General features: G+C 41.7%; 6 protein-coding genes across 10 annotated transcripts; all 6 read left to right on the top strand.

The window, feature by feature from the left end:
* Nucleotides 1-256: 256 nt before the first annotated feature.
* Nucleotides 257-6617, top strand: LOC130199763 (vesicle-associated membrane protein-associated protein B-like). 2 transcript variants are annotated; one of them, XM_056423505.1, is made up of 6 exons: nucleotides 257-714; nucleotides 2058-2210; nucleotides 2936-3039; nucleotides 3401-3481; nucleotides 3931-4062; nucleotides 4769-6617. In XM_056423505.1, exons 1-6 carry the CDS (start codon nucleotides 657-659, stop codon nucleotides 4934-4936), a joined length of 696 nt encoding a protein of 231 aa, XP_056279480.1. In that variant the 5' UTR covers nucleotides 257-656; the 3' UTR covers nucleotides 4937-6617. The 2 variants fall into 2 exon arrangements, with proteins under 2 accessions (XP_056279480.1, XP_056279479.1); XM_056423504.1 differs by having other exon boundaries at nucleotides 278-714; nucleotides 3880-4062.
* Nucleotides 6618-7165: 548 nt separating this feature from the next.
* LOC130199441 (charged multivesicular body protein 4b-like) lies at nucleotides 7166-13096 on the top strand. The gene is made up of 5 exons (XM_056422920.1): nucleotides 7166-7775; nucleotides 9283-9460; nucleotides 9815-9929; nucleotides 10534-10660; nucleotides 11829-13096. The coding sequence occupies exons 1-5, from the start codon at nucleotides 7589-7591 to the stop codon at nucleotides 11891-11893; spliced, it is 672 nt and encodes a 223-aa protein (XP_056278895.1). The 5' UTR covers nucleotides 7166-7588; the 3' UTR covers nucleotides 11894-13096.
* A 473-nt stretch (nucleotides 13097-13569) lies between these two features.
* On the top strand, nucleotides 13570-20029 carry eif2s2 (eukaryotic translation initiation factor 2, subunit 2 beta). Its single transcript, XM_056424050.1, has 9 exons — nucleotides 13570-13678; nucleotides 16652-16835; nucleotides 16925-17025; nucleotides 17237-17366; nucleotides 17443-17543; nucleotides 17715-17863; nucleotides 17997-18053; nucleotides 18192-18277; nucleotides 18694-20029. Exons 1-9 carry the CDS (start codon nucleotides 13664-13666, stop codon nucleotides 18867-18869), a joined length of 999 nt encoding a protein of 332 aa, XP_056280025.1. The 5' UTR covers nucleotides 13570-13663; the 3' UTR covers nucleotides 18870-20029.
* Nucleotides 20030-21304: 1275 nt separating this feature from the next.
* On the top strand, nucleotides 21305-26170 carry LOC130199940 (serine/arginine-rich splicing factor 6-like). The gene is made up of 6 exons (XM_056423806.1): nucleotides 21305-21485; nucleotides 21884-22039; nucleotides 23641-23764; nucleotides 23886-24088; nucleotides 24236-24307; nucleotides 24485-26170. Exons 1-6 carry the CDS (start codon nucleotides 21379-21381, stop codon nucleotides 24933-24935), a joined length of 1113 nt encoding a protein of 370 aa, XP_056279781.1. The 5' UTR covers nucleotides 21305-21378; the 3' UTR covers nucleotides 24936-26170.
* Nucleotides 26171-27659: 1489 nt separating this feature from the next.
* l3mbtl1 (L3MBTL histone methyl-lysine binding protein 1) lies at nucleotides 27660-42863 on the top strand. Its single transcript, XM_056423501.1, has 21 exons — nucleotides 27660-27851; nucleotides 29118-29305; nucleotides 29928-30057; nucleotides 31437-31599; nucleotides 32060-32198; nucleotides 32402-32450; nucleotides 32608-32702; nucleotides 33183-33287; nucleotides 33415-33550; nucleotides 33968-34059; nucleotides 34523-34674; nucleotides 35584-35660; nucleotides 36029-36114; nucleotides 37676-37786; nucleotides 38079-38247; nucleotides 38846-38948; nucleotides 39087-39275; nucleotides 39362-39411; nucleotides 40622-40779; nucleotides 40871-40933; nucleotides 41351-42863. The coding sequence occupies exons 1-21, from the start codon at nucleotides 27686-27688 to the stop codon at nucleotides 41483-41485; spliced, it is 2556 nt and encodes an 851-aa protein (XP_056279476.1). The 5' UTR covers nucleotides 27660-27685; the 3' UTR covers nucleotides 41486-42863.
* Nucleotides 42864-46325: 3462 nt separating this feature from the next.
* Nucleotides 46326-56619, top strand: sgk2a (serum/glucocorticoid regulated kinase 2a). Of its 4 annotated transcripts, XM_056423495.1 has the most exons (14): nucleotides 46343-46426; nucleotides 48297-48357; nucleotides 48496-48560; nucleotides 49062-49123; nucleotides 49392-49449; nucleotides 50154-50237; nucleotides 51461-51592; nucleotides 53145-53257; nucleotides 53385-53421; nucleotides 53529-53615; nucleotides 53850-53945; nucleotides 54353-54508; nucleotides 54842-54931; nucleotides 55042-56619. In XM_056423495.1, the coding sequence occupies exons 3-14, from the start codon at nucleotides 48540-48542 to the stop codon at nucleotides 55201-55203; spliced, it is 1098 nt and encodes a 365-aa protein (XP_056279470.1). In that variant the 5' UTR covers nucleotides 46343-46426; nucleotides 48297-48357; nucleotides 48496-48539; the 3' UTR covers nucleotides 55204-56619. The 4 variants fall into 4 exon arrangements, with proteins under 4 accessions (XP_056279469.1, XP_056279470.1, XP_056279471.1 ...); XM_056423494.1 differs by lacking the exon at nucleotides 48297-48357 and having other exon boundaries at nucleotides 46326-46426; XM_056423496.1 differs by lacking the exons at nucleotides 46343-46426; nucleotides 48297-48357; nucleotides 48496-48560; nucleotides 49062-49123 and having other exon boundaries at nucleotides 49521-50237.
* Nucleotides 56620-58335: the final 1716 nt, after the last annotated feature.

The following is a 58335-nucleotide window of genomic DNA, read 5'->3' on the forward strand; positions in this document are numbered from 1 at the left end:
ATCAGCAATATTAAAAGAATAAAAGGCTTGCAATATTTCAGTTGATTTGTAATGAATCCAGAATGCATGACATTTTTGTTTTTTTAATTGCATTACAGAAAATAAAGAACTTCATCACAATATTCTAATTTTCTGAGACAGTCCTGTAGATAAAGGAACTAAGAGGATGTAATGGTATTGTAGATGTCCATAACAAGGCGTTAGCTGCGATATATTAAGGACATGTCCTTTATATATTTTTTTCAATTTTGTTTAAATAATAAAATAACATTTTGAAATAAACAAAATAAAAAATATGTACACGACGTTTATTTACGACAATTCAAGGTGTGATAGTTTGTTTTTGCAACGGTCAAGCAACCACGTGACATGTCGCCCCAGCACCGCCCCTCGCGTGACGACGTCTTCCTCCTTCCTTTCCGTCTCGCCCTCCGCTGCTAGCAGAGTTAGCACGAGCAGTTAGCGCCCAGCAGCTGTCGGTGGCACTCAGTCGGTCCGAGCGGTGCTGCGTTTGTGATTCGTAACCGTGTCCTCCTTCCCTCCCGTAGATACACCGTGAACGGCCGGGAGCCCGCTGCTTCATCTCCTCGGGCCACCGTTAACCTGCGGTCACTTTTCGCTGTCCTCGCCGTCACGACAGGAAGACGCTCTGGGACATGGCCAGACCCGAACAGGTCCTGGGGCTTGAGCCGCAACATGAACTCAAATTCAGAGGTAACGTTCACGCCGAACCGGAGGGCCGGGCCGGGTGTTCACCAAGGAGCCGTTACTGACAGCCGACGTGTCGATTCCGGCGTCGGCCAGTTAACGTTTCACAATCGTTTCGTTATTTGTCATCGCTGTTATTGAATCAGACGGACAGCCGGAGCTGACCGTCGTCTCCGCGGCGTGTGCGCTGACGGCGAGGCGGCGCACTTTCTGTGTGCGACGACGCTACCTAGCTAGGTAGCATTCAGCTAACCTAGCTAGGTAGCTTTCGGCTAACCTCGCTAGCGAGTCAAACCGCTCGCTGTCACTGCGGCGTCAGGCCCCCCGCCGCGCTCACTCACACACTGCTTTGCTCCAAATGCTCGTTTCCTTTTTTTTTTTTTTTTCATTGTCCCGATGGTTCGTAAAACCCCGTGACGAGATCTAACGTAATGCTTTTGACAGACAAGCGCCTCCCTCTCCACGATGTGACGAACACCGAGCGGGGACCATTCTAGCAATTTCTGCGAGCATCATGTCGTTTCTTAGCCTCATTACCATTATGCTTAGTTCACGCGATACTAATCTAGCGAGCTGTGCTCGGGAGATTTGCCAGTTTACTTTCACTGTGCAACCTACATTCCTTTCCATCTTTTCTGTATACAGGCAGAACGATTGTGAACATACAGATTGTCCAGGGATTATGGCGACATTCTCAGATCATTGCCTTTGGGTGGGTGTGATATTGCTGTAGAAATGGGTCAGAGCATGGCCTAAAGTGGTGGGTTCAAGTCAGAAGCTGCTTGTTCCCTGGTTGAGTATTGCAGCACTTTGAAAGCAAAGATAACCCAAGAATAAGATGCACAAACCCACTCATTTACTGATGCTCACTGTATCTGATTAGAGCAGAAACAGAGGTGAGGTGAGGTTACTCGTCCAAAACACATGGTGTAAAAAAAGCAATGTTCAGTTTTCAAAAAAGGTTGAATTGTATATTTGTTCTTCAATAAACATACACCGGTGAACTACATGCTATACAAGCAACATCACAATACTACAGTGTCCAGGTTGTGACTGAGGGTGGGGCATGAAATAAATGCCCGCAGAGTTTGTTGCTCTTTCCATCGTTTAAATGTTTAATGTGCAATGTTTACGACAGGCTCTGTGGAGCCCCTCACAAACACTACTTATAAATTCATCCCTGCAGACACACAATATGTGTCTGCACTTTATCTTACGTGCCTACTCAGTTTTGTTTCTTAACTAGGAAACTAAGAGATGCACACAAATGACAACACAAACACGAGTAAATATAAATGTAAATGTAATCACCCTTTAATCACTGTGCTGTTTGTGTGTGTCCCTCTCAGGCCCCTTTACAGATGTGGTCACTGCCACTCTGAAGCTCACCAACCCCACGGATAGAAATGTGTGTTTCAAAGTCAAGACGACAGCGCCTCGCAGATACTGTGTGCGCCCAAACAGTGGCATCATTGACCCTGGAAACTCCATCAATGTTTCTGGTTTGTTAAATTGTTTTTATTGTCTGACAACATAAGTGAAAATCCCTGTCAAAACCACACATCTCCCTCAGATAATTTGACCATACTGATGCAATCAGATATCTGTATTTTTGACTTGGTGCTTTAATATTGTGAAGATCCGTATTTGCTTTTAGAATATATGTCTAAATTAGGGCTAGGTCATTTGTATCTGAGGAACATTATTAGTAATGGCCAAGCAGTAGGAGGCATTTATTGACAAGTCCACTCAACACTTGCATATGTAGAATGATTTAACTTAAATGCGGGCTATAACAAAACAGCGTTAAAGTTTTATTAAGATACCAGTCAGTACCAACAGGAATCATCTGACCTCGGTTCTATCGGTGATCGTACTGATACAGCAATCGGCTTCTTGAGATTAGAAATGTTGAGAATGCATTAGGAGGCATATCTGTGAAATCGTTGCAGCCACTGGGTAACAAACTGATAAAGAGTCCCGTACCTCTATCGTTTCTCTGACTATTATGAAAATCAACTGAATTTTTTCATTATTTTTCAACAGAATCATTGTATTCATGATCAAATAAATAATCATCTAGGCAGGTCATAGTGTAACCCAAATCATAAACCTGACTGACGTCTTTTCATTTACAGGTTGTGTAATAGTTGTTATGGGCCAATAAAGGACGTAACTCTTTCCCTAATGTTCTGGCTCTCCATTCTGTTATTGTTTTTATCCACAGTTATGCTACAGCCGTTTGACTACGATCCCAATGAAAAGAGTAAACACAAGTTCATGGTGCAGTCCATGCTGGCTCCGTACGGCATGACTGACATGGAAGGCGTTGTGAGTACCTGAGCATAAAATATGATTTGGGATTATATTCTTGTTAATATATGTATTCATTCCTTCAACTCTGCAACCTTGAGTTAGACATTTTCATCATTCAGAAATGTACCTTACCTCCAACTGAATATTACAGCTCTCATCTGTCTCATTGTGCAGAAACTGTTCTGAAACATGTTGAACATCTGGACATTTACATTTTTCGAGATTTCTCTAGAGCATTTCCTGTGTCGTAATGCCTTTTTATAATTAGATGAAAGATTAACCGAACTGATCTGATGATAAAGCTAAAGAATCCCAGTATGAAGCATCTCTTCCTTTTCTTCCTGTTTATCTCTCTTCTCGATGTTCTTGCCCACAGTGGAAGGAGGCGAAGCCTGAAGAGCTGATGGATTCAAAGTTGAGATGTGCATTCGAGATGCCTCTAGAAAATGACAAAAATGTAAGTGCCTGTTTGGGTTAATGGTCATTTTCAGACTATAAGCATTCAGCCATTAATTGTCATGTGTAGATGCAAAATAGTCAAATGTTCTCAAGTTGCTTGATGTATTTCACAGATGTAAATGTATGCACATGTAAAATAGCCACATTAGATCAAAATGAATCGCACCAGATTGAAACATTCACAATACATTTTTTTCTTAGTGTAATTGTTCCCCTTTGCAGTGTTTTCGTACCATCTTACCCATCAGCAACAACTTCACTGCATCGCCCATTACATGGTTATTTATTCATTCATGATTTATTTGTCTTTTCATTTCACTCTCCTCCACTTCTCTCTGCACATCTCTTCATCCCTCTCCTCCCTCTCGCCCTCCCCCACCCTCACTCTCTCCACAGCATGAGAGTGAAAGCGACCAAACTGTGTATTCCTCTCCCTCCTCTGTTAAGACTGAGCTCTCCACACTGCCCAAGTCAGCCAGCGCCTCGCTGGACGACGGGGAGGTGAAGAAGATCACGGAGGAGTGCAAGCGGCTGCAGATGGAGGTGCACAGGCTACGGGAAGAAAACAAACAGATGAGGGTGAGTCGCACAGAAACCAAGAGGCAATATGTTTGCGTTTCCTTTCAGTCTTGTACACAGAGTATTCATTCATGAATCATCTGACATATGATGGCGATCTTACAACTAGACTTGAAAAGGTATTTTTAAGACAAGTGCTGCACGATCCCAAATTTCTCTAAAATCATTCCAGTCATTGTACAATGGTAATCCCCCCCCCCCCCCCCTCAATCAATGAGTCTTTAGAAGGTGCTGCACATATCAGGGGACATTATGTCCTGGTGCCAGGGATAATGTTCTCTCTTCCACGGGTAAGTCCAGCAGCCTCTAAATGATTAAATACAAAATGAATAACCCTTTCTTGCATTTGGCAGAGCTTCAGTCCGAAGGATCCTCTGCTCTACCTTTGCAGGGAGAGTCGCTATATGCTGTTAAAAATGCGTACACCTGCATATCCGGATATTGCTGTAACAATCATGTGTTTACATTAAATCAGCTTTTCTGTATTTTAATCTAGAGGCTTCTGTTCTCATTCAACTTGGGCAACAACGTTGTTCTTGTGTTGGGGATTTATGTACTTGGCTCGTGATTGGACATTTCTAACGGCACTTTAAGACGGCAGTGTTCTTTCTGGTGGCAACATATCTCTCTCTATCTCTCTCTCTATCTGAGCTCGTTGTGTGCTGAACTGCTTTGACTGTCTCTGACTCTTCTCTCTTGAACGCAGGAGGACGACGGCCTGCGGAAGAGAAAGGTGACCTCGATGGGCTCTCCTCACTCTCCTTCCTCCTCCGCCATGGCTACCATGAGGGACGAAGGCCTAAGCACCCGCATCCTGGCGCTCTGTGTTCTCTTCTTTGTCATTGGAGTCATCATTGGCAAGCTGGCCCTGTAAAGACTCAGACGGACAGAGCACAGTGACAGACGGGCGGACGGCGTACTCGGCAGGACACGTGTCAATGACGGCAACGGGGATGTCTTCTGGGTTTAATGTTGGTTTCTCTTTCTTTCCTTTTTTTTTTTTTACATTTAAGGCAACATGATTGTTTGTCTGGATGGAAAATAGTTTAATGTGTAAAAAGAGAATGAAGCAAGGCGATCCCAAGTTAAACCACGAGTGCGAGGGTTTTTGTCACAGGTCTTGCCTTTGTCCTTTTTTTGGTGAAATAATCACCACCTCTGATCTGTTCTTTCCGTCCATCCCTCCCTCCTTCCTAAATGATCTTCCGCAACTTGCACAGGTAACAGTGGTGTGTGGAAGTGGCTTCACGCTGACTGAATGTCTAAAGTCTTTTGTTGATTCTTCAAGTTCCTCACTCTGTCTATAAGAAAGATCTAACACTACTCTTCTTGTCTCTTCCACTTATTACTGATATCTACAAAAAGAATGAACTCAATGTATTGTTTTCTAAACGGTATCTGGTAAAAGTGTGTCTGTCTGTATGTCTGTCTGTTGCAGGAGAGTTGATGCGGATGTTTTTATTTGAGGAGATCCTAAATGATGAAATCGCAGGCTGTTTCAGAACGAAGGAAGAGGGGTGGTTTGAAAACTTAACTTTCATCTGGACAGATTTCCTGCACATAACTGAACAAAAATGGGGGTCTTTGTTGAAAATCAAATTAAAACTTCATTCATTTTTTGCCATTTAAAAATGCTAACCTTCAAAATTACGATAAAGAATTCATGCTGCATGGTGAATTAGTTTTAAAAAATGGAATTTAGTTCAAGACATCAGATCTTCCCAGATGTTATAAATGATTGCTTCCTCGGGTTGAGAGAGAGGCACCAAAATGAATACCCCCCCCACCTTAAAAACACTGCACAAAACAGTACAGTTTTCCAATGGTCACTTTTAATATATAGCATACAGTATGTAACGATAGATTTGGCCACTTTGCTCAAAGTATTGTATTTGCTCAAAGTATTGTATTTGCGTCCTTGAGTGTATCACAGCAGTTTTCTTTATTTTGTTTCCCTCATATAATCATTTAGTCGGATGCTTCTGTTTATAATATTCAAATGCACTATTTTCAAGTGTCCAGTCTGCATGAAATGACCTGGATTTATTATGATTATTATTTGAGTGAAGCTCTATTGGCAAAACAAAAACAGTTTTCTCAAATGGTTTTTCTGTGTTTTGTTTCCTTTCAATTATCCTTTTGTTTTATGTTGGGATCTGTGTGTTCTGAGATAACAGACAACACAGCTGTATTATCTCTGGCTGTCACATGACCATCTCAGCAGGTTGTTCAAGGAAAAAAACGAATATATCTGTATTTTTCGTTGCCTGAGGGAACTCGGGGAGCAGAGAAGTGGGAATGTGGGCGGTTGGGAGGAGAACTGACCTGTGACTACACACTACATTAAAGCTTCAGCGCTTCAGACCACACATGCAAAGATAGTCACACAACAATGTAATCACACATTAATTGGATACTCTTTTGTATGTACATAAAAGCTACGTAAAAAGATAACTGGCAATGTTATTAATATACTGCAGTAAAGGAAGGAAATAATTAATCAACCACCATGGATGATGTAGCATCATGATTAATTAAAATGCATAAACCCCCAACTGTCTGCTTCTGTGAAAAGTTTACTCCCCACCCACCCCTCATTTTCTTCCGATTATAACGAGATTGTAAGGTGTGTGTGTGTGTGTGAAGCTATAAAAATAGTCTGACGGTAAAAGCAAAAATATCCTGTGTGCAGAACCACTCAGGTTCTTATTAAGGGGTCATTCGAAACTGAAATAAAAATGGAAGAACGTTTGAATACAGTTTTAAACTGCTCTAAATGGCTTAAACTCCTCTGATTGTACATATGAAGATAACTCATAAAATGTCTTCTCATAATCAGGGGTATTGAGACTACACACTCTTCAAAGTTTAGAAAAACTAAACCTAAAATGTAAGTTTGCAAAAATTTGATTCATTCATATAAAAGTGGCTGAAGTTCTTTCATTGTTTTTACTCAAGTGAAATGACCAATTTATTGAAATCAGCAGAGAAATGAACCCAATAGTCCTTTAAGGTACAGAAGCATCTATGTAGAAACCAAGCGTATTGAAAGGGCTGGAGATGACACCTGATATAAACACCTGTCGTGACGTCATCGGGTTGGGTGTGGCCACAGGCTCGCCGGTGTCCAGCAGCAGGTCAGAGCACCTGCAGACATGAATTGAAGCTCAACCCTGAGAAAGAAAATACCAGCGAAATAACCGGCCCAGTCCAGAGAAAGTACAGCGCATGTTCAAATAAGTGAGTGTAAAAACAACACAATAATGGTCTTGTGTCGTCTGCGGTAACATGCGAGTGCTCCAGTTGTTCAGTCCAACACACATCGCCCACTCCTCATCGGGCAACATGACGTCATCGGGCCTTATCCAGGAAGTAGAAAAACGTCAACAATCCTTCCAGCGTTCAGGCTCGGGCGAAGTGTCAGTGTAGCCGAGCAGCGAGGTACCTACGCTTAATTATCTCAGTTTTTTTTGCAGATTTGTTTTATTTTTTTATAAATATTTATTGTAAGTGTAGCACCAGGGACATGTCGCTGTTTGCAAAGATATTCGGAGGAGGAGGAGGAAAAGGAGGAAAGGGACCGAGCCCACAGGAGGCTATCCAGAAACTCCGAGAGACGGAGGAGATGCTAACGAAGAAACAAGAATTTCTAGAGAAAAAGATCGAGCAGGAGCTGCAAATTGCCAAAAAAAACGGCACGAAAAACAAAAGAGGTGAGATATCGGGGCGTGTTTTGTGACTGCTTCTTCATTTTATCACCCACAGCCCTGAGCCGAATGCAGCACGTTAGCTAAGTTAGCTAAGTTTCCCCATCAGTCACAACTGTTGGGACCCTCACCCCGTCGCTGTCCTGCGGACGTCAGGTCGCTCGTGCGAGAGATTTAATGTTCTCACGACTGATGATCGCTGACCTCTTTGTAACTGCGCTAACATCCGCTTCGTCTTTTTTTACCCCCACATCTCTGCTAATCGGGTCTTTTCGTCTGATTGATCGGTGGCCATTTAATAAAAACACATCTGAAAGGTGTGGCGCGCGCCGCAGCTGCAGCTGTCGGGCTGCAGACAGACTGACAGGGAGGATGTTGACCTCAGTGTCGGGACAAGGGTTGCTCGCGTTATCAGGGACGCGATATCGCTGTCAGAGAGGTGGGCGTGTTTGAACCTCGCTCAGAAGTCTCTCGCTATCAGATCTTATCACAGAAGCTAATAAACCTGGAAAAAACAAAGACCCATGAACTTTGTTGATCACCAGTAATGATGGGCAGTATGTGAACACGCGTATGTGATCGGAAGCCCCGTAACACGAAGACCAGATATAAACATGCAGGGGAGGTGGCACAGCACGTGTATTGCTCTAACTGAAATCCTGTTGGCAGGAGGAAAGCTTGTGAACGTGGTGGGTTGGTTGTTGAGTTTATTAGGATTATTACTTGTTTGCAAATAGCCATTTACGGGCTGGCGATACTAGGCTAGAATACAGATCAAGAGGTCACCGACAAGTTAGAATATATGCACTGGGATCATGAATATCCACGAGGATGCAATATATACAAAACAAATATCATGCCAACCGGACGAGTCGTATTTGATATGTGCATCTCTCGATTAAAGTCTTGAAGAAAGAGGAAATAACTAATGGGTTGATCTCTGTATAATTGTGTTATTGTAACGATGGGATACAAAACGATCTTGCCCTGCCTCTCGTTATACTTCAGGGTATCCGTTAAGTAAATAATCACTCAAGGTTGATAAAGAAGTTGCTGACCCCTTGGTGTTTCACTGCCCTCAGTACACAAAAAGCTCTTTGCCTTGCTTGAATGCTTTATGCATTGAGCTTACCTTTATTATTTCCTCCTCTAGCTCTTGTGCTGACACTGCCTTATAGCTTCACTACAGCCCATCTGTGGTTGTGGTCATGTGACTACTGTGGCTGAAGCATTTCTACTTTCCATCTTGCCAGTCACAAGCTACATCTAATGTCTCACTGTTGACCTCAGAGTCAATAACACTGTAGATTAATGAGTCAGCATTGTCTTCATGATTCCACTAAGTGGCGGATCACTGTCATTTCAAAGGATTGAACCACTATCTCTGGCCCTCATTCCTATTACAGGACCAAACAATCCTGTGATTCACAGTTATTTTCCTCATGTCATTGAATGCAATCAATCTATTTTTGGGACAATCCAATCACCTGGACTCCTGGCTCTCTCTCCTCAGCGGCCCTGCAGGCTTTGAAAAGAAAGAAGCGGTATGAGAAGCAGCTCACCCAGATCGACGGCACGCTGTCGACCATCGAGTTCCAGAGAGAGGCTCTGGAAAACGCCAACACCAACACGGAAGTGCTCAAGAACATGGGCTTCGCTGCCAAGGCCATGAAGTCGGCCCATGAAAACATGTGAGCGCGAGCACCCAGGCGCCTCTGGAAGTTCATGACACTTGTATTGATGGACCGGACTGATGTGAAGCCATTTACCTTCATGGGACCACAGGGCGAGAAAAAAGAGGCAGTCTTATATAATGAGGAATACATTTGGCTTATGACAAAATACAGAGGATAAATGCATTAATACCCATTAGCACTGGCCTATTTGAATATATAATATTACTTTCATACACATTTACCTGCCAAAATGATAAGATACCTCTAACTCTGCCAACTTGTCAGTATGTGTCGATCTACACGGTTAAAAGGTGTGACGGTGCATTCTGTTTAACTCCCATGAGACTCATCCCCTGCTTGTGGTTTCAGGGACATTGATAAGGTGGACGACCTCATGCAGGACATTACAGAGCAGCAGGAGCTGGCCCAGGAAATCTCTGACGCCATCTCTAAACCGGTCGGCTTTGGGGAGGAGTTTGACGAGGTGCGCAGCGCTTTCCAGATATTAGATTTAGATATAAGATATATTTCCTCTGTTTCACATAGTAAGAGATGGGCTGATGATAATACAGAGTGAACCACAAAGTTAAGCATCATTGTCAAAATGTGGCCCAGTTTGTTGCATCATGCTTCAACCTGGCTGGTCAAGCAGTTTGTTGACCTGTGTTTCTTCAGTCATTACTCGGCATTAAGGCTTCCTTATTTTTTAATAGTCTTATTTATAGACTAACTTCACCCCAATTGATAGTCCTGAGTCATTAGGGGATGATATGGCAGAGAGAATGAAGACGCTCTCTCTCAAATTCTCAGTTGACTGACTGGATGTATTGAGATTAAACTCTGAGTCAGACCGTAAACTCACCAGGTGGACAGACGCACCAGATCAGGACCAGATTATACCACCCCGACTCATTGTGTAAAAAATAATTATATATATATATATATGTGTGTGTGTATATATATATATATCTATATATCTTTTTCAATTTAAGCTGTATATATTTAATTGGATCAATATCTTTTGTTGTTTGGGTTTGGCATGAGTTAGTTTGTGACTATCCTCTTTGGTGTTTGCGGTGTTTTTCCAGGATGAGCTGCTGGCGGAGCTGGATGAGCTGGAACAGGAGGAGCTGGACAAAAACCTGCTGGAGATCGGGGGACCGGAGAACGTCCCCCTTCCCAACGTGCCTTCTTCTTCATTACCTTCCAGACCTGGTAAGAGCCTTTGGACAAACTGATGCAACAACTCTGTGAGCCTGCCGGTGACATCCATAGAAATATTCTATTCCAAGAAACATATTCTATTTCTATGACAGAATGTATGTATTTTTGTCAGAGGGATAATCGACACTTTGGGAAATATGGTTAATCACTTTCTGGTGGAGATTTTGATGTTTTAGGGGCGAGGAACTAGTTATTGGCTCTGCTGTTGCCAGGTAACCAGTGGAGACTCGAATAAGTTACTTCTCAAGGCCAAGAAATAGTCCAGGGCATAACCACATTGTAATTTATTAAAACAATGACATCGGATACCAGATCAGGTATCAATTGTCTCCGATACCTGATCCATCTATTTGAGCCAGTATCAGATGGATATGTGATATCTGTAGAGAAATACAATATATACTTTTAGTGTCACAAGTTTATAGGTGCAATACAACCTCCGTATGTTTGGAGTGGTCTCACCAGCCCTTGAAGAAACATAAATTAATGTTATATAATTTTCTGGGGGATTGATATTGGTATTATACATTTGTTTCAATATAAGGACTATTTAGTGATTGACATTATCTCATAATTGACAAATGTGTTTAGGTTACAAAAAACATTGGTATAGCTTACATCAAACTAATGCACTCTACTGTTCAGAAAGGCTCTCTTCTTCTTCTTCTCCTTCTTCTTGATGATGTGGACACACTTTCTACAGACAGGTGCTGCAGGTAGAGAGGAGGGTCTGCTTGGTCTCTGCCTTTTTAGACACGTGGCTAGTTAGATCCAACTGTTACTTACAATTTAATTTTAAACACTTTTTATTTAAACACATACAAGCCCCATACATCCCCAAATCCCGGAACAGAACCGAGGTATAAGTGCTTTTCATCCACCACATAATCGGAAATGAATATCAGAACAATTACGACAATCTCAGTTTCATTCTTATCGGCATACTGCATCCGTCAAACCTCTCATCTAACCATTCACCAGAAGGCAAATAATCCTATTTTCTAAAAAGTTGAACATTTGCTTCAGGCTCTGCTGTTAAAGTTTAGGTTTTTGAGGTGAATGTGGATCCTGGTCCAGGATGAGGCTTGAAAGCACAACCGTAGCCATTCATTCTTTCATATCTTTCACAACTGCAATGTCCATCTTTTCACCCCCAAAGCCAAGAAAGAAGAGGACGAGGACGACATGGAAGACCTGCAGCGCTGGGCGATGGAAGCCATGTAGACGCAGCGTCTGCCACATCCTACCTGCATCAGAGAGGGAAGGGGGAATGAATGGACCGATAGGATGTTGTGTATGAGTATATTTTTGTGTGTCTGAGGAGAACTGACTTTATGTAACACTCGCAGGCAAAAATGCGGTTGACTTTATTTTCCCGTCCTCTTCAGAAATACAGAGACCTCTGTCAGGGGCTTTTATATTGAAGCTCTATCACTGTACTTTGGCAAAGTCACCTCATATTTTTACCCTGAATTTTAACACAATATTAGCACTTAATGGTCATTGTATTGGGCAGGGCTATGTCAGCGCCCACAGAGTTCATACTGCGGTGGAATCTTATGAGCTCCGTGGTGCGATGAAGGAGTTGTTGTCAGATTAGTGTTACAAGCTGCATGGCTCATCACTGGATGACAGGAGATTTGTCCTAGATCCTCAATGACTGGTTGCTGACTTACATATTTACCTGTGTTTTGTGTTTTGTGGTGTTAAACTGGCTGGATGTTTTGTTTTTTTTCCCTTCATGACAAAAATGACACTCCTGCTATCTTTGTTTTTTTGTTAATGCTGTTGAAAATAGGAGCTGAGCATGAGCTGGATGAAGAAGCTATGAGCTGTGTGCGAATCGCTTCTTTTGTTTACGGCTTTGTTCTTTTCCCTTTTCCTGTCGCCATTTCAGCGACTTCTCCCTTCCTCAAAGGCGTTCTCACCAGTGGTTCTTGTTATTTGGTGTAGATATCCCAAATGTGTCACTTTTTATATACTGTATTTCTGCCATCACTGAGAGGTTGTGTTGAGGTTGAGTGAAGCATGCAACAATGGATAAATCCCAATACAGATCACAAGGCACGGCTCGAAAGAGAGATGTTAAACATTTTCGTCCTGCTCTGTCTGTCGGTCTCGTTTATTCTCATAAAGGTTTTCATTTCAAATTGTATCATGTTGAAAAAAATAAGAAGAAACTATTGTCACAACTATCATTAACTGCATCTTGAAGGAGATGGTGGTTTGTAAAAGATTAGATTATGCTCAATCTTCAACATTTTCAAAGTTAATTACTTTAGTTTTTCAAAGTCATTATGTAAATGTTTTTACATATATAAAATACATAACACAAGGATTGTTTGGACAAGCATGTTTGCATTTCTATGTTTTATTTATCCAGATGAGAATATTATTTGCAAAATCATTAAAGGTTTTCAATTCTTTTATTGGCGTATTGTCATTTATAATATGCCAGAACATCATAATCTACACTGTTCCATAGCCAGAGGTGATGTCCCACCAGCTGCCCAACACTCAAACATATTTAATTAACTATCAAAGAAAACAGTTTTAGTTGCATGCAATGTTAACTAATATCACAGGTGTTCCTGTCAATTATTAAACAGGAATACACTTCTGACTGTTCAGGTGTGCCTAATAATATGGTATGCATATTTAGAGGGGAAGAGCTTTGTCAGGAATGAGCTAAAACATACATAATATCAATAATGATAATATAATTTATTGATACAGTACTTTTCAAAACCAAGTTACAAAGTGCTTCACAATTAATGCTAGACATCTTATTTAGCAACACATTTGTTTTTACGATTCTGCTCTTGAACACCTGAATGCAACGCGCCGTCGCGAGGTAATGACGTCAGGATTTGGGGAGTTCACGCCTGCGTACTGCGGATCCAACGCTGATGCAAGACATTTTCGGCGCAGCATTGTGCCACTGTTCGAGGGACACACACTAGCCAGCTTTCAGTCACATTTCAGCCCGCAAACATGTCAGGAGACGAGGTAAGTCACCTCGGGTTGTCCGCTGTGTGCTCTGCGTTGGTGTGGAGACTTTTTTGGTGAAAATGCGTTCATTATCGGGCCGAATCGGTGCTGGAGATGACTTTGGGCCTCGGCACTGCTGCTCTCCTTCCCGTCTGCACCAGCTCTCACATGGCTGCAGCGGAGCAGCTGAGCTAGCGTGACCGGACAAAACGTCAAGAAAATGCCCCGCAGCGTCCCACCACCGAGCCACGATCCACCACCCATCGCACATGATGAGTTATCATCAGTTTCATCGACCCGGCCCGGTCGCGGCTTCTGGCTACTCCCAACGAAAGGGTTGCAGCTAGCTAGCGTTAGCTCGGCCGGCAACGAAGCTGCGGCGCTAACTCCAGCGTTCAATACCGGGAACACAAAGCGTCCGTTACCGGGAGCTCCGGGAGAGAGTCGTGACGGGTGCAATAAAGATGGAAAACATTCGCACAATGAAATGTCACAAACGGCCTTTTTTTCTTGCTGGCTGTAATCAATGAACGCGTGTGACTGCAATTTGATAAGCCCATTGGTTTTACGAATATATATAAATAATCGTTAGTAGATTCATCCGATGATGATGATGATAGTAAACCAGCCATCTAGCTGCAACAGTTCATGGTGCAGTATTTCAGAACATGGCATCAGTTTAATGAGATAACAATCGCCTTTCAGACGAGGATGAAGAGTAGCTCACTATTAGGGATGAGAATTGATACGATTTTAACGATTCCGATGCCTTATCGATTCGATTCCTTATCGATTCTTTTATCGATTCTTATTGGGCAAGGAGTGGAAAAAAGAGCACAAACGGGTTTATTTACATTATTTTTCTTTTATATAATTTTCTATGATGCTGCACACACCATACGCATATGTATACATACACATTTACATTTTTTTAAATAACCAAAAACATTTATACATATTCCTCTTGAACTTAAAATAAAACTTACATAACTTAAATAAAATGTATTCTGTTTAATTTAAACATGTTCCTAGAAATTACAGTGCTCCTTTATTTTTTTTTAAAGGGTATATGAACTGAGCTGCCAAAAATGAAACTAGCAGTGGCAAATACCAAGTGTACAACCATCAACAATTCTTGTGCAGAAAAATAAGCATGTCTGCTTTCTCCGGGAGGATACGAGATCTCTCAGGACTTATTGTGTCTCCAGCCGTGGAGAACACTCTCTCAGATGGGGTGGAGGATGAACACAAAGATATGAGGAGGTGTACAAGACGTGCTGTAGCCTGTGACCCAGACAGACGACCAGCCTCTGAACCGGTCTGACTCTGAACGTCATCAGCTAAATTGGATGGCAATGGAGATTATTTATATAGTGAAAGCTGGTTTACACAATGAAACAAATGGCACTAACAAAATCGCTGAATTTCCTGAGCTGACATAAAGCCACATTAAGAGGGGAGGCAAACACGACCTCTGCCTCAATGTAGGGGCTGACAATGGAAGATTCTGTAGCTAAGCTAGCGTAGCTATATGCTAAGTTTAATAATGCATTAAAAATCGATATGCTCAGTTTAATAATGGGTTAACACGATAACGCAAACGTTTGCTGATAACACACGCCCTCCGATAATTAACACCGTTACGATCAAACATTTCTCAAAACTGGACTTTCAATCCAAACGTGAAGTGATCAATAATGGGAGACCAATGCCGGAGCTCAAATGTGTGCTTCAAACGACGGGACAGAAGATAACTTGATCGACTCCACACAATAAAGGCACATGGCTTCACACAGTGAGTGGTTGTGATCACTTTTGAGGAGTTTACCTTGGACAGAAAGAGATGAAGCGCCGGCGTTAGCTGAGCTGCTGCATCGAACACACGACACTCCTGTCATTTAATTCCATGCTGTGTTCAAATGCTTATTCATATTTGTTGTAGTTCCTCCCTTCGACGAAATAGACTTTTTACACACGTTTCAAGTGTCGTAGTTGTCATTTTGTCGTGTGAAATAGAGCCAAACTTTCGAACGCTTCTGCCTCGTTGCCATGTTTGCTGCAGTCTGAAGAAACTAAAAAAGTTTGCGCATGCGCAACGCCACAGAGGACCGTTAGCAGAACCGTTAAGGAATTTGGCTGACGATCCCAAACAATCGGTTCACTGGGAACCGGTTCTAAAACAGAACCGGTTCTCGATTCCCATCCCTACTCACTATAAAATATCAAGTTTTTTATCGCAGCATCGACATTAAATAACGGGACATAATGATGTTGTGCCGCTGTCAGTCATGGCGTCTGCTGTGGGTCATCGTCTCGATCTGAACCAGTAATCTGTTACGGAAATGGTGAAGCATCACAATTTACCAGATTTTAAATGGACATCTTTTAGGTTTCTTGTTTTGTCTACAGCTATCCAAAACCGATATTAGATTAACTATCATTCACATTTGTTTCAGTCCCCTTTGAGTCTGTCACCTGGTAGTTTTATCGTGTATACTAAATTGGTCAGAAACCAAGGTACATTTTATTGATTCATATTTAGGGAATATTATACATATTTGAGTTTTCAATTGACCTGTTATCTATTATGGTGAACTTCAATCATGGCTGATTGGTAGATTTATATCAGGGCCCTAAATATCTGACCACTTTTTTTTCATTTATTGTTATCAGATAACATTCATTAATGAAAATAACCATGACAACAAACACACCCTGTAAATCTGAAATCGCAGGAGACGTCCTTTCCTCGGGCTAATCTGGTATTTTTCAATATCACATTGGCACTGAAAACCCCCAATGGTTACAGCTCATTTGAATATGTTATAAGAAATACATTTAACACATTTAACACCAACCAAATCCTGAATATTAATAATCAGAAGTGCATGTTAGGAAACAATAAAATGAGTTGAGCAATAGAAAAACTGTCTGAAACTTTTGTATGCAGTTCTAAAACTTTATTTTCTCTCTTCTCTTCCTCTCCTTCAGATGATTTTTGATCCCAACATGACCAAGAAGAAGAAGAAGAAGAAGAAGCCCTTCATGCTGGATGAGGAAGGAGGAGAGGGGGTGGGAGGAGAAGAGGCTAAAGAGGTGGAGACGAAGGAAGTGGAACCGGAGACCGGAGACGACAAGGAGCTGGATCTAGATGAAGATGAAGGCAGGAAGAAAGGTTAGAACAGAAAGAGAGAGAAATGACCCGGTGTTGCGTCATAGTGAACCACCAGCATCACCAGCAAGTCTGTTTCGTCTTGTCTCTAGAACCGTCCGATGATCTGAACGACTTGAACTTCTTCAACCAGAAGAAAAAGAAGAAGAAACCCAAGAAAGTATTTGATAATGAGGTCGAGGAGGGATTAAAGGTCAGTCGCTGCGAACCCACAAGATTTTTTTAAATTTAATATCTGATTATTTCTGTTTGCTTTCATCCTCTTTCTGATCGTTCGACATGAGCACTTGTTCCACCTCTACTGTTGCCTTCCTACTTCCCTCCTTTCTCTCGTCTTAACCACATTCTCACATCGTCACTACTCGTTTCCTCGCTGAATCTCGCTTCTTGATGACCCGAATCAGGAGCTGAAAATTGAGGTGGAGCAAACAGAGGTGGTGGAGGAGGACAACCTGGACCTGATGCTTCCTGCCAAAAAGAAGAAGGCAAAAAAAGTGGACTTTGATGAGGGAGAGTTGCTGGAGATTGATGACCGTAAGAATAAGTCACTGCATGTTTGAAGCAGAGAACGAATGGAAAGCACACGTTGAATCCAATTTTTGTTTTACAGCTTTGGAGGATGATGAAGGGAAGAACAACGATGGGATCTCATTCAGCTCCATGACAGGACCGACCTGGGCTGGGACTGAAAGAGACTACACTTATGATGAGGTAGGACCGCTGTCACAACACACACAGCAATGCTACTTCAATATTATTATACAATTATTTTGTACATGAAGGACAGCTTGTTTGTGTTGGAATATGTAATTTAAAAAAATGCTGTGATACAGACAAATGTCTGTTCATCCACTCCAAATTCTTCCTCTTTCCATCCATCAGCTCCTGGCCCGAGTCTTCAACATAATGAGAGAGAAGAACCCGGATATGGTCGCCGGAGAGAAGAGGAAGTTTGTGATGAAGCCCCCTCAAGTGGTCCGAGTTGGAACCAAGAAAACCTCTTTCGTCAACTTCACAGACATCTGCAAACTGTGAGCCCCCCCCCTTCTTCTTCCTCCCTTTGCATACACACCTCTCAAACAGTTACTGTCGATCCCAGTTGGCACCAATACAACATTGTTAAAGTGATGACGACACACTGACCTTTCATTTACTCTCTCACAGGTTGCATCGTCAGCCTAAACATCTCCTCGCTTTCCTGTTGGCCGAGCTGGGAACAAGGTACATTCATCACAATTCATGGATACACAATAAATGTATTTTGTGTCAAATTTAGGTCGTTTTAGTTCCTCAAATAAAATGAAACATTGGTTGTTATGAAAGTCTAATCTGTGTTTTCTTTTCTTTCTTTCTTCACAGTGGTTCCATAGATGGAAATAACCAGCTTGTGATCAAAGGCAGATTTCAACAGAAACAAATAGAAAATGTCTTGAGAAGATATATCAGTAAGTAGCAATTCATTATAGTGAATACAAATCCAATTAGATTGTTTTTTAGCCTTTTTTTCTACTCACTCAATGTCTGTATTCGGCTTAGTCGATAGTTTGAATTCCAAAAGCCATTTACCATGACCTCTATTCATCATGGAAATGTACCTTATGCTTTGTTCTCTGAGGAAGGGAAGTCCCAAAACAGGAAATGGATACAAACTAAATATATAAAAGAAGATATAAAATTGAAGTTGTTTTGAAATTGAAATTTTTTAACAATGTTATAATCAGTGGTCTTTTAGTCAGCTCTGTTTCCAACATGCCAGTCACGGGTTCCACAACCATGTGCTTTACCACCAAGAACGCCTCAATGAACATTGAGAACTCCTGTGAGTACTACAACGCTCATAACTCTCTCCTTAATCCCACAGAGGAATATGTGACGTGTCACACCTGCCGCTCCCCAGAGACCATCCTGCAGAAAGACACTCGCCTCTATTTCCTGCAGTGTGAAACGTGCCACTCCCGCTGCTCCGTCGCCAGCATCAAAACCGGCTTCCAGGCTGTGACGGGCAAGAGGGCGCAGCTGCGAGCTAAAGCCAACTAAAGACCACCGAAACGGGGCTCCTCCCACCCCTCTCTCGGCTTCCCGGAGCTGGGGTCGGACGCCCCTCTGATTCGCTAAAAGGACTCTCTGGATCGAACTGCGGGAGGGTTTTGCTGTTAAGTTGTGTCGTGGCCTGACAGGGCAGGGAGTGAGAGAGTATCTAAAGCTGACCGATTGGGTTCAGGTGCCGTAAGCAGATGTGTACAACATACATGAATGGATGCATTTGATTTGTTGTCTGGCTGATGAACCTCCACCTCCAAGTTTGTTTGTGTTGCGATTTGCTGTGATTCTTGATTCCTGCCAGATAACTGATTTGATACGGCTTCTTCATTCGTTCCTCTCCCCCTTAACATGCACAAGAGATGAATACTTCATTGGATAAGGAACGGATCTCTCCATTCCTTATGGCAGTTTCAGATAAGTTGATCTACAGCGACGCAGCGTAGTTGCTCAGGTAATTGAAGCCATGTGGCTCATATGGTCACCTCGCTGTTCTTGAATTTAAGATCATGTCCCTGTCTGGTCTGAAACTACAACACTGCCTGTCCCAGAATTCTCGGCTCCCAACTTTTCAAGGATAGAAATCAAACTCACTGGGCTGGAGCACATGGAGGGAAATGTGTCACTGCTAGTCTGTGGCTGGCCCAACGCATACCTCATTGTGTCAAAGGGGAGAGCGCTTCTCACTTAAGACTTTGAGAGACGTTTGTGGACAGACGTATAAAATGTGTTTTTTAATTGTCATTGATGAGCAATTTTGTACTTCATTTTTACTTCCTTTTGACTTCTGCAGTTAAGATCAACATGTTTTATCCATCATTTGAGATCTGATGTGAAAATGTAACCACATTAATTTAGTCAAGAAGAGCAGCTTTCTCGAGCTCATGCCAGTCCACGAACACAAATGCCCAAAAGCTTCCCCCTGGAAACAGCCTCTGAGCAGACCCCTCTAACCTCCTCTGACAGGTCTTTATGTTCAAGTGGGATTTCAACTAATTTTCACCACAAGCTAGCCAGGATGTGAGGCGTTTCAGTCCAGTGATACTGGTTCCTACATGACTTTGGTTCTGTTGATGTTTGAGAAGAATAAGTATGACTGGCTGGAATCATTTTAAAACCTGGTTTTTACAAAATTAAAACATTCTACTCTCTCTCCAGCACGGCTCTCTTTCTGTGTGTTTACATCCATGTTCCCACAATTAGTTTTATTACAGTGTGCCTCCTTAACTAGTTCAATATTCAATAACAAAATAAGTTTCTGTACAAATATAACCATAGAGACCAGAGAGGGTTTGCTCTTTGTGGTCAGCGATTGTTTACCCAGCAGCAGGTTGGCTCCTTGTTTTACATGGTCGCTGCTTTGACTTAGGAAGGTCAAAGCAATGTATTTACAGCGGAGATTTCCCTTATTTTTAACAAAATATTAAGCATTTCAAGTTGGTTTTAATGTTTGTATGATGTGTAAAGGTTTAGGTTGTTATTGAGACTTTGCTGGAGCAGACCTTAATGTAAAGCACTGAGAATATTCAACATCATAGCAAATATAAGATGAGTAGTTTGTCAGGTCCACTTAACCCTCCTGTTACCTTTACATTTACTAACATATTTGACCCCAGCAATTAAAACCTCCAGAAAATTATTAGAAATTATATTGTTTCCCAAGTTTAAGTGTGAGGTACTTTATGTTTGTTTGTTGACTACCTAAATAGCCCTTTAAATATAAAAAAAAGTTGATATTTCTTATGTTTGACAAATTGACCCCAAGGAACACCGACTTTAAACATTGAATGGGGTCAAATTGACCCGAAAGGTAACAGGAGGGTTAAACCACACATCAATCCCAATGATTATATATAGCCAACGTTAAATTCCTTCTAAAAATATATGATAATAGAAAGAACATAATTATAACTAATTTTCCACATAAAACTCTGGCATGTGGATGAAAATATAGATATTTTGGTCACACAATCACTCAGAAATAAAAGAACATTCATTAGGATGCTATAATGATGTATACATATACACATGCTGATGGTGCTTGGAGGATGGTTGGCTCGAAAATAAGCCAAAAGAACAGCAGCACTGAATATATCTTTATATAATCTTTGATCTTCACTTGTCTAAGACAAAAAGTCATACAGGTCTCAAGATGATATCGAATAGACAAACAAACAACTGAAAACGAGAATCAGTCGAAAAATATAACTTCATGCAGAAAACACAGTATCAAGAGAAATCGCCCTCTTCAGCCAATAAAGAAGGCAAAACACCATTAATTTAATTGTCATGTCTCTTGGGGAACTGCCCATTGTCTCTCGCTTGTCTTGTTGCACACAACAATCCAGTTGGTGGCGGTAATGCGCCTCTCAACTGGTTTGTCGACCTTTAATTAAACACCAACGAAGAAGAAACCACACGACCTAGAAGAAGAAGTAGAAAAAGCCGCCCAGCGCTAACGACGTTGTTCAACTCGCTTACAGGCCGCAGAGCAGCAGTCGAAGTCATGCCTCGTGTTTATATCGGACGTCTGAGCTATAATGTCCGCGAAAAAGACATTCAGCGGTTTTTCAGTGGATATGGAAAGTTAATGGAAGTAGATTTGAAGAATGGGTGAGTATTTGACGGAAAATGCGATCTCGGGTTAGCTATCGTTGCCTCGCGAGCGTGAACGTAACTGAGCGACGTCAGTGCTGGTTCAAGAAACACGTTGCTCTTTTGAGCCATTCTAAGATGTATGCAATGTTTTTGTTCGTCTCCACTGACCGGTCGACTAGTTGAATTTAATCCCGAGAGTTTCTGTTTCTGTTTTGTTTAAATCCTCAACTTGCGAGTCCCGCTCGTGTGCCCGATGTCTCGTGGCCAACATGGCGTCTTTGTGTTGGTTTAACCGCGCAGCTAGCGGGCTAACCGGAGCCCTGGAGGTGGACACGTGCCGTGTCGAAAACATGACTTGACCTGCCGCTGCGGGTACATTTACGTGTATATCTTAAACGGTCTTTTCGTTCCAGCTACGGGTTCGTGGAGTTCGAGGACAACCGGGACGCCGACGACGCCGTGTACGAGCTGAACGGGAAGGAGCTATGCGGGGAGCGGGTGATCGTGGAAAACGCCCGGGGGCCGCGGAGAGATCGAGATGGCTACGGTGGGGGTTTCGGAGGCGGAGGCGGAGGAGGAGGAGGAGGAGGAGGAGGAGGCGGCGGCGGCGGCGGAGGAGGTGATGGTGGTGGGCGCAGTAAGTGCAGTCTTTTACAAGATACCCTGTATTCCCCTTGTGGCGAGGTTTCAATGTGCACTGCACAGAGACACACGTTATGTTTCGCAGCACACGTTTACACTTTGATTATCTCAGGTGCACCGCCACTGTTTAAAATCATGTTTGTCTTACGAGACGACATGTTTAGTACGGCTCAGATTGCATCTAGTTTTAGAGCTGCTTTAACGTTACTCTGCTTTATTTTTTATTTGATTCATGTCACAGTATGCCCTCATGGAGACGTTCCTGATCTATACTCTTCTTGCTCACACAGTTAAACTATTTTGCGTGTTCAGCCTCATCCTGCTGAACAAGTCTCATTTCTTGCCGTAACAGGCTGGTCGACCTGTCGGTTTTTGCTCCCCTCTGGTGATCGCGGGCCACCCTTGAATGGTCTGTAGTTCATTATCGGACTGGAACAATAATATGCAAGTCAGAAACCTCAAATAGCCAAACCACTTTAGAGTTGGCTTTAGCCAAAATAGCTTTCGTACCTAACACAGATTGCAACGTTCTCTTAGATGATCATTGCTAGTTTTGCGAGCCATGTTTTTAAGCCCTAGATATTCCAATTTGTTGTTTGCACCACAGAAGGAAGCTAATTGCAAATGATCACTACAAACATTTTCATGTGAAATGTCTTTTTTTTATATAACTTTGGTATATATTTTTATATTCAACATTAACAAAAGTCCTTGATGTTTCAATTTGAAAGAGTCCAGTTGCGGGCTGAGGCTGAGGCTGAGAGTCCATTGAGGCTAAGATGACTGCCTGTCCCGTTTGGCCTTGGCTTTCACCTTACAATGTGTGTGTGACCTTTGACCCCCCTTGATCCGTGGCTGACCTAACCGGAAGCCATGATGACAGCAGCCTTTTGCCAATAGACCAGGGGTGATGGTGAGGATTGCCATTGGTTTTTATGTTGACAAAAAACACAAGTGGAGTGGCTCAAGTAAAGAACTTACAAACACCAAACATGTTGTAAGTGCGAGAACTGAAAAACAAAATTTCAGACCGACATCCGGTCAAATGCCAAAAGATTGGCATATGTGTTACACCGTTATTTATCAATTTGATCGAACAGTGTCCTTGACCGCAACCTGTGTGGGCACCTCCTTTCTGTTTTTGTTGCAGGGTTCGGAGGTCTTGAAAGAACATCACTGTTCATTTGTTTATGCGGCTAAACCATCACAGTGTGGTGTACCGGAGTAAGGCGAGCTTTGTAATGCCGGAAACGGATGCAGTGGTGTTCTTTGCAGCAGAAGACAACATCAAAATGCTGAACAATACAAACGATACAAAGAGCCCGAGCAGTGGCCGTAGATCATTTATCTGACGCTTTGTGTTTGAAAATGGGATCAGAGGGACCCCTGTCATTACTAGGTTAAAATGTATACCCCACTGCACTTTAATCTGGCAGGTCACTGCCTTGTGTATATGTGATAAACCAGGCCAGGAGTTCACAGTGTCTCGGACAGTTCTAACTTTCTTCATGTGCTGTTGTTTTTAAATAAAAGGTAGCGGTTACAGCAGCCGGAGCAACACTGGCAGGGAGAAATACGGACCTCCAGTTCGTACCGAGTACCGTGTCATCGTGGAGAACTTGTCCAGCCGCTGCAGTTGGCAAGACCTTAAGGTACATGATCAAATACTCACCTGGGTTTGGTTAACTGCTGCGAAATGTTGATACTGCTCAGGCAGAGTGTCTACATATTTGGTTGTTTTCCTTCTTTTATGATGTTTCGTTTGTCTCGCAGGACTTCATGCGTCAGGCAGGAGAGGTGACTTATGCAGATGCCCACAAGGAACGCACAAATGAGGGTGTGATCGAGTTTCGGTCCCAGTCGGACATGAAGAGAGCCATCGACAAGTTGGATGGTACCGACATCAATGGACGGAAGATTCGTCTTGTGCCGGAACAACCTCGCAAGCAGCGGTCTTACTCCGGCAGCCGCTCCAGGTGGGACTCCGCACACGCTGTTTGATACTTCAGATTTTTTTTGCTGACGATGCACCCTGATTCTGTTTTCCTACTAATGTGTAACACTGATATCTTGCAAATGAATTGGCTGTAGGTAGGTTCTTGACTTTGTGCTTTCATCCTTAGATCTCGTAGTCGCCGCCGCTCCCGCAGCAAGAGCCGCAGGAGCTCCAGGAGTCGCTCTCGATCCCACTCCAGGTGCGAATGTGTCTTGTGTATAACAAAAATAAGATTAATATACAGATCGTAGTTCAACTTTAAGTATTGTCATAGATATTTAGGAAATTGAGGTTATGTATTGGGTTTTGTGCTGGAATTTAATGAATATTGCTAAATAGCAGTCATGTAAAGCGTTTGCGTTTTTGTCTCCTCCAGGTCTCGTTCCCCTAGCAACAAGAGGCGTCGCCAGTCCCGCTCCAGATCTGGAAGAAAGTCTCGCTCCAAGTCACGAGAAAGTAAATTCCGATCCCACAACCGCAGGTCCCGTTCTCGGTCCCACAAATCAAAGTCCCGCTCAGGCTCTCGCAAATCCCGGTCTCGTTCAGCTGACCGTAAATCAAAGTCTCGCTCAATGTCTCGCTCAATGTCTCGCTCAATGTCTCGCTCAAAGGTGAAGTCGGAGCGTGGTTCTCGCAGTCGTTCCAAGGAGATGTGTAGCGACAAACCCCGCAGCCATTCAGCATCCCCGGTAGTCAACGGGAAAGAGGAGAGTTTCGTCAACTCTCTCGCCCGCTCCCCGTCTCCTCGCGAGGATGACCGCCGATCCCAATCCAGGGAGAAACGTCCAGCCTCTCGCTCCCGGTCTAGATCGGGCCCTAAGGATTAGTGGAATGAAGAAAGGGAGGCGTTTCTCTCATCGTCGAGCTCGATCCCTCTGCTGTACATGTGAGCGGTGTTGTCATACTGGCTTATGCTTCCTGGCGCGTCTACTTTTCTCCAGGTGTTCACTTGTCTTAAACATGTTTTAGATTATGTTTTATAAGAGGAAGCGCAACAGTAATTATCTTGATTTCTGTATCGTCTTGCTACTAAGGAAAAAAGAAACAAAACATGTTCTCAATTATATTAGAAAATGAACGAACTCGAGTCAAAAGAAGCTGGACGTGAAACATTTAGCGCTTTGATTTGAGATGGTTCAAATCGCTCTGTCCCAATTACTTAAAATTTCACACCAGCCTCTTTATTTAATAAGTAAAGTAAATAGTCTCTATTTGGCTTTCATTATTATAAGATATGCGTCTCAGTTGTGATCAAGATCGTTTAATTTGTAGATGAGAAGAAAAACCTTCCTAGTGTTGTAAGATCTTCTGTCTCTTGGACGGTTTGAGGCAACGCTTCTGTTTTCATGTTCGTTCATCTGGTTGTAGGAGAAAAGTAGCTCGGCTGGAGCATCGGAGCAGTTGCAATAATTGCTTTCTCGTGGAATTGGCCGATCTTTGTGTTTTGAGGTACTCCCAAATGCTCAACTGGGATGCAGAACTTGAGCTGCATATTTACAAAAGAATAAGGGTTTGTATGTCATATTTGAATAACTTGCATTAGGGGAACTACTCTGATCTCCTTTTAACCTCTTGTACATAAACCGTGTGCTCGGCATCAAAAACAATTTCTTTTTGTTGCTACAGGTTTTTTTGTTGTAACCTTGCAGCAGGTAATATGTGGAACATCCTTTTTATCTTTTGTTTTCTTAAAGCTCCAAGGCCCTGAATGCAGAGTCCCATTGTGCTCATGTTTTCTGCTTTGTTTTGATTGCAGCCCTGAAAGTAATTTTCAATTTGTACTGCATCCCTTTTTCTGCGAGTTGAGTCCAGGGGACGCGGTGTTGTCAAGCCTCTGCTTATTTAAGGTGTGCAGCCAGTACTGGAATGTTTGTACTTGCGGTACATTGTATCTCTGGAGTGTGTTTGGGGGTTTATTACAAACGAGACTTGGTGAATGCACCCCCCCCCCCCCCCCACTCCATCTTGTGGAACAGATTATTTTGTTTCTCTGCAAATGAGAGCTACGGGATGATTGGCCTTTTTTTTATTGTATGTTCCATTAAAGATCTTAATAAAAGAATCCCTCCGTGTGGCTTTACTTTCTGTCGGCATCACAGAACTATTGTCTGCAGTATCGACATGACCTATATCCTGCTAATTATATAATAAATGGTGTTTCACGGGAGAGCGGCTCTTTGTGGCTGAATGAAGAGGATCATGTTGCGGCGCTGTGCTTTAAAAAAATAAATGTTTGTGAAACAAAAGCAGCTGAGGTCCTGTCCCCCGACTAACCGATAGTCCGCTACCTTATTGTCACATCGACACCGGTGCAAGTCTCTTTTTTTTTGGCGTTACATTAGTCAACGAGCGGTGACTACTGGGCGCTCACGCATGCGCAGACTGAGCCCCGGAGCCGCAGGAGATAATAGCTGGTAAGCCAAATTTCAGTTCCGAATTGATCTGAAACACTGAATTTATTTAACGTTCATATTTGTTCCCGTTGTGTCGGGTCGGAACGTCTTTTAGCCGCTGACGTTTTAGAGGAGCACGTGTAAACGTGTTTTGAGGCAAAGCAGTTTGCCGTTTAGGATATATTCAAGCACAATTGCTTTCCGTTTTAAAATGTATATTTGAGGTATGACGCGCCTCGTTAACCTATCGAGTTAAGGACTTAAGCTGTTACTGACACATCTAACACGCTTAGCGCTGTTGTGAGGAGTAAACGGTGCTCATTCATTTGAGATGCAGCTGGAATGGGTGACAGGGTTCATTTATCACAAAATTATATTTTCACAGGGTTTCAGACTGCTTTTATTCTTTCTTTTATTCTCTTCTGTCTCCTGGATGTGTTTGCCTCCGCCATTTTAACTGAATGTGTTTTTTTTGTGTGAGTGTGGACGTAAATATTGCTGTCACCATTATTGCCTTTTTATTGGAGGTAGGTTAATGGATGGCTGTTAGAAAGTCACACGGGGTCATGGCTTTTGATAGAGGAAGCCTCTGCCATCATTCTATAAATGTCATCCTTAAAATATATTTATAAATGTAGCAATTGTTCAAACTAGGGGGAAATATATTTAATAAAAAATATGTTCTCGTATTTACATTTCATTATTCCTAATCCATGTTTCGCAAAGCATTTTTTGGGGAAAAGTGCCTATTGGCAGAGGTTTTCTAGTGATAACATTTTAAGTGTTGAGAAATGCAGGTCTCAGGTCTTTACTTATTTTTTTGTTCTGATGACTCCATTGTATTAATACCCTTATAATGAATGATAATTTCCAAGAAAATGGACGTCAGCAGGATTAAATAACAAAAACACAATTTTGAGGGTAAAAGGACAGAGGACCCATTACTTTTTTTACCAAGTCAATTGAGTGTTTGTGTGTGTATATATATATATAGACATATATATTATATATAATCGATTATATATTTATTATATATAATATAAGAATAAATAATTCCACGAAAAACGTTCAACTTCACGTGCCGTAAACCTGCTGCCCTGTTCTTCGGTTGAGGGCATTGCTTTGGACTGACCCTCATACTCTTTCCTCTCCAGTGCTCCGGAGTAAAGGACAGGGACGCCGTTATGAGTGCCAAAGTGAACATGGAGGCTCTCCCCAAAGAACCCGATAGCACCCCGTTGGACCCATGCTCCTCGTCCCCGAGCGAGGCCGTCCTCATCTGTGGCAGTGACGGTGTGGCCAAGAAGACTCGACCCCAACCCCACACCACCACAGCGTTCCTCCTACCAGGTGGGCATAGGTCTGGTGGTGGTGGGGGGTCACATTCACGGAGACCCTAGCTATGATGTCTTTCTCAGGTATATTGTCTAGTGACGTGGGAGACATACAGGGAGCATCTAGACCAGGGGTCCCCAAACGTTTTCCTGTGAGGGCCACATAACTTTTCCCTTCTCTGATGGGGGCCGGGGTCAGTTTGTAACAGAAAAAATGTGACGACCACAGGGGTGCCTAAATGTAAACATTTATTGTTTTCCAGAAAGCCACACATAACCAAATATTAATAACCCTTTCCAGGATCTTCACAGAAAAAAAAGTCAGGAAATAAATAACACTATTTATGAAATAAATAATAACCAAATACCCCTCTCTGTGTTCTTCACAGAAAAAAGTCTAGGATTTGCGTGGCCAGACTGAAAAAAAAAATCATAATGCATCTCTGGTATTGTTCAGCGGCAAGCTCCGTGAAGGAGGACGGTCTCCCTATGGGAGAAGGGTCTACATCAGTGGTCCCCAAACTAAGGCCCGACCTTCACATTTGGCCCGGCCCGCCGGCCTTAGTTTGGGGTCCACTGATCTAGACCCTTCTCCCATAGGGAGACCGTCCTCCTTCACGGAGCTTGCCGTGTTGCCCCACCATGTTAAGACATAAAAAACCAAACACTCTCATGTTATACGTTAAAGACCACTGAAGGTTCTTCTCCAGGTTTGGAAAGTGATTGGAGGGAAGAATCTGCAACCTCACTGCTAGATGCCACCTAACCCTTCCCACTGGCCCCTTAAAGGGGGACTCATCATCTGTACACATCAAAGTCGGCCCACAGGTCTCGGGTGCAACTGCCTGTTTGGGAAAAAAAAGTAGTATAACGTATTTTAAGGTTTAAAGCGGGAGCTGGTTTCTCAAGTGATGTCACTTGAGTCAGTCTCGGTTGGGGATGAAAACTACAAGTTTGTAAATGAAATCTGGGGACGTCAAGAGAGAAACGAGTGAGTTTACAGACCTCTCTGGTCCTCGTGTCTGATCGAGACTACATTAGCCGCCACTAGCATAACACATAATCTGACCGAACTGTTGGGAGGTGAGTTGCATTGTGGGGAATGTAGGCGCTAGGTTTAAGAAAATGGAGTTTGTGGAAAGAAAAATACAATATTTTGATTTGCTGAGTTGATTCTGATAAAAACTATATATTTGAGTCTGACAATTTTACTTCAGCGCAAAGCTCAATTTAAATATTAAATGGACTTGTGGAATGAATTTGAATGCATCTCTCTCCTCAGCTCCTGCTGCCAGCCATCAGAAGCCGGAGGTGACTCCAGCTGTTGCAATGGGAGACCCAGGTAAAGGAGGCATAGCCAATGAGACAGTCACACCCACCCTGACAGCACAGGTGGGCGGGGCTTGTAGCATCGTCCACGTCCTAGAGTGGAAGGAGGGAGTGGCCATCCTGCCCAGCAGCAACCTCAAGGTAAAATTAAACAGTTGTTAATTGTTTGTCCACCTGTACTACGATGTGACTTTGATACAGACACTATGAGAATACCCTGTACCCGTCTGGTTTAAATGTGGGCGAAGGGCATATTTATTATTGTCTATCTCAACTTTCATCTGTCATAAAAGCAAAAGAGCCACAGCAATAAAAATAATTTGAACGTTATTGTGCATTTTAATGATCCAATCAGAGTGCACTTACTGGACAGTTGACCAGTTGTAGTCAGACAAATTTTAACTTTTTGTGTGAAAGCAATCAAGACGCAGGTCATAATCCAATCTATTCTATTTTCAGTCGTTCAAGAAAAGCAATTTGCCACATTAAGAATAAAAAATAATGTCTGGCCAAAATCCAGAAAAAGTGCAAATATTAATATTTATTATGTGAATGTAACGACCATAACGCACTTTAACTCACTGCAGTGGTTTAGAATACAGGAGGCCGCAGTAACAGGTTGGCAACATGGAAACAAACGGTCTTTTGAAATTGTCTCATACATTGTTCTGAGGAGGGAAAAGCGTTGAATGGACAAAACGATATTGCCCATCAAAACACATTTAAACAGACGTGTGTGTGTGTGCGTGTGCGTGTGTCGCAGTTCTGTGTCAGTGATGTAGGAACGTTGAGCACACTGATCACCCCAGGGGTCACCAGCAGCATCACTGAACCAGCAGCCGGGACTTCTGGGAGATCCGCGTGCGCAGAGAGCGCTCCAGCAGACAAGCCAGGTAGAGTTGTGGTTACATAAGGTTGTACTATTCCTGTCATATTCATTACATGTGTTGTAAATCTGTAACACTGTTCATTCTGTACACATGACATCTCTTGCTTCTGTCCATCTGGGGAGAGGGGTCCTCCTCTGTTGCTCTCCTGAAGGCTTCTTCCCTTTTTTCCCTGTGAAAGTTATTTTATATTTTCTTTGGGAATTGTTCCTGATCCGATGTGAAGTCCTGGGACAGGGATGTCTATGTGTACAGATTGTAAAGCCCTCTGAGGCAAATTTGTGATATTGGGCTATACTAAATAAACTGAATTGAATTACTGACGCCAGGATCGGAACACAAAGTACTGCACTTCTTAATGCCTGATACTAAATCAAACACCTTCAAGTTCAAGTTGCGTTGGTTTTAGATGACATTTGCGTGACAGGAATACAAATTCAGAGTGTATCTGCTGGTGTTGCAGGTCACACTAGTAAAGCACTGTCACTTTCTATATATGGCTGCACTTCTACTTTGAGTATTTAACAGCAAGCCCCTTTCAATGAGCACTTGAGCAATAATTGTATCAGCTGAAGCAGAGTGCTCTTGACAAGTGAGGAGAGAGCAGCTGCAGGTTTATGTAAAAATATCAAGCAGGCATCACTCACATTTTGAGAAAAATCAAAATCCAGCTGGAAAAGGGTTAAAGGTAATCAATAACTAGTGGAAATAGTCACAACGGATCATACACATACACTACCGTTCAAAAGATTGGGGTCACTTAGAAATGTCTTTATTTTTCAAAGAAAAGCACTGTTTTTTCAATAAAGATAACATTAATCAAAAATACACACTATACATTATTAATGTGGTAAATGACTATTCTAGGTGGAAACGTCTGGTTTCTAATGAAATATCTCCATAGATGTATAGAGGCCCATTTCCATCAACTATCACTCCAGTGTTCTAATGGTACATTGTGTTTGCTAATCGCCTTAGAAGACTAATATCTGATTAGAAAACCCTTGTGCAATTATGTTAGCACAGCTGAAAACAGTTATGCTGGTGATATAAGCTATACAACTGGCCTTCCTTTGAGCTTGAAGTTTGAAGAACAAAATTAATACTTCAAATATTAATCATTATTTCTAACCTTGTCAATGTCTTGACTATATTTTCTATTCAATTTTCAATTCCTTTGATAAATAAAAGTGAGTTTTCATGGAAGACACAAAATTGTCTGGGTGACCCCAAACTTTTGAACGGTAGTGTATTAGTGCAGTAACATGAATCCTGTACAGGAAATAAAAAGTATTTAAATTGTTTTAGTATTGTAGATTTAAAATGTTAACCTGTGTTATAAACCTGCTGCCTCCTCATGACTTCTCTTGTCTCCTGCATGTCAGACGTGTCGGCTCCTGTCGGCTCCGTGAGAGGCGCAGTAGCGGAGCCGGAGAGGTCGGTGCCGGTCAAACCTGAGGTCCAGGTTGGACTGGGACAGCAGACCTGTGATGCCAGAGCACAGAGGACCTACAAAGAGGAGCTACGCCGGGAGCCCATCACTGACAAGTATGTTGGTAACAGCTGCTTCTCCGCCGATGCTCGCCCATGCTAGAGGTGGGCGATAACGCAACATTTGTTTTTGAGGAAATACCAAGTAAAACAGGGCCAGAATCGCAGATATCAATTTGGTTTATTTTTATAATTAAAAAGGGCTTTTGTATTTCTATTTTGTTGTCCAACGTTAATTACGTAATCGTATACATGTTAAGATCCAGGACACTTTCAAAGGCAAATAACTAAATATGTATTTTTATTGTAAATTGAATGCACAAACATGAAAAAAGGTGTTTGATTAAAATGTGACAAAAGCAGTGAAGATAACAGCATAACGCGTTTTAGTCTTTTTGATTGATGGAGTATTTCTTTTAAAAAAATGCCCCGAGTCAAATAAGCGACAGGAAAGAGAATTCATTCTGGCGATGTGTTTCGACTTGAGACACGATGTCTGTCCTCCCGGCCCCCTCAGGAGGATTGTTGGGGTGGAGAAGGTGCCAGCAGGCGGGAGGGTCTCCTTCCTCAACCCAGATCACCTGAAACCCATGAGGAAGAGGAAGAGGAAGGAATACCTCAGTCCCTCTGAGGAAGACTCTGACATCGAAGGCACGGTGGGACGGCATTGTTATTTACATTTAACATCCAGATAAAAATATAGATGTTCTCATATCGGATGAATTCAGACAGAGGAGCATAAATACGTTTTTTAATTTCCTGAAAGTATTTTAAGTGACGTGTTTTGTTGCTTTAATTCAGGGACTACACTTTCTTTCTACTCTTAGCTCTTGTGTTATTTCTATTACATGTATTGTAGGATGAGAAAATGGATGATTCTAAAGCAGACGGCAGACACATCAGAGGAGGTTGGACTTTAATTTTTACATGTGTCTGTTATATCATCTTTCTTTTCTTTAAATATTTACCCCACCGAATTTGTTTGCAAGATTACAGCTCTTCAAGCACAAGCTGCTCCTCGTATCAACGAATCGACTAATGATTTCATTTGTATGTTTGGTGAAGCTGGCGACAGTAAGACAGAACAGTGGACGTGGCTTCAGTATCTGGAGGAAACCAAATCTGTTGCTGCGCCCATCAAGCTTTTCCAAGAGCTACGAGTGAGTGGAATATTCAGACTGCAGCTTGGGGCTGAGCTGCAGCCTTGTTCCACACAGGCTCACCCAGCGCACCCACCACGTTTTACTACTTTCTTTACTACCGTTGCAGCACTTCCTAAAGCACAGGGACACATTTATTAACCCGAGTGAAAAAAGGAATGTAAAGTTACCTCAGAGAAAGAGATGTGTGCAGCAAAGGGCACATATTAATATTCTTATTCTATCACTGTTTTATTTAAAAGTGATTTATTTTCTTCAACAATCTAAACATTCTGGCAACACAAGCTTTGTCTTGAAGATACAATCTGTTCCAACATTGTAAGTAGTATTATAATTAATGAACTATCCATTTGCTGTGCTTTGTGTTTTTTATTTGTTTGTTGTCTTGATCCAATTACCCTCCATTCTTTGTTTTCACTTCATTTAGTCTGCATCTCTGGGCTGTACTGACATCTGTGCCTTTGTATCCCATGTGTCCAGACCCAGAGAGTGCCAACAGTGAAGAGCGGCTTCAAGCAGGGGATGAAGCTGGAAGGCATCGACCCGCAGCATCCGTCCATGTACTTTGTTCTCACCGTGGCCGAGGTGAGCCAGACGGATCTTAATGGCCAGAGTCGGGATTAACATCATCGTTCAGCTCCCGGCTGCTTCGCCCCGCTGTCGTCTTCTCCGGCCGGCTTTTGTTGATCTAAAGTGTCATGTCCTCACCCAGGTCTGTGGTTACCGGCTGCGGCTTCATTTTGACGGCTACTCCGACTGCCACGACTTCTGGGTGAACGCCAACTCCCCCGACATCCACCCTGCAGGCTGGTGTGAGAGCACAGGACACAAACTGCACACTCCCAAAGGTGAGAGGTCAGAGCACTCTGGACATGCTGAAAGACCAAAAAATCAAATACACTCATTCACGTTGACTTACCCTGTCCATAGTTAACAGAATCCACCGTATCAACTCATAAACTCAAAAGATGGAGTCTCTGCTCATGTTGATGACGAGACTCCAGGAACTCAATCAGCCCACTTTTTCTATGTATTAAACAAACAATATATAAAGTGTTGACTTGTTGGAGGTGCTGGTCAGTGGATATTGTTGCCCTTTAGAGCCAGGCTAGATGTTTACACCTGTTTCCTTTATGCTACGCTCCCTTCGAGAAAGCAAAGTAGCCTATTTCCCAAAACGTCAAACTATTCATTTAAGTGATGGGATGTTTGATCAAATATGAATCAGTTTAAACTTCTCTCTTTATCTCTGTTTTTTCCTGCAGGATGTAAAGAGGAGGAGTTTACCTGGATCAACTACCTGAGAATGACTAAAGCACAAGTGGCGTCCAAAGAACTCTTTGCCAGTCCTGGGAGGGTAACTGCCACTATATAATATACGGTAGTTGTATTATCTACAAGCACGAATGGATGAGGTGAATGATTCGGGTTTGGGGAAACTCCAACTCCTACGAGAAGCAGTGCTAATAAAAACAATTTGCAGCTTCTATCTTTCAAAAAACATTTTCACTTCACAAGACCAAAAGTGCCAAAGTCAGGCCTGTTGTCCCGTCTGGTTATGTATTAATATATATTATTAATATTTACCGCCAGAACACCAAAAAGCTTTATGCTAGTAAGGCTTGCTTCTGCCAGCTCATGTTTACGCTAAGGTTCAAGCTTCAATACATCAAACTGTATCAGTTTTCTTATGATTGGTGAATTCATAAACATATTTAGAAACGATCCAACAGTACAGTTGGCACACCGTTCATCAGCTAGCGCGCGGCTCTCTGTCTCTACTTGCCAGGTCATTTCTAATATCTCCGCTTTCTGTTTAGATCGACGTGAAGTGCAGTTTTGAGATAGGAATGAAGCTGGAGGCCGTGGACCGTATGAACCCCTCCCTCATCTGTGTAGCAACTGTCACTGACGTGGTGGACGAGCGCTTCCTGGTTCATTTTGACAACTGGGATGATACATACGACTACTGGTGAGCCTCAAACATATTGGGGATGTATGGGCTTTGGAAAATGACTGAGGAAAAAAATCAAGAAGAAATATTTTTTCTGCGCAGCTGTGGAGAAATGTAGGCTTATTATGTTCTATGACATTGATGAAGAAGCAATGCAGATGGAACTGTCCAATCTTTCAGTCTGTTTAACTTCATGTCTACAGATTTGGTTCATTTGTAAAAAGCCTGTGTGAACCGGGAGAGGACCAGAACTTAAAGACAACAATGTGGTCCCGACCAAATGAACCAAACTACAGGTGTAGTAAGGCTACATTAATCTAAACACGGCCACTACGGGGAGAACAACTCAAAAACAATCTGACCCCATGACATATATCACTATATAGAGTATCTATGGCTAACATACTGTAGAAATAGTAACATTTATTGTGGAGTTGTGCTTTTGCTCACCTGATTAATGTTCAATATTTACTCTCCTCTTAGCAACCAACTCTGATGAAAACTATGTGACTTTTTCGCTGTTAGATGCTTATTCAGTGGCTGCTAAATGTGTCACCGATAGACAGTTTGTTAGGTAATACATCATACAGGATTTTAATCACTATGTGGAAATCAGCTGCTGGAAACTGGCTGAGTAACGGCGCTGCGACTGAACCAGTTATGGCGTCATAAACCCCAAACAATAAACTAAAAGAAGTTAACAAGCACAGTAGAGCTGTACATTCAAGGGACAACTCTCTCTGGGTTTGTCATCAAATGAATGTCGTTATTAGATTCTGTGTTCGTACTAAGCATCAAATAAACATCAGTAACATCTGCAGTGAAAGCGGTTGCAGCATCAAGGTGAGCAGCTCGAAAACACGAAAAATACTTTTCTTAAATTAAACTATTGAACCGCTGGACGTTGTTGTTTGTCAAACTACGCAGGTGTGATTCCAGCAGTCCCTACATTCACCCTATTGGTTGGTGCCAGGAGAGGAACCTCCCCCTTACACCACCCCAAGGTGAAAAGTGTGTTCAATGTTAATCATCGATTTAATCATGTTCATGGTCATAACATGGATCATTAACTTTAAACACTTCTCTGTTCACTTTGTCCTCTTTTGTTCCTTCCTTTTGGAAATGTACTTTTAGAGCATGGCCTTGAACCCAGGAGGAGATTTTCTGTTTGTATTCAATGTCACTGAACCCCCAGTTGCTCCCCGGGCGCAACACTGCAGCCCACTGCTCCTTCATAACTAAGGATGCGTTAAATGCAGAGAATACCTTTCGTTGCCTGTGTACCTGTACTCTGTGCAATGACAATAGATTGAATCTAATCCAATCCAATCCAATGGCTGATTTCTATTGAATTTATGTTTTGCTGCACCAGATTACCCGGATCAGGCCCGGTTCTCCTGGTCCCACTACTTGGAGGAGACTAGTGCCAAGGCGGTGGCAGCTGAGGCCTTTAAAGTGGTGAGAACAAATCATTTGAATAATGATACCCCCCTAAAAATCCTCCTGTCAACCAAACTGTGCCTGCACCCACACCGTCACATTCCAAGACGTATGTACCCACAGTGTTAAATCACCTCCACACATGTTTCCATTTTTACACACACACTTAACCCTTGTGTTGCCTTCGGGTCAATTTGACCCGATTCAATGTTTCACCCTCCTGTCGCCTTCGGGTCAATATGACCCGATTCAATGTTTAACCCTCCTGTTACCTTTATATTTACTAACATATTTTACCCTTGAGGTCAATATGACCCCAGCTATTAAAATCTCCAGAAAATTATTAGAATTAATATTGTTTTCCAAGTTTAAGTGTGAGGTACTTTATGTTTGTTTGTTGACTCCCGAAAGAACACCGACATTAAACATTGAATCGGGTCAAATTGACCCGAAGGCGACAGGAGGGTTAAATATTGAATCGGGTCAAAATGACCCGAAGGCAACACAAGGGTTAATGCACCTGCATGCACATCTCCCGGAACAGTCCAGTTATCTTCCTCCAGCCATACTTTCTACACTTTAGTCAAATGTGATTATATTGTTTCAAAATGAGAGATGAGATGATGCCAGTGATTGTATAAGAATAAAGAAATTCAGCCCGGTCACAGACAGCAGATGTTATCTTTTCCAATTTCAGAAATTACATTAAGTCCAGCAGCCAGGACGTGTTTACGGGGTTGGGAGTTTTTTTTTTGCATCAAAGGATAATTCAACGATGTGCAATCAAAGAGGCAGATGAGATTACATTACTTTGTCTAGCAGTCCGTCTGACAGCCTCCCGTCGATATCAGAGGTAGCAGTTTAAGACGATAAGTCACCACTCAGTTCCAATGTTTCCAATATGAAATCTAGAAAAGATCTCCAGTTTTCCACCAAGCTCAGGCATGAACATGCGAGTCAAGTCGGCTGGTGCCTGAGAGCATCTGTCGACTGAATGAGGTCGAGCCTCGCACAGGAGGAGGCTGAGTTCAATGCAACCTGTGCATCGTCTTAAGAGTCAAACCCAGTTCAGTTTCCCAACTTGTACTGATCCTATGCAGAGCCCGGGAGAATCCGTGTTGTGTTTCTGATCCAATTCACAGCCTGATAATGCAATAATTACTGTTGCGTGTATCTGTGATATGGGCTGGTAGAAAACAGCACGACAGGGAAGGCAAAGCCAGAGTTAAGAGGCTGAGAATGAACAAGTAAAGTTTGATTGATTGAAAATGTCTGAGTAATTAAAACAAATAATGAGAGACATTGTTTGTTACAGTCCAGGCCCAGTTCAGCTGTTACATAACAGATGATATAGTATAACATGTACTGATTGAAAAACAATGTTAAAAGTTTGAGTCTGGTCATCTTTCTTCTGTAAAATCTCAAATAAAAGACATAAACTTGCCCGAGTTGAATAGTAGAACTGATGTGCGGTGCAAGTGAAGCCCACACTTCATGGAAAGTACATTCAACATGTTTGGTTGTCGAGCCGAACATACAAGTTACCGTGTTATTCAATCGCCGTCTGCTCCGTCTCCAGCGCGCGGCCCACAGCTTCCAGCCTCAGATGAAACTGGAGGCTGTGGACAAGAGAAGTCCTGGTCTGATCCGAGTGGCCACAGTGGAGGAAGTGGAGACTCATCGCATTAAGGTAATGCTCTGTTTGTGTGTTGTCAGCGTGTATTTCATAAACACTTAAGTACTAAATGTCTCAGGTTAAGAAGGTCACTATTATGTATGTGTGTGATTTTGGTTTAAATGTTTCCCAGAGTCCCTCAGGTCCATTACAGCTTTAACCAAGTTTGTGAGTTGTGCCCTGGGGCTAATGGTTCTGGAATAAGAGCTTACATGGACTGATACTGTAATGTACAGCTTTCTAACCGACCCTGGACCCATTGTGCAAGTTGAGCTGTGAGTATTATGTATTTCTATTCCTCCTGCAGGTCCATTATGACGGCTGGAGTCATGTCTATGATGAGTGGATGGACTCCGATCACCCTGACATCCACCCAGCAGGCTGGTGTGAGGCGACCAGTCACCCACTCAAAGTTCCCCCACGCGACGCCAGAACACAACAGCCGCATGCCAGCAACCAGCACTTCGGTCAAAACTGGAAGTTGATTTTCCTCAAATTTCAAATCAAAGTTATTGTTGTTAGATAGCATTCAATCTTAACAACACTATTTGTTTTTATCTCTGACCAAGTTGTTTTAGCCACCTTTAGGCCCCGGAGTGTCATGTAAAGGAAGATCACACCGGCAAATGGAAAAGTTGTAGGGGAAATTTAAATGCTAATTGAACTCCTCTACGATTTTTTTTTTACTTTTACAAACAATCTTCACGCTCCTGTTTCTTTGTTTGCATAAAGAAAACACCAATTTGTTTCCCATTTAAAACTAACCTGCCACTCGTTCTTTAATTTTATTGAGTGTTCTTTTATTGAACTTTTCATGCAATAATTCTCTATTTATTTATCTATAAAAGGGGCCTTTTTATGTCTCAATTTTATGTCACAATTGGAAAAGCCCAAACAATACAATCAACGGTGGCTGAATTTCATTTAGCTGCTTCGGTTTCAAAGTCGTGATTAATGTTATTAGTAACGACACCTTAAGAAGGCCTCTTGGTGTTTACACCACTCGATGGCAATAGGCATAACCTTCCAGTACTATGTGTGATGGTTTATCCGTCTGTACTTGAATGGATGTAGGTGTGAGGGAGCCTCCGACCACAGGCCAGTCCGCCTACCCATCCTCGGTTCCCTGTAAACCCATCAGCCACCCCAGATCCAACAAGTACAGCTTCCACAACAGGTCAGCTGAACTCAACTCCATCATACTGCTTCATCCACCAGGTCAACCATTCAAGATGCACACCAATACCTGACATCAAAACCTTTTAAAGTCACGCGTCTTCCTAAAGTGCACCACGGGGCTGTGTCTTTGAAACAGGAAGTGTCCAACTCCTGGTTGTGACGGTTCGGGCCATGTGACCGGCCGTTTCACAGCCCACCACTGCATATCCGGCTGCCCATTGGCTGAGCGTAACCAAGGCAGGCTGAAGGCCGAGCTGTCAGACTCCGAGTGCAAGAGGACCCTCTTCTTTGGCCAGAGGACCAAGAAGACACATTTCCGTGGCAGGTGTGTGTGTGTGTGTGTGTGTGTTGGCCTACATATGCATGTGAGTTTACCTTTGTCTCACATTGATCTTTTCATCTTGTTTTCAGGATTGGCCGTCCTCCCAAATTCAGAAAGAGCCAGCAGAGAGACTACCAGAGTGAGTTTTCTAAATGCATGATACATATCCGTCTTTAAGAGCATTTTACTCTGTAGCTTCAGGTGTGTCTTCCTGTCAAACCTGCTTTAACCCTTGTGTTGCCTTCGGGTCATTTTGACCCGAATCAATATTACACCCTCCCCCCGCCTTCGGATTAATTTGACCCCATTCAATGTTTAATGTCGGTGTTCTTTCGGTAGTCAACAAACAAACATAAAGTGCCTCACACTTAAACTTGGAAAACAATATTAATTCTAATAATTTTCTGGAGGTTTTAATTGCTGGCATCAAATTGAACCCAAAGGGTAAAATATGTTAGTAAATATAAAGGTAACAGGAGGGTGAAACATTGAATCGGGTCAAAATGACCCATAGGCGGGGGGAGGATGTAATATTGATTCGGGTCAAAATGACCCGAAGGCAACACAAGGGTTAAGTAGCTCATCGGTTTCAGGGGACATCTTTCTTGTCAGCTGCAGGTGTGAATGTTGAATCAGGCTAATATCTGTCCTGATGTGCAGCACAGTCTGCAGTCTGTAGTCAACTCATACTCACTTGGAGACAATTGCATCTGTCCATCCTGGAGAGGGATCCTCCTCTGTTGCTCTCCTGAAGGTTTCTTCCCTTTTTACCCCGTGAAAGGTTTTTTTTCTATTTTTTGGGAGTTTTTCCTGTTCTAATGTGAGGTCAAAGGTCAGAGATGTCGTATGTGTACAGATTGTAAAGCCCTCTGAGGCAAATTTGTAATTTGTGATATTGAGCTATATAAAATAAACTGAATTGAATTGAATTTAACTCATTGGTTAAATATAAATGGTGAGATTGGAAATAGGATAACACAGTTTTAGCCTTTTTCAGAGCAGACATTTAGACAATTGGAATTAATACTGCTAAACATTAAGGGGATTTATTGGCAGAAATTTATTATAATATCCTTTATAACGATGTTTTCAATTAGAGTACAATCAAAACAGACTCTAGAGAGAGCCTTTTATACACTACCTGGAGGAAGGGAGGGTGAGCAGAGGGATATTCAGTTAGATGAACCTCACAAAGATGCCACTCAATCATAAACACTGCTCCGTAAATGATGGCACGATGTAATGATGTCTGCCGGTAAAACGACGTGTCGGCAGTTTCAATCTGAAATATATGTCCATGTGATCATAAATCAACATATCTTTGTGTGTGTGTGTGTGTTTGTCCTCAGACATGTCCTCAGACGGCGTGTATCCGTCACTATTCATGTCAGCTCTGAGCAGCCAGTCAGACAGGACCCTGTCTCTGTGCTGGGAGCAGCACTGTCAGCTGCTGCCCGGCGTTCAGGGCATTCACGCCAGCCAGGTGGCCGCATGGAGCGTTGAAGATGTAAGCCAACCGTATCCCTTTCCTACATATTCATTTATTCTCTCTCTCTGTATGGTTTGATTATTTAAAATTGGTTGTATTCGTACTCCAGGTCTTCATGTTTGTCCAGAATCTAATCGGCTGTGAAGAACAGGCTTGTCTCTTCAAAGAAGAGGTGAGACCACCAAGTGTATGTCAAGGAAATATGAAATTAATCTGCATTTGATTTGGACAAGTGTGAACAGTCCGTTGCAGTATTAACTGTCATGTTGCACCACACACTGCACAGTCTGTTGAAGGGATAGTTTGCATTTTTTAAAGTTGGGTAGTACGCTGTAAATAAGTTTAGGTGGACGTCGTATTCAGAATATTTTCACTGCTTGGAGATACAATTCATCTTCAGAGAAACTATACAGAGTAAGGTGTCAGAAATGTCCATTGAGTCAAGTGAACACCTCTGATTGTCTATTTTATTATAAAGGTGTTTCGGTTTTGATTTTATAACACATGAGTACCCTTGGCGGACAATACTAATTATTTCTGGACCCATCCAACCAGTTGCATCACCGCTGTTGTGTCTGCGTCTTCCCAGATGATTGACGGGGAGGCCTTCCTGCTGCTGACCCAGACCGACATTGTGAAGATCATGAGCATCAAGCTTGGCCCCGCCCTCAAGATCTCCAATGCCATTCTCATGTTCAAGAGCACAGACGAGGTACTCAAGTGATCCCCCCCCCCCCCCCATCACCTGACGCGTGGCGTCGGGCCGTCGATCATCATGTGCCAATTTCATTCTGTTGCAGGGAAAAGACCCTGACCCCTTTTTTTCATGTGTTTGGTGTCCTGTACCCATCAGAGAGAGGGGGGTGGGAGGGGGTGGGTGGAGAAGAGGAAGATAAATAAGGCGATACAGATATTCCTTTGGAAGTTCTGTCTTAGAGACGATGGACACATTGCTGTGTAGGTGGACAGGAGCAGGGTGATGAATGTGAGGTGGACCATCAGGAGTCTTTACAGTTCAAACCTCTCTGGCGGTGTTTCACATCTATTAGGAACTGCCAGTCTATGGTTTGCTTTGTAATTTCCAACCACCTATTTTTAATGTGAAGCCTAAGTGGGAATAGAATAATTTAAAAACAAAAATGAAATTTAGTAAAATAAGTTTATTTTTGCGGGGGGGGGGGGGGCAAAAAGAGGAGTTAAATGCAGTAGACAAGGCTGGTCAGTGAGGCTCTTGGAAGACTCACATTTTGTGCAATAAAAAAAAGTTGAAACGGAAGTATTTGGAAACACTTAATGTTACAACTCCTTTATGATATCTGATTATTCTGTGATAATAAGATATAAGACATAAGATGACATAAGTTCAGTCTGTAGGGAAAAGGTTTCTATGTGTGTCAGATGAGCAAGTTGAAACAGCGAGAAAGCCTTTGCTCCATTTCAGCATCTCGTACCGAAGTATTAACCCGAAGTGTTTAAATTCTCTACATTGTACCATTAATGTGATAACTCATGTGATACAGGAGCTGTAATTCAAAATGTTTCCCTCTTACACAGAATCTGAGTCAGAGAACAGAAACAACACAGTGTTTTTATATCTTTATGCAAAGATCTGAAATTATTTGTTTTGCAATTCTCAGACACTTTTAGCACAACTGTGAAGCCCAAATGGATTTTACTCAAGGATGTTGCCACACTTGGTCACTAGAGAGTGCAACAGTTCATGTTTGGCTCTATAAACTTGGATTTGGTAGCAAGTCAATGGAGATCTCTGCAGTTTACATGTGATGGAAACAACATTCAAAGTGTGTTCTGCGAAATGTTTACAATATATGTCAGAATTGGTTAAAAAAAAACACTGTACGGATTTGATATTGTGAAATGAAGTGTTTTAAGGGCTTTTGGAATCGTACTTCTTTGTGTGTCTCTCTGGTGGGATTTGTGCGCACAACTGTGTGTATGCGTGTGCGCGTGTGTGTATGTACGTATGTGAGTGTGTGTGTGTGTGTGCTTGTGTATGTATGTGTGTGTGCGTGCGTGTGTCAAGATATTCTTGGGCCACAAATGTCATTCAATCCATATGAATTAATAAACATCCAAAGCTGTCTTGTCTGATTAAAGTCGCTGCCTCAACCTTTTTTGAGGGAACCAACACACACACACACACACACACATTGCATTTCCTATACTTGCTGAGCTATGTTGTGTGTGTGTGGTGCTATTGACTATAAATGTACTTTTCTTACATACCCCCCACACACACACACACACACACACACTCACACGTTTTGAAGCATTGCCCAGCCTCACTTAAAATCTGAAACTTTTCATCGATGATTGACCTGTATGGAAGCCCATTGCCGCCAGGAAAAGAAGAAAAAAATACGATGAAAATGTAGCTGTGATAATAAAAATATTCCCAATTATAATAATTATAGATATTAGAGATAGAAAGTCCTAATTATCAGATACAAAGTTATGAGAAAATCGAAATTACGATATACAAAGTCATTATTATGAGAAAGTCAAAATTACCTCCAGAGTTGCCTTGACGAAAAACATGCCGCTTCCTTGTCTCTCCTCTTGTGATCCTCGCTCATGTCTCTCTCTTCCCCTCTCTCTCTCTCCCCCAACAAGTTGGAGTGCAGTTAAAGAAATAAAATGCAGTAGTGAAATGCCAAACTTGATTCATAGCCTTGAATCTGGTTCAATACAAGGCCATGTAAAGAATATATACTTTTGCTTGGCTTGTCCCAAATATTGTGTGCATAAAGATTATGTGTAAGGTGGAAAAACACTGGATGAAAGTTGGAAGCTTCAGCAGGGCATTCTGGCGCCTGACAGAGGAGTGAGAGACAGCTTCAAAGGAAGAAACAAAGTAACTCAACTCTCTTCCTTTCTCACACTCTTTCACAAACATATGCATTCATTGGCGGGCCACAAGAACCAATGAAGGAGCGACAACGGCGGACGCAGAGGAACGAGAACCAATGAGAAGACACCGCTCTCTTTTCCTCCAGACCAATCAGAACTGTTCCTGTTGATTATTTCAACCGCCGTGCGCTCTGCTCAGGCATCCCTTCTCCAGCTCTGAGGCCATTGGTATCAGGTCTGAATTTGGGTCCATGCGCATGATTGTCTGTTTGTATTCTGATTTTGAATTAAACGCTTTATAGATTTACGGTAAAAGTCTACCGCTGTTTCTTCCAGTCAGAGCCGTCCGGTGGTGTGTTCCTGTCCTCAACATCAACAGCCACAGTAAACATCAAAGTATTCAATCTGGATTTTAAAGGAGCTGAGGGTCTCTGAGGGTCTCCATTGTGTTTTCAGATATGTGGAGCAGAAGAAGTGAACGCTGCTTCTCCATGTTTAGTTGTGACTCTTGGAACAGGAAGTAGGTTCATAAGGTAACAGCAGATCACAAATGTGTTCAGTACTTCATAAACCAGCAGCAGGATTATAAAGTCAATTATTTGTAGGACAGGAATTCAGCGCAAAGACCTTAGAACTGGAGTGATGTGCTCCACTTTCCTGGTCCGAGTGAGGACTCGAGCTGCAGCTTTCTGACTGACTTTTTACAGAGACCTCTGAACGCACCGTTACAGTAGTCAAGTTTACTGAACACACACATGCATGGATAAATTTCTCCAAATCCTGTTGAGACAATGAAGTCTAATCCTTGATATTTTCTTCAGGTGATAGTCGGCTGTGATTTGTGATTGTCTTGATGTGACTGTTCAGGTGGAGGTCTGAATCCATGACCACCTAGATTTCTGGTTTGGTTTGTGTGGTTTTAACGTCAACAATTTCAATCGTTCATCCTTGTGACGAAACTTCTCTTTTATCTTTATTTAATTGAAGAACATTCTGGAACATCCAGTTGTTGATTTCTTATTAAAGATATCTTATCTTAGTTTTTTGGTTTCATGATTTTATAATGAAATGCTTTTAAATGATTTAATGCGCGGCATCTAGTGACAACACAGGAGGATCTAGTACCTGATGTGACGTAACATGTTTAGTTGGATGTTGAAGAAGACAGAAGCTGAGAGCAGCTACAATGCATGTATTTAACAAACTTATTTTTTGTGAAAATGGTTAAATATACAATGAGCATGTTTATGTACTTAATTCTCTTTATAAGTAACTAATAACTAAAAATAGACACAAAAGGGTCCTTTTTTTAAAATCCGGTTTTATTTAATATTGTATTGAATTAGCTTTTGTAGTGCATGAAGACCTGGAGTGCAGTTGACCCTTTTCACGTCGGACATTTTGACTTAACATAACATTCCCAGGAGGATCTCCCTTCTTGCATGCACATAAATGACCTATAAACTCTATACACGCTCATTAATGGAAACAGTTCAAGTCTAGTATTTAGTTTTATTTCAATCATACGGAAATGATCATAAGAGCCATAAAGCACAAAGTGTATCATTGTTGTGTTGTATTTTATTTGAGCCATTGCAAAACAAATTAGGTGTCAAATTTAGACTATTGTGTAACCAATATTTCAGTGATATTGTATATTTTAATGAATACTAAGACATAACAGGTTAATACGCAGTCACTGAAGCCCAGTAAACTAGCACAGGCTGGTGAGGGAATGAGGCGCTTCCATATTTTTCAAAACACCTTTGGATTACCAGAGATTACAGCGCCTGACAAAGTGGGAATGAGATAGATGTGTGTCTGTCAGGTCTTAAAGGTTTATGCCTGAGTCAAGTCACCAAAAGTGTACTAAACAAATAGCAAAACATGGCAGTGGAGAGCCACAATAGTAGAGTGACTCAGTAAGGTGACATGCATAAATGATTCTTAGCATTATGGAATTATTCATTTTTTAAGGCACATCATAGTGTCTTCCAAGTCATAAAGTTGCATTAAAGAGTCCAGCAGTTGAGCTGGAACCGTAAGCATGCTTGAGACTCACTGTTGTTTTTTATTCTCTAAATTTATTTAGCAAACACACATTCCACCACAAAGCGCCGTCGTAGGATAATATAGTAGGATATTACGGCTGTGATGACACTTCTTTATTTAAGGGTTAAGAGGAGTCTAATGTAACGTTAGCCCCCTTTGAGAAACACATGCAGCAGCTACATTAATAACACTGCTATTACTTGTTTAGCTAGAATGGACTGATTAAAAAACTGTATAATATCTAACATTTACAAAAGTCAACATAGTTACCTTTTGTATATCGTGTGCATGGTTAGACCATAATCTCATAATCTTGATTTTCTATCTCATAAATTCGACTTTCTATCTCATAATTATTACTTTTAAATGTCATAATTTCGATTTTCAATCTCATAATTAAGACTTTCTAATCTCATAATTTTAACTTTCTATCTCATAATTTCAATTTTCTATCTCATAATTTCGATTTTCTATCTCATAATTCCGACTTTAATATCATAATTATGATTTACCATGGGGATATTTTTGTTATCACAGCAACATTTTCATGTTATTTTGTTCTTTTCCATGGCACTAATGGGCTTCCATACTTCGGCGACCTTCCTTCATGACCGTAAACAATACAAAAGAAAAAAAGAAAGCTGACCTCAGATCAGCTTCCGCCGTCCGCGAGTCTCCGACAGCTCCGTCAGCTTTGAGTCTCCGGATCAGAGCCGCTGACCTTCTCATCCTCTGCACACAGGTGAGCGAACTGTTACCTTACAGATGTCACGCTGATAAACCAGATTATATTGTCCGTAAAGTACATCGATTGTGTTATATTTCGGGGGGAAGACGTGTGTAGTTTCTTACTTTTCTCCTTATCCGCGTTGCATTGTTTTTGTTCAGACAATCAACTAGCTAACAAACTTATAGGGCTGCTACTATGAGTATACATGCTGCTAATATAATCATACAACATACGTGATATCTGAAATACTTTAGTTTATAAGGACCTCCCGTTATGGATCTACGTGGTATATGACCGATACTATTTCAGGCTAATTCATTTGATTGCTCTTTGAAGTTGTGCCTATTCACATCACCAACTTTTTTAATAGGTTACTTATGTCTTCTTAAAAGAAAATAAATAATAATGGCTCTACAGTTAACTAAATGGTGAGTTTATATTTAATAATAATAATAATAATATTATTGTATATATATTTAAAAATATATATATATTAATATATATATATATATTTTTTAATATTAAAAAAAATTCCAAAGGAGAGTGTCAGGGTTTAGAAAATCAAACTTGTCTGATGCACTATGGCAGGTTATCGGAGTTGATTTGGTGGTTCAAAGTCTCCCACCTCTTCTGAGGAATAAACACGTAGTACAATCAAACAACTCCTTGTTGTTAAGGTCGCCTTTCTTGCATCATCATCTCAACCTGCAGTTATGTCCTCTTTGTTTCCCTCTGTGCTGTATTTATTAATGACGACTCAGTTCAAATCAAGAGGTGGATTTTAATTATTTTAAAAAGCCACTTTTTCAAACTGCAAAAGAAAAGCTGAGCATGCTTTGCATATGTATTTATTGCATATTGTATTCACACTTTTGAATGAATTACATGTAAATCAAGTCCAACTTCGCCTTGTTTCATATTCAGTATGTAAAACACGTGTTACTTCATCTAAATGAATGTGGAGAAACTGCTATAAACATGGTTGGTTTTAGCTCGGTAAAAGGGACAATGTCAAATAATATAACTGCACTGCACAGCCTGAGATGCCTTAAGTAACATAGTCTTTTCTTAGGGAACAGAAAGAAGTTGGCAATAAAATGCTGATTAATTTGCAATGGGGGAAATAAATTGTCGAAGCACAGCTTTCGTCTGGAGCAATAAAGTGTTCGGTCCAAAATGGGACTCTTTAAAACTAAAGATGCTTGTTTTTAAATCTTTTTTGTTGCTTTACGCATCTTTCATTTGATACAGGGTTCACATTTGGTGATACAATTCTTAATTACTGTAGATTTAATGTAGTAAAGCAGGGGTGCTCACACTTTTTCAGCACGCGAGCTACTTCTAAAATGACCAGGTCAAAATGATCTACCTACGGGGGGGGGGGTTAGTTTAATGAAAGAACAAAGACATGCTATAGAGAAAATTTCAGGGGGGCGGGACAATTTTTAAAAATATCATGTGATCGACCATACTACGCCGCGATCGACTGGCAGGTCGCCGCGATCGACCTTGAGCACCCCTGTAGTAAAGTGTCACAAACTTTATAAAACGGGAGAAAATTTGATAATGCAATATAAACATAATTTTTGGGGAAAAGCTTAAATGTCCAATTGGTCTCATCTATCGTCTTGAAATAGATAACAGCTATAAATAGATAAACTCTCCGGAAGCTCCGGAAGGAGAAATGAAAATTGAGTTTTGGGGACATTTTGTGTGTGTGTGTGACCTTTGTCAGATATGAGAATGACACAACAATGTTTACCATGTAAACATGTTCACTGATACAGTACCTATACACACACGCACACACACACACACACACACACACACACAGATTGATAATATATACACAATGCCCTTCATTGTGTTTCTGTTGTTCCAGCATCTTATTCCTACAAACCAGAAATACCAGCTCATCTGGATCCTTAGGTTGTCACACTGAGGTCAGCAGTTTATTAGGACACACACACACTCACACACACACTCACACACACATGAGAAAAGGCTGGAGAGATAAAGGTTCACCAGCACAGGTGCATCCTGCACAGTGACCTCAGGACCCTCATCATCTCCTCTCACAGGTCTGTCCAACACCGATGCTGGACCAGTGGGAGTGGAACAGATAATGGCCATGGCACACTGTACCGTGAGTGTATTTATGTTTGCATGATGCTTTTTGCCTTATTTAGTTTTTGGGCCATGTGACAGGGCTTCTGCCTCCAGCCAATGCAGTTTTAACTCTGGCTTCAAGACATGTTTAGTAAGCGTCTCTGGGCTCATTTGTATTGGTGATACATCCAGGACATTTGGGGCTGTATGTGGTTGTTTCAGTGGAAACATTTCTTTTCATGTCAAGAAAATCTCCACGGCCCAAAACAATTCCCTCAATGCATTAGATATATCAAACGGATGATATCTAACAGTGGGATCTTTTCATCAGATGTTCTGTGATTGCCCAATGATCATTCAATAAGAAGAAATGTGACTCAGATCCTCGTGTTTCTATTTTAAGGAGAAGATGTTTGAGGGATGCTGATGTTGAACAATGCGAGTGATTGAAAGCAACAGTTTTTTAAAATTAATGCGGTCTAATCGTCTTCCATGTGTTGACCTTTTTCTGTGTATCTGTGTATTTTTTGTCCTAAAGTCGCGGTCCCCATCCTCCTCTCCACATGATGACGTCAACCTGGGACCTTCAGCAAACCCTCAGTCAGTAGCTCTGCTCTCACTAACCAGCATGTCTTTATATTCACACGCGAGATATACCCAGCACAAAGAAACTTGCATTGTCTTTGCTAATAAATGTATGCGCAGTGATCTGGGCTACTGTTAAGAGAATGGTCAATTTGAACTCAGTACTGTTTGTTTTTTGCTGGTTTCTTTTCTACCATGGGGCAGCTATTACAAATACAATACTTCAGAGGTTATTATGTAATTCTGTCCACCGTTTAATAGACTACTCTCGGCCTTGTTTCAGTGCCAGGCCCACTGACTTTGACTTCTTGGCCGTCATTGGCAAAGGGACCTTTGGAAAGGTAACACTGAAACAATTGCTTATCTATCTAGCTCTTTATTATTTAATACATATATTTTGTTTTTCTTTCAGCAGTTTCCTGCAATTCGGGTCATATCGTCACCAGCAGGGAAAGTGATCTAGACTAGACGAGGTCTCTGTGAGACCAGGTGACGTTAACAATGATAGACCCTTTTACAGGAGTGAATGGCGGGTCGTATGGATTGAAGGTCCCCTCAGTGGTACTCTCCATAAGCAGCAGCTGACCCTTTTAGACAGGAGAGAGAGGAATAGTGAGCTGTGGCTGGCTTTGCATTCTACCTGCTGACTGCTGTCTGATCAAAATGTGCCGCCAGCTTTATGAATCATTTACTTTCGAGTCCACTGAGGCCTCTTGAGGCTAACCTGAACCTCATCCAGTCAGACGTGTTTCTTAAAAGGTATATTCCTTGTGACCTGAACTCTTAATGTGATCGCTCTCCTTAGTCGGCAGGATTGCATTTCTACATGAAAAGTAATGTTAATAAGGTTTTTGTTGGCCGCAGGTCAATGTCAGACCTTGTATCAACACACTTCTCAGATTTCTCAGTATCGCCTGTTTCCACAGATCACATATCTGTGTTGTGTTCTCAGAGGGGCTTGGTGTAATGTCCTGACAGCGGCGTGGCGAGATGATGGCGCCGTCTGTTTACCAAACAAACCACTGACAAACAAACCTTCATGCAGGTCCTGCTCGCCAAGCTCAAAGCCGACAACAAATTCTACGCCGTCAAAGTTCTGCAGAAGAAAGTCATCCTCAAGAAAAAAGAGGTGGGCTCTGCTCCAGCTGATCTTTGCTGGCTTATATTATGTCGGAAGGGATGAAGCCGAGATGAGTTTCAGAGATTACGACCAGGAAGTCAAAATATATAAATATATTTTGAATTACATAGTATTCCAGGAGATAAAGATGGAAAATAGCTCCATGAGCCAAGAAGAAAATGTGTGTGTGTATGTGTGTGTGTGTGTGGGGGGGTGAGTGTCATTAGTAAACAGTGTTTTAACCCAGCAACATGATCTCAATCTTATCTAATCTACAGCTTGTTCTGTACAAAGATCAGATTTTACAACTCCCGGAAAATAAAGTGAGCCACGTCTTTCTTCTTGTCTGACAACCCGACCGAGAAATCTGATCCAAACACTCGTTTTGCTTCGGCTGAAGTGTTCAATGTGTTTTTAGAGAGGAAACGATTGGTCGGTTTTTCCTTGTCTCTTCGTCTCTCTGTAACTTTATGAAATTCATATCGAATCATCTGCCGTCAAAGTCCGAGAAAGCTGATGCATATGGTGACCTTTCCGTCAATGACAAACATTCATTGTTTCCATTTGACAGGAAGATAATCCGAAACAGCATCGAGACAATTATTACACATTCAAACTCTAAATTGAAAAAAATATTGTAAAACATTATTAAACAATCAAATGAGTACTAAATTGTGCGAAATACTTTCATGTAGTTTGGAAACTCCACATTGTGGAGCGACTTGGCAAATGTGATCACATTATTATTTCTTTTTTTATTCATATTTAAAAAAAAACGTTTGGTCAAGGACATTTAAATATGCTCACTGAAAGGGATATTGAATAATTGACTGAAAAAGAAATTAAATATATAAACTGCAGATCTACTCCATAATTCTACCGTAGAGCTGTAATAGTACAGAGCCAACACGTTGCCTTGACATCGTAGGAAGAGGCCAGCTGTTACTGATAACATTACTGATGGCTCAACACAATGAAAGGGAGGGTGACAGTAAACTAACGTGGCCGAGGACCCTAAACTCAAAGCAGCTCCATAAAACTCATTAATCATTAGATTCATTATTCACATCAGTGCTTTTCCTTCTGTGAAAAAGGCATACTGAGTTGAACCCCACAACAAATACACTTCGGTATACTTAGAAATGTCAGGAAAACGTGTTTTCTGTATGATTGGTTTATTTTTGGCATTTTAATTTAATGTAGTTATCACTGTCATGTCTTCTCTCTTTTAGCAAAAGAACATTATGGCTGAGAGAAATGTACTGCTGAAGAGTCTGAAACATCCCTTTCTGGTTCGCCTCCACTACTCCTTCCAGACTCCAGAGAAGCTCTACTTTGTCCTCGACTATGTGAATGGGGGAGAGGTAAATAAATAGTTTTTTAAAACGTCATTAACATATTTCCTCAAACAAGAAGCGGGGCCTTTATTTACCTCAACAGCAGAACATATTTCCCTCTGTTTAGTATAATGTGTCATACTTTAGTACAAAACATTGACCTGTTAAAGGTTACGCTGTTAATGCAAGCTCAACACTTCTTGTACCGGTTCACATCAAAATCCCTCTAACACTTGTACATTCCTACAAACTACAGCTGGCTGACACACACACACACCCGCAAGGACTGAAATGCCCGGAGGCAATAATACTTTAGATGAGTACCGTAACCCAGAAGTGTAATGAAAATAACATTACCAGAATATTGTTGAATTCATTTGCTTTAAAACAGTAACAATGTACACCGGCACCAGGAGTTTATTCACACTTATTTTTTCCCTGGCTTTAATTTTGTGGCAGGCCTTTAATTTTCCGTGTCGATCATGCCCCCTGCCGTTATCGGAAGCCCAGCGTTTAATTGATTACGTCTGTTCTTTGAGGAAATACGGAATGTTTTTTATGGTATACATTTAGAAATGATGTGCTACATGTTTTGGTAAACATGTTCAACTTAGCTTCGTACTAGTAGCGTTGCCATTGTCAACACCTTGTCGACTTTATAATGTGTGTGTGTGTGTGTGTGTGTGTGTGTGTGTTACGTATAGTCAGATCTCCTGGTTTATAACAGAAGGTGCTCTGACTGCACTTAGATCAACATCCTGACTGAGGGGAGGCAACAGGATGTTTCTTTAAAGAGGCATTATTATTATTATGGCACTACTCCTGTCATCAGAAAGATGCTCCTGGTCTTGTCACTTATGAATCATTTGTATAATTGTACTAAACTGTCACTGTTTACGGACAGAGCTGTATACAGTGTGTAGGCCAGGGCCAGGCTAGCGGTTCCCCCTGCTTCCAGTCTTTATGCTAAACTAGGCTAACAAGCTCCGAGCTGTAGCTGCATATTCAAAGTGTCAAAGTCAATATTTACCAACATATTGAACTACTGAGCTCTGATTTGTAAAAATGCTCGTCATAACATCTTTGTCTCCTCTACAATGAAATCCTGAGCAAAACACTTTGAAACTATGAATCGTGGTTTGTTTGTTTATCTTACGAGGGTTGTTTTCATTACTATTAGTGTCACCACATCCACATTGTGAATAAACCGGTTTTGCATCACGTCGTCTTATTCCTGTCCATTTAGTTTCCTTGTGCTTCAGCTGGCCTCAGCCGGCTGCACTGTAACAATGTGCAAATAAGTAATCCTTTATTTGCACATATCAAATACGATCAGACACGGCACGTTGGCGTGCAGCCGGCAGAAATGTTTTCCAACGAAGGAGCTTTGCCGTGATAGTGGTAATGAAACGCGTGCGGATGATGGAGCGTGTCGCACCAGACTTATCATGTTTCATTCGGTCCCTTTGCACGACCCTTTTGCCCTCAACTCTCTGTCCTGCTGAAACAACTTCATGTGGTCATGTGGAGCTCTGCATGCTCTGTGTCAGTCCTTCCACCTGTCTCTCTCCTTCTGTAGCTGTTCTTCCACCTGCAAAGAGAGAGGTGCTTCTCCGAGCCCAGAGCGAGGTTCTACACAGCCGAGGTAGCCAGCGCCATCGGCTATCTCCACTCTCTCAACATCGTTTACAGGTCAGAACATATATTACAATACTCGTATGAGAGTTGGACCGAATGAAGATCTATTACACCCAAACACAGAACAGTAAATTCACAAATGATGTATCATTAAAATTATTCTCATTCTCATCTGTTGCAGAGATCTGAAGCCAGAAAATATTCTCTTAGACGCTCAGGTGAGTCCAATTCCTCACTTTTGTTTTTGAAAACTTTAACTCTTTATTACTCTATACACTCTATATTATAGTCTTTATTGCATTGCATTATTTATTGTTGTGTTCAGGGCCACGTGGTGCTGACAGACTTTGGGCTGTGCAAAGAAGGTGTCGAGCCTGAGGGCACCACCTCAACTTTCTGTGGGACTCCAGAAGTGAGTAAAAAATACACGTACAAACGGGAAAAGGACATGCGACGACTTATCTGCCATACAACATACAACTGCATATCATACAAGACTAGGTTCTTTTTTCCACATTAAAAGGTGACAACTCAACAATGACATTAACATTAGTCATTCATTTTTTTACTGACTAAGAATTGTTGCCTCTCAGTTAGAAACAAACTGTTGTTGTTGTTGGTTTACTATCTGGTTCTCTGTCGACAGTATTTGGCCCCAGAGATCCTTCGTAAGGAAGCCTATGACAGGACAGTGGACTGGTGGTGTCTGGGAGCCGTGACCTATGAGATGATCTACAGCCTGGTATGGGACTGTGTGTGTGGCTGATTGGTACCGTCTCCCCTTTGGGACGCATCTTCATCTTAAACTAGACAATACGATATATCTTGTGTGCTAGACATTTTCCTTTGAGGGTGGGGCGAAAGTAAGTCTCCAAATAAGATTAGTTTCATCCTTTAGGCACCATGATGCACATGCTAAGTACATTTCATGGTGACCTGTCCATCAGATTGTGATGTTTTGACCACCTTGATGGAGATGGACATGTCTCAATAACTATTGGATGGATTTCCATTAAATTAGTGGACTCTTGTTTAAACATATATGTCTATTTTGCATTAACACATTTGAATATGAATTTCTTCAACTCGTTCTCCTTATAATACATAATATATTGTTTATAATAAAGATCTTCGTACCCTCCGCTTCAGCCTCCTTTCTACAGCCGTGACGTGGGTGAAATGTATGATGGGATCCTTCACAAGCCGCTGCCACTTCCTCCGGGGAAGTCTGAGGCTGTCTGCTCTCTGCTGGCGGGTCTTCTGCAGAAAGACCAGCACAGGCGCCTCGGGGCCATCGCCGACTTTGTGAGTCTGTCTTTCAACCGTTGCTACACATGAAAACAGGTGGTTTCTCCGACAAGAAATAAACCTCGTCTTCGACAAGAGAGGATCAAAGGACAGCGCCATTAAATGTTATTCAAGGACTAGGCTTATTCTCATTTTGGGAAATTAGCCTCTTATGGTATGAGACATCTTTAGAGGGGTTTGGAACTTTTCTGCACATAATAGTAATAAAGTATATGAAAATCTCTATTGGAGTTCCAGTTCCTCATAAATGTGTCTGATTTTCTTAACGGAAGGAATGGGAAATGCCAGTATTTACAATACACGTGTATAACGTTTCTGTTTTATTTACAGTTAGAAATAAAGAACCACAGCTTTTTCTCTCCAATCAACTGGGACGACCTTTACAACAAGAGAATCACTCCTCCTTACAACCCGAATGTGGTGAGTGTGTTTTTTCCGGCTGACTGTACGTGTCAACTTATCCGTTATTTGCATATTTGGGGACACCGAGTCATTGCTATCTCAGTTCCATAGATTGTTTCATCTTTCAGAGAGGCCCAGCTGACACTCAACATATTGATCCAGAGTTCACCAGAGAAATGGTTCCTAACTCGGTGAGTCGGAGCCCGGAGCTCAACGCCAGCAGCAGCAGCAGCTCCAACAACGCATTCAATGGGTTCTCCTTCGTTGGCACTGAGGACAGCTTTCTGTAGAGGCAGGAGTTAACTGTTGGAGGGTTTGAACATTGTAATGGATTCAGTGGAGTGAGCACAACTCTTTTGAGTTCCTCATGTACTTTTGCTGAAATCCCACGCGACATCTATTCTGTGACGACTGCAGGGATTTCCAACCGGTTCCTCTCGTGGGATGACGACTGCAATGGAGACATTTTAGGTTAAGATATGTAAAACGTGTGTTGCCTGGAAGTCCAAGGTCGGTTCTTAGAGATGATAGCGAGGATCGTCATGAACGTGTCACCAAATATACAGGACTCACAAGAAGTAGGAGCATCTTTCATTTATCACTTACAATAAAATTAAGTGTGTTTTATTATTATTTTATAAACTGATATTGTCAGTGGGTGGGGAAAAAGACACAAAGTTGTCATCCTGTGTTTATCCAAACTTCCAGAATTCTATTTTTCTGCAAAAGGGGCGAGCAAACGCAAGAAAAAAAATCATCAAACCTTCAGCAATCTTTGGTGACCACATAAGTGAAAACCAGGTGCAGCTGGAAGAGGTGCGAGTGCAATCCTCTGCCATGGAGTTTGCTCTGAGCAGAAGGAAGATCATAAATAATCATATTAAAAGTAATAATGAGGACAATTCTGGACAATGAAGGAAGTTGCTGCTGTATCCCTGTGCCAAGGTGTGGCCCATCAGAGCCCATCTCTCAAATGAGAGACTGCAGATGAAACACATCATCTGTTTCAGTGTGACGACTGTTGAGGTGATAAACTCCTCCGAAAAGATCTGACATTCTACGTTCATCAAATAACTCATCAATCGTGATATCTCTGCTTAACACCCGGTCACTGGAATACGCTCAAATGGAATACATTTTAAATATCTTTCAGTCACATTAAAAATAATTTTTTGTTCAATCTGCAGAAAAAAAGTGTAGAAAACTTAACATAAATGAAAGGTGCTGCGTGGTTTTGGAGGGGTCTGTCTGTGTCTCTGCCAACTGAAGCCACAAAAAGTGACCTGTGCCTGAGAAAGGTTGACGTTATTGTTCATCCCATTTTTATAGAAAGCATATCTGAATGAACATTTGTCAAATAATTACCATCACACACTTTTGGCACATTGACAGGATATGCTTAAGAAAAACTGCCTCTTCTGACTTTTACACTGCGTCAGATTTCACAGGGAAACGGCTGCATTCCTGGCACAACATTCACTTTCTATATTCAAGAGGGATCTTCTTGTGCACAGACAGCTCAAGCTGTGGCGATAAAATCAGGTCCAATATGATTTTTCTTCCATGAAAGACCAAAGGAAAGTCCTCACCACAGTGGTTTTGTTTGCTTTGTGGCAAGTAAGAGTCAAAGTTCATTTGTAGATGATGCACTGATGTTAGAAGATGCTCCTTGTAGCTCCTTTAAAACAAATAAAATGTCAGTCAACTGGGCTGTGGTTTTTTGTATTGTAACTGGGTAACTGGGAATTGATTGTTAGATTGCAGATCTATTAGTTTTGTTCATGATACATGCTTTAACTGTTATCTACAACATACTGTATGTCACATCTGTAAATATGCAGTCACAGCTTTGCAGTGGGATTATGTACCATAGTAATATGGTTATATTAATGTAAACCATGAATGCCTCTGCCTTGAATATGGAGTTGGTGATTGATGGTTGGCAGAAACAGGTGATATCAGAGGGGGAGACGGGAGGAAGGAGGAGCAGGAGGAAACCCGACTGATTCATCCACGAGTTTAAACTGATTTATGCTCCTTATTTTCGCGGAGAAATAATTGTTTTAAAAACGGAAACAGTGTTAAACCGGACTGCCGCGGTTTGACACTCGGTTTGAGTGTAAAAACTTCAACGAACACCGGAAGTAAACAAAGTTGCGTTAATTGCGGTAAAATATTTTAGTGCGTTAACGCGGCCAAATTAATCGCATAGATTAACGCGTTAACGCTGACAGCCCTAATTCTTTTATTTGGAAATATTGACGGTTACATAACACAGTAAACATTAACTGATATTTCCATTGTTTATCATCTTTTTGTTGAAATATCAGATAACAAACCCAATATATCCAGAAATTAAATGACAATATGAGTTCTTCTTCTTCTATATGGCCAAACTATTCTACCACATGACTTGGGGAAAAGACACAACTGAACATCAGAAACAGGATATTGTAATTCTATAACTGGCAAATCTCCAGCTCAAGATTTATTTCCCAGGGACGTAGACACATTTGTTCTTCATTAATCAGTATTTAAGAATACAACTTACTCTCTCCGTCATCAATTCCCCCCAAATGTGTTTGGATATCTGTTAGGGCATTTATTTGAGTTCTTGTGAGAATTTTGCCTCGACGTGCTCCGCGGCGCTCACAAGCTCACAAGCTCCCGCTACAAAGATCAATCTTGTATGAGTAATTGCAGAGGCTGAAAAGAGTAAACGCAAGAAAAAACAACACTTGTAATAACTTACTAACCCAGAGTGAGTTCATGCCTGGAAATAACCAGACTTCTGTAAAAACGTTATAAAGCCTCAGTCTGATATTTTCTGGCCTGACCTCACTCTCGGTTAGTAAGTATAGTTAGTAGGTGTTGTTTTTTCTTGCGTTTAATCTTTTCAGCCGAGCGGTCGAGGTTAGTAGGCTAAGTTGTTTATTATATGGCATTTTTTCGCTCCTATTGTTTTGTAAATAAAAACAAATTGTAAAATGTCATTTTGTTCAGCTCTCATGTCTTCTCACGCCACTATGTGTTTCCAACATATATATATATATATACACATAGGCTACACACACACACACACACACACACACACACACACACACACACACACACACACACACACACACACACACACACACACACACACGTTGTGGTAAAAACGTGTCTCATGTGATGCAATGTAGGCTACAGCTTCTTTGTTGTCTCCTAACATGTGACTGACTTGACATCTGTGTAACTATACATGCCTCTTTTTGGGATGCATATATATTTAGGCTATAGATGTTTTTGGATGCATATATATTTGTAGTTTTTTTTGGGATTCATATAGGTTTTTTAAAATGATTGGAAGGGTTTCAAGACTGTTGATTTGTTGCAGACAGTGCTAGCTTAACTGCAAGGCTATTACTTTGTGACATGTT

The sequence above is a fragment of the Pseudoliparis swirei genome, chromosome 9, assembly GCF_029220125.1.
Source record: "Pseudoliparis swirei isolate HS2019 ecotype Mariana Trench chromosome 9, NWPU_hadal_v1, whole genome shotgun sequence".
In the NCBI taxonomy this organism is placed as follows: Eukaryota; Metazoa; Chordata; class Actinopteri; order Perciformes; family Liparidae; genus Pseudoliparis; species Pseudoliparis swirei.

Bases quoted from the DNA above. Each gene is read 5' to 3' on its own strand.
- LOC130199763 (XM_056423504.1), top strand. From the start codon at position 657: ATGGCCAGACCCGAACAGGTCCTGGGGCTTGAGCCGCAACATGAACTC. The intron at 715-2,057 runs GTAACGTTCACG...TGTCCCTCTCAG, and splicing joins ACATGAACTCAAATTCAGAG to GCCCCTTTACAGATGTGGTC. The intron at 4,063-4,768 runs GTGAGTCGCACA...TCTTGAACGCAG, and splicing joins AAGAAAACAAACAGATGAGG to GAGGACGACGGCCTGCGGAA.
- LOC130199441 (XM_056422920.1), top strand. From the start codon at position 7,589: ATGTCGCTGTTTGCAAAGATATTCGGAGGAGGAGGAGGAAAAGGAGGA. The intron at 7,776-9,282 runs GTGAGATATCGG...CTCTCTCCTCAG, and splicing joins CGGCACGAAAAACAAAAGAG to CGGCCCTGCAGGCTTTGAAA. The intron at 9,461-9,814 runs GTGAGCGCGAGC...TTGTGGTTTCAG, and splicing joins AAGTCGGCCCATGAAAACAT to GGACATTGATAAGGTGGACG.
- eif2s2 (XM_056424050.1), top strand. The intron at 17,026-17,236 runs GTCAGTCGCTGC...GACCCGAATCAG, and splicing joins AGGTCGAGGAGGGATTAAAG to GAGCTGAAAATTGAGGTGGA. The intron at 17,864-17,996 runs GTGAGCCCCCCC...ACTCTCTCACAG, and splicing joins TTCACAGACATCTGCAAACT to GTTGCATCGTCAGCCTAAAC.
- LOC130199940 (XM_056423806.1), top strand. From the start codon at position 21,379: ATGCCTCGTGTTTATATCGGACGTCTGAGCTATAATGTCCGCGAAAAA. The intron at 22,040-23,640 runs CGGAGGAGGAGG...TTGTTTTTAAAT, and splicing joins GGGGGTTTCGGAGGCGGAGG to AAAAGGTAGCGGTTACAGCA. The intron at 24,089-24,235 runs GTGGGACTCCGC...TTTCATCCTTAG, and splicing joins TACTCCGGCAGCCGCTCCAG to ATCTCGTAGTCGCCGCCGCT.
- l3mbtl1 (XM_056423501.1), top strand. From the start codon at position 27,686: ATGAGTGCCAAAGTGAACATGGAGGCTCTCCCCAAAGAACCCGATAGC. The intron at 29,306-29,927 runs GTAAAATTAAAC...CGTGTGTCGCAG, and splicing joins TGCCCAGCAGCAACCTCAAG to TTCTGTGTCAGTGATGTAGG. The intron at 33,288-33,414 runs GTGAGCCAGACG...GTCCTCACCCAG, and splicing joins TTGTTCTCACCGTGGCCGAG to GTCTGTGGTTACCGGCTGCG.
- sgk2a (XM_056423494.1), top strand. From the start codon at position 48,540: ATGGCCATGGCACACTGTACC. The intron at 49,124-49,391 runs GTCAGTAGCTCT...GCCTTGTTTCAG, and splicing joins GGACCTTCAGCAAACCCTCA to TGCCAGGCCCACTGACTTTG. The intron at 50,238-51,460 runs GTGGGCTCTGCT...TCTCTCTTTTAG, and splicing joins TCATCCTCAAGAAAAAAGAG to CAAAAGAACATTATGGCTGA.